Below are 72,089 nucleotides of genomic sequence, written 5' to 3'. Positions count from 1 at the left end.
GTGTCTCAGTCTAACATACAGCAGAGTCCGTATATGCCAGTTTCTGTATGACGCTTTTCCAATTCACTGCGGGCTAAAGTAAAATTAAATTAAATTATGGTTTATTTAACGACACTCGCAACTGCCGAGGTCATAATCAGCGTCGCCAGTGTGACGGAATTTTGTCCCGCAGGAGTTCTTTTACATGACAGTAAATCTACTGACTTAAGCCTGTCGCATTTAAGCACACTTGTTTACGCGTATGACGTGAATATGTTAGAAGAAAATCCACTATTAGGGTAAAACAGGAATTTTACTTACAGCAAGTAATGAGATAGGTTTGGAAGTAAATCCCGAAAAGACAAAGTATATGATTATGTCTCGTGACCAGTATCTAGTACGAAATGGAAATATAAAAATTGGAAATTTATCCTTTGAAGAGGTGAAAAAATTCAAATATCTATGAGCAACAGGTAGGCCTGACAAATATAAATGACATTCGGGAGGAAATTAAACTCAGAATAAATATGGGGAATGCTTGCTATTATTCGGTTGAGAAGCTTTTGTCAGAATTTATAAAACAGTAAAGGTAACAGTTAAGAGGTTTAGGGTGTTGGAGAATAAGGTGCTTAGGAAAATATTTGGGGCTAAGAGGGATGAAGTTACAGGAGAATGGACAAAGTTACACAACGCAGAACTGCACGCATTGTATTCTTCACCTAACATAATTATGAATATTAAATCCAGACGTTTGAGATGGGCAGGGGATGTAGCACGTATGGGTGAATCCAGAAATGCGTATGGAGTGTTAGTCGGGAGGCCTGATGCAAAAATACCTTTGGTAAGGCCGAGACGTAGATAGGAGGATAAAATTAAAATGGATTTGAGGGAGGTCGGATATGATGTTAGGGACTGGATTAATCTTGTTCAGAAAAGGAACCGATGGGGGGCCTATGTGAGGGCGGCAATGAATCTCCGGGTTCTCTAAAATCCATTTGTAAGTAAGTAAAGTGTCGGAAATAGATAGAAATCAGAAGAGGAGAGTAAAATGAGATTCTTCAGATATTCATTTAAATATACTCAGATTTTGTAAATTATATTTGACTTTATTTTCCAGTTGCACAGAAAAGTATAGTTATCGAAAAGTAAAATATTTGAAAATCCTACCAAAAGATGGCATTCTCTTCTAACAAAAGGAACAGCAAAATTATTAGTACATTTCACGATCTATAAGATAGGGTTTTGTGATCACTATTCAATTCATTCGTGTGCAAGAAATGAATAGCGAAAGTAGTTAATTGGCAAGGCAATTCACTATGATAATGACCATCTTTTATGACAGTATTCTTAATGTTATCAACACTACATATTGGTAACATACAGAAATTTGTTGACAGGTTTCTGTTTCAAAATACAATCATTCTGTTTTTCCTTGTTACAGGTTAATATACAAAAGATAGCAACACTTTCGGCAGACAAGATCACAGTTGAGGTTTTTTCTCAAGGTTCTCCCATTTCTCCAAATTAGACATTTACATCATTTCGTCAACATTTCTCCATTTAATCATTATCCCATAGCATTCCCCGAACGCCGTCTAGCGACGCATGGAGCGGGCTGGCCTAGGAACGAGTGGGATTGCCTGCTTGAAACTTGAGTATGCAGCGAACCTTAGTGTAGTCAGCCGGTGTGAGTTTGGAAATACGCCTAGTTTGAAGATTAGCGCAATAGATTATGTAACATCGCAGTGTTGAGTTGTAGTTTCCCTCCAAAAATTCAATTTCAAATGCAAAAGATCAAGGTACCGACGTCTAACAAAATTCCTAGTACATGCAAGAGTGAAATTCACATTTCTATAATAATGCAAGATTGTGTTGTATTCTGATACTGAACAACAACCAGTGCAGTTATTCAAAACAAACCCAAACTCTAGTACCTATAGTAATCTGTGTAGAAATAGTGAAACCTTGTGTGAAACTAAGTCATTTGCCTATTGTTCCTCAGTAACGGAACTAAAAACTGTGACATTTTCTAATGTAGGCCTAACGCATTTCACGTTAACTAAAGAAATCGTTGTAATATAAATTTGTTAACTTTCTTTTTTAAATAGTTGTTTTCTTTGGTTAAAATGTTAGCTTGTCTGACTACAATTGAAGACCTCCCCGGAAAAAGGATGTAACATCAGATTCTTGAAATATGTGAGTTGATGGAAAACGTAATTTTAAATCATTTATTTATAACAAATTATTACATTCAATGGCTGAGTAAACTTGAATCCTTGTTTAATTAAATGGTTATGATAATAAATATAGCCCTAATCAAATATGTCTCTGTTGGTTACATCCTTATTCCGGGGAGGTCTTCAATTGTAACGAACACTAGTACAATTCATGACAGCGAAGAAATAAGAAGTTTAGCCTTCATAAATACGGACTGGTTGAAGTAATATTTGCATTTTCTTCTTAACTTATTTCTTTAACAGATGACCTTGCACCATACTCACTGTAATCACAAATCAGCTTAACTTTAGAACATGACATTTAAGAAATCGTCAATTGCTATATTATAAAAACCCAAACACTTCAGCACATAAAAATTCACCAGTTTTAAAAATGTGTTCAAAATTAAATGAAATGTGTAAAACATGTGATCTATATTTCAGCTTCGGAATATGTATGATAAGAACTTTCTTGTGTTAAATTGTAACGTACCTTGTTAACATGTTTCGACCTATTTTCGGTCACCTTCGGAACTTCTTATCATACATATTCCGAAGTAATACAGTGTTAAAAGTTGTGTAATCAAGATGTATATATCAGCATTTCTTACTTGAAATATAAACATTTTCTTATTAATATACTGAAGGTAGTTGGTTTTAAATAGTATTGCTTTCTATTTGTTATTCTGTAATTTGCCATTTATAGCCAAATTTTACATCGTTTGGTTATGATATCTATATTTATCTACTTTTTTTCATTTTTATTCACTTTTTTCATCTATAAGCCTATCTATATTTGTGTCTTTTATTTACGTAGTATGTATTTGTCTGTTTTTTTTTCATTTGTATTTACACTTTTATCTTGCATTTGTATCTGTTTTTATCTCTTTTTTCAAGTTATCTCCAATTTTATGTTCTAAGCAAATAGTACTGTCTATTGTAAATGGGGTTTTGCTCTGTTATAAACATAAATAAATAAATAAATAAATAAATAAATAAACAAATAAGTAAATGAGTGAATTAATGAATGAATGAATGGCTACGACAAGTTGTAATAGGCCTATCTACTGTTGCTGTTACATTCCCGGGGTGAAAACGGAATGATAGCGAAACACAAAACAGTGCACAATCCTGATCATGATACAAATAAATTAAAAATCAGAAGACAGTTGTCTTTTGTCAATAATTCTACCGATGTGCATAAACTTCAGATTTAATATTCAAAATTAAATAATTAATATGGCCCTAAACAGTCTAATCTTGATCCATCTCTTCCTTGAACTTCATATTCTGTCCACAAATCCTAATTAAACAACCCTCCGAGGCCACAAACTCTAATTCCTTCTCAACATCTGTATCTATCCGGTGATAAAGGTTTTGAACTCAGGACTTACTGCTTAAGGGAGTGCACATTATCATGCTTCCGTTGTTTCAGTGTACACGTGTCCTGACGGAGGATTATTGAGGGGATATCAAACAATTGAAGAGCGATTGTATCAAGTGTTGACAGTTGAAGAGCGCAGAATTAAGCCGCATCACGCACAGAGCCGTCAGGGCCACGGGGAGGGATGGGGTCGATCCGTCGACGACCGCTTGTCTTGCGTCGCGATCGTGATAGACACTGACGTGAGGGAGAAGAGTGCATCTTCAAAGAGTTGAAACATCTGATAGGCCTATGTGGCAAGTTAGACATTCTTCTAAAAAAAATACGATAATGAAGTGAGGAACGGAATAAGCTTCCAAAGTTCTGTGTGTATAACTTAATCAGAGATCGTGGATCCAATTGAAGAGATGAATTTCAAAGTGTCTCAAATCATTTTGTTCAAGGTTTTAATTTATTTTATTCACGTTTTAATTTATCCTTTTCAAGCCCATATATAACTGCGTAAGTTTATTTAACCGATTCTCCTAAGTCTTGGCTTTGATCCGTTTGAAAAAAAAATGCAGGCACTAGGAGCGTCAAATTTGTTTTTATCAATTTTTGTAATTTTTCTCATAATTTGTCATTTTGACTTAGTTCAGTTTGGAATCCACCTCTTCAATTGGAAAGAGTACGTAATAAAGAAGAAAAGAACATTAATAAGTAAAATATTAACTCTTATTCAGAATCATTCAGAAGTCACTTCAAACATTAAAGCGTTATAAATATTATAATATTTGAAGTAAAAAAAAGCAAACAAATGCATTGCTGTGTTTGGTAAACAATTATGTTTGTCTTTTACAAAACATAATGTCAGCCATTCTGATGTTCAAGAATCGCCTTTCTTTCTGCAACACAATGCACAGCATTTTCCAGAGAACGCTTTGAAATATTCCCAATTTCTTTATGTATGGTTGTTATGTGTGCCACACAATCTCGTTCTTTAAGGTAACCTCACAATAAAAATTCAGCCGGATTGAGATATGGAGATCATGGAGGCCGTATTTTTGGAAAGTGCCTACTGATGACTATCGTCAAAGATCCGTGTAATTAATTGTTTTCAGAGGTGTAGAAGTGGGGCGATGCGCCATCTTGCATGAAGATGTTTTCCAGGTCGTGATTCTTCATTCTAGAGATGACGAAGTTCTATAGCATAGTGTAGTAGATTATCGTGACAAATATGGGACACTGATGAATTGTGAAATGAAGTCAGGTCATACAGTGACTTTCAAATCAGAAGACTTTGTTGAATTAAAACCTAAGTGTCATTTTCAGACAAATTCTGCAATTACGTGCGTTAACTCCACCACTAGGCAACTTTGTTCAGCCAATGATTATTAACTTGAATCTCTCCTAGCGTCTAATCCATCATGTCCTGGTCTCGCGTTACGGGTAAGAAATTTTCTCATGAAATTTCGGCCAGTGTATGAGAGCGGTGCCTACCTAGCATCATGATGAATTTGGACAGATATGATATATAGCTAAGTACGGTTTCGGAAACCAGTTATAACGGCTGGGAGGATCATCGTGCTGACCACACGATACCTCCGTTCTGGTTGGATGACTATTCACCTCTGCTGAAACATGTGGACGTGAGGCCAACGGCCTGCTAGTCGGCTGTGGTTGGCCTTGATCCTTCATGGGTTATCGCGTCACATATTATTATTATTATTATTATTATTATTATTATTATTATTATTATTATCATTAACAACTATTACGGTGTTATTAGTAACGTATTATTATTGTTATTATTATTATTATTATTATTATTATTATTATTATTATTATTATTATTATTATTATTACATGTGGTTTATTTAACGACGCTCGCAACTGCCGACGTTATATCAGCGTAGCCGGTGTGCCGGAATTTTGTCCCGCAGGAGTTCTTTTACATGCCAGTAAATCTACTGACATGAGCCTGTCGCATTTAAGCACACTTAAATGCTATCGATCTGGGTCGGGATCCAACCAGCAACCTTGAACACAGAAGGCCAGCGCTATACCAACTACGCTACCCAGGCCGACTATTATTATTATTATTATTATTATTATTATTATTATTATTATTATTATATCCCTGCTGACACAAATACAATAAAGCAATACATTTTCTTCTTGAGTGCGAACATTTGTTTTGGTTTATAAGAGTACAGATTAAGGTCTTAAAATTTTTAAATTGTGCTTTAATGCATTTCAAGATGCTAGGACATTTTACTAACACTCCTAAGCCACAATAATTTTTCTACTTCTTTCCTTACTTGTCTGTAGCACCTCAGCAACAGTCACATCAGTGATTATATTTGGTCTTTCTTATTTCTTATCTGCAACAGAATCGGTTTCCTCAAGTCTCCTGGTTAAATCCTCGTAATTATGAATAGAACATGGTATTTTCTTAAATTGTTAAGTGTTATAATTTTTTTCAGGTTCTGAGAAAGACTATTATTGCTTTCATGATAACATTGGACCATCAGAATCATAAAATGTAACGGTAGAACTATGGCTTGAAATTTCGAAATTCTTGTAACAGTACTAAGAAAATTATTGAAGGTTTCATTAACAAAATGGTACATGGAAATGCAAAAAGTAACAAGTGAAATACCCCATTATTTGTCCAACATAGTAATGATTTTGTTTATTATGTTTCAAAATTATAGTGATTCAAGTCCCGAGCCGTAGCGTCGTGGTCTAAGCCATCATGCCTATGACTCGAGTTACGGAATTCGTTCTGGTTCGTATCCTCATGAGGAAGGAATTTTCTCATTAAATTTCGGCTAGTGTGTGGGACTGTGCCCACCCAGCATCGTGATGAATTTGGGGAGCTACGTTAGATAGCGAAATCCTGTTATGAAAACCAGCTATAATGGCTGGGGTGATCATTGTGCTAACCACACGATACCTCCGTTTTGTTTGAATGATCGTCCATCTTTGCTGAGGCATGTGACAGTTGGCAGTATTTCATTTTATATATGATCTTCTGTTAACAAAATAATAAGTTCTTACAAATTATTACTACCTAAAGATGCACTTACTTTATAAATAACTATAGTTGTTTTGAGGTTGGTCTTCTTTAAGTAAAGTTAAAACAAAATATTATACAATCCATATCTCAAAACACGAGTTTTACTTACGGCTTCTTTTTCCGGAGACCGCTTCAATTGTTAATTTTGTCTTCAATTGATTCAACATTTAATTCTGTACGAATGTATTTATTCCTTTTTAAACCTATGGACAAAGTATAAACTGCTGTTCTTTTGAGAAATTTAATTTCAACGGTTTGCAATCTTCTCTTATGCCTTTTGTAGATTCTAAATTTTGTTTCCATGTAAAAGTGTAGGAAATACTGAAGTGTTATACGAGTATATTTTGATTCGAGAGTATTTCTGTACTAATGTGGTTTCAGATTGTTATTTATTATTCATAAATTTTCTGTGAACGTTGTGATGTTCTTATGCAATCTGCATCTTTTTTTCATTTTCATATGATATGCCTCCAACACATCTGAGGTATTAAAAATTTTATAATTGCTCTAAACTTTTGTTATTAATTATGATTTGGCTTCCTATTAAATTCTGCTCCAAAAATTGTATAGTTTTAGATTTTCTTTAAATATTTCCACCCAGAAATCTTTTAAAGATTATTCTTTATTGGAAATATGCATTTTTTTTTAATTTCTTCATATTAGTCTCTTAAACGTAGTAAAATATAATTTCGCTTTCCTGGTTGCATATAAACATTTTACTGTATGTAACATTCATACTTAATGTCTTGTTTCGACAGGCCCTATTTACAAACGTGTGCAGCATAAACCTGTATTTTAGACCGCTACATTGAAGCAATAAAGATATGAAAACTTTAAAAACATACATCAATCTTACAATACAATTAGTTACTCGTATAATTGAAAAAATTTGTGAATTTCAACTTGTGTCCATTTGGTGATAAATAAGATATTCAGTACCGGTAGTCCAAGTACTAAACTTCTGTCCAGGTCCCCTGTAATACCTCCACAAATCGGATATGACAGTTTAAAGGTGACACAGACTGTCCTTCATTTAGCCCCACCAAAATAAATCCAACGGCGTGATACGAGAAGAACATTAAAGCCAATCATTCGGTCCATTTTGTGGTGTTAGTGATGTGTGTATATGACCATGTAGGCCTATGTTCTTATGTGTGTACGAATGGGGCGGAAGGAAGTCCTTTTGCATGTAGATGATAATTTCCGTTGGACAGCTTTCTAGTCCCGGAGATATCGTATAGACCAGTGGAATGCAATCTTTTTTGTTAGCGTACTCCAAAAATACATTTGTACCCCCAAACTGTATTGCAATTATATACGAATTAACAAAAGACTATGACTGATGTACTAAAAGTAAATTATTATTATTATTATTATTATTATTATTATTATTATTATTATTATTATTATTATTATTATTATTATTATACAGAAGTTATTGATGCACTAATAATAGTAATGAGTTACGTAAAATGCTATTCAAGTAAGGAAAAACAAGAGTTGATATTACAAAAGAAATTGTAATGTAATGAAATAACTATCAACAAGTATAATAAAATAAATATGTCAGCATGTTTACATATGCAATCGGTGGGATGCATACCCCTTGAGACAACCACGCGTATCATAGATTGAATACCATTGGTGTAGTCCCTAACGCTTACCATAGCCGCTCTGTGGCTCAAGTGTTAGCGCTTTGGTCTTCCAGTCTTCCATCTAGGCGACCTGGGTTCGATCCCATGTCGTGTCGTGATGAAATTGTGATGGACAATTCCGAAATTTCAGAGGGTTTTTCTCGGAATACTCCTGTTTCGTTCTACCATTCCCCAATACCCTCCACCTCCCCCACATTTAATCTATCATCTATCATCTGCAATAGTAAAAATAGGCTGGGGTGAAGTTTTGGGGATAGTACGGTTTTCGATGCTGATATAGGAAGGGTTTAGGGCTCCTCAACCCTGGGACTCATCAGTCTACTCATATGTGAATGAGACCTGGCTCTATCAGAGGCTGAAGCATGATAGTTCACAGTCAGCGTCAGCTAACCATGAAGAGCTTGAGGCTCCGGACCCCTGGGGCTTAACAGGATGTTCGTCCGCGAAATAGGACCTAGCTCTATTAGGGACTGAGGCAGGATATCCCACCTGCCATCGTCGGATTCATGAATACCACCCAGTTCCCTTGTCGGACTTGGACAGTTATAGAATATAGCCTATACTGGGCCAAAGAGTGCCTAAGTATATGGACCTTTTCTGAATCCAGCTCTCGTAAATCCAATCAAAGGCACGCCGAACGCCCTATCAGAACACAGCCTATCCCCAAACACCAGCGAGACGCGACGCAAGTGGTCCCGACCTGCATGATAATCCCGCGAGTACTAGCGAGCGATGTCGTAAAGGTAAGGCGTCGCCCGTCCAGCATCTAGGAAACTACCCCAACATGCCAGCGTCCAAGAGTCCCATCCTGCATCGGGGCACAGTGTGAAAGCTCCACAGAGAATCAATGAACTAGCTCAGTGGTCGTCAGCACTCGCTGAAATGTGCAATGGGTACGCGGTGCCGTCTCGTGTGCACTGTCGCGCAACAGGGAGAGATAGAGAGCCTACCCGCTAGCAGCTATGAGAGCACTATAGTGCATTGCGTTTTCCGCGTGCTCTGTGCTGACGACCCCTGAACTAGCTGGTCGTCTTCACTCGGTTTCACTGATGTTCTTACATCTTACCCTGAAGTGGTGTTTTTTATGACATGATATTTTGTAAAATTAAGGGAAGAGTAGGATGAAATGGGGTGTGTTGGTGGAATTAAAATGTTACTGTTGAGGAGATCTCACAACGAAACCCACATCTCGAATTCGCGAAATGATAAACATGTATAGATGGGTCTGTGTCGATGAGACAACCATGATATCGGCATCGAGCAAGAACATCTAGAATGCTATTAACTTTTTAGGAAAATATGATGTGATGTAGGACGTAAATGTATTAATAAAATTTACATTATTTTATTTTTAAACTAAGATAAAAGAAATAATTAAATTAAACATGATTGAGAATGAAAAAGACACCGAATACCTGTAATAATGACAGAGCACAAATCTAAAAGTTACACTAATACTCCTAGGTTAACATACTAGGTTAACATACTAGGATATATACATACATACATACATACATACATACATACATACATACATACATACATACATACATACATACATACATACATACATACATACATACATACATACATACATACATACATACATACATACATACATACATACATACATACTAATTCTCAAATCAAAACATAATGAATCTCCAGAAGCCATGAAAGTTGTGCTGAAACGCAATATCAATCCAACGCAACTGAAAGTTGGCGTTAACGCATTGAAGGCACTGAGAGACGGAAGACTAATTTTAGAATCCCGAAGCAAGGAAGATATCGAAGTGTTAGGTAAAGAAATTGAAGTGAAGTGCAGCCAACAGGTTGAAGTCAACACACCTCAACTACGGAATCCCAATGTGATAATATTTAACGTTCCTGAAGATATTACTGTGGAGAATGCTGCAGGAATTATAACATCACAAAATCCTGAGTTGAACCTAAGCCAAGAATCACTGACACCTAGATTCATCTTCAAAACTAAAAGAAGTATCCGTAACATTGTAATCGAAGTAAAACCTGAATCCTGGAGAATCCTGGGCCACAAGAAAATCAAAATGGGCTGGCAAATATGTAACGTTGACGATTATATAAAAGTAAACAGATGTTATCACTGCAGCAAATATAATCACAGAGCACAAAATTGCAAAGGAAAGCAAACATGTCCACTCTGCACGGGAAGCCACAAATTGAATGAATGCAAGGCAGAGGAAGAGGAATATAAATGCACTAATTGTATGACATTTAACAAATACAATATGGAAAAACTAGATGAAAAACATTCATCTCTTGACAAAAACTGTCCATGCATGCAAGCGATGATCAAGAGGTACAAACAAAATACTGAATATTAAAATGGAGAGCCCAGCAAATCAAAGGGTACTGCTCGCTACAACTACCAGTGGCACGGCGAACTATAATGATCGAGGGTATAGATCGAACAACAGACTCAAGCATCACAACAGTCGCAGAGGGAATACACAACTTATTAAATGTCCACAAATTAATTTAAAACACAAAAGAGTTGCTACTAGCAATCTTATGCACATAATGGAGATAAATAACGTGGACAATGCATTTATCCAGGAACCGTACACACTACAGAACAAAGTGGCAGGAATCACCAGGAAATACAGAATCTTCTCACAAGGAGAAAACAGAATAAGAGCGGCCGTACTTCTTGCAAATGAACGAATAGATGGGGTGCTACTAAATCAGCTATCTGACGAAGATGTGGCAGTTGTAGAAATATTATATAACGATCACAAATTCTACGCAGTTAGCATGTACATGGACATTACAACAGATATCAACAACGACTTCGCAAAATTGGACAAAATATTAGAAGATACGAAAGATGTTGGAATAATATTTTCCATAGACAGTAACTCCATGACAGCGGTATGGCACGACAATAATACTAACATAAGAGGCAGACAAGTTGAAGACTATTTGAGCTCAAAACAATTATATGTAATGAATGAAGTTAGTGAATTCACCACATTTGAGAGCAACACAGGAAAGAGCAATATTGATCTTACAATAACAAATGACAAACTAGTATCCAAAGTGAATGAATGGAAGTGTGGAGAAGAAGAAAGTTGCTCAGACCATCGATTTATTACTTTCAATATAAGCAATCATAAATATTATAATGAGGAAACCTTTCTGGGTACAAAATACATAATAAAAGATGGCCAACTCGAGGATTTCAGTAATAAGATACAAAGAGAATTTTCAAAACGAATACAAAATAAAGCAGATATTAACACAACCGAAGACCTTGACGAGGAACTAAGCAGAATCGCCAACGAAGAAACCAATACAGAAAAACTAGTACGGGAGTATGAAGAAGTCATCACAACAGTATGCAGAATGTGTTTCAGAACATCAAATTCAGTACGAAAATTAACCCATAGGAAAACAATTCCATGGTGGACAGACGATCTAACGATTCTGCGGAAGAAAACAAATGCAACGAGAAGGCGATATCAGAAAACCAAATACAACCAAGAGTTAAGAGAAGAACGAAGGTATCAATATCTGGAAGCCAAAAGGGAGTATGAGAGAACAATGACTAAGGAAAAAATAAACTCCTGGAAACGATATTGTAGTCTAACACCATCAAGCAACCCATGGAACGAGGTTTATCGCATAGCATCCGGGAAAACAAGAAAACCCATACCGTTGACAACTCTGAAAAAACCAGATGGCTCTCTTACATCCAGTCTAAAAGAAACATTACAACACATGATAGACTACTTCGTACCAGAAGATGAAGAAGCAGCTGATAACAACTACCATAAACAAGTAAGAGAGACAAACAGAATACCATTAAAAACACAAGATGATGTCGACTTCTCACAACAAGAAATCAGGCGAATTATTGAAAAAATGGACCCGAATAAATCACCAGGAGATGACGGCATAACTAGCAAGGTTTTACTTCAAGTAGCCAAAATTTTACCGAGATACGTGACAGCCATTTACAATAATTGCCTCAGACAAGCTTACTTTCCTGAACAATGGAAGAAAGCAAGATTACTTCCTATTATAAAGCCAGGTAAAGACGCCAGCATCGAGGTCACAAAATTTAGACCGATAAGCCTATTAAATACAAGTGGGAAAGTGCTCGAAAAACTACTAATAGACAGAATAATGCATCATATCCAAACCAAAAACTTGATGAATGGCAATCAGTTTGGCTTCATCCCACAACGAAGTACTGTGGACGCTGCAATGGCACTAAAAGATTGTGTAGAAGAAAGTCTAAGGCAAAACCAGTACTTGGTGCTTGTTAGTCTTGACATCCAGGGTGCCTTCGATTCAGCTTGGTGGCCGAGTATCATGCAAGCTTTGAGGAAATTCCATTGTCCACGTAACTTGTACAAACTTACAGATAATTATTTCAGCCAAAGAGCAGCAATATTAGCGGCAAACAACATCAAACTCGAGAAGAAAGTAAGTAAAGGCTGCCCTCAAGGATCGTGCTGCGGACCGGGATTCTGGAATATACAGTACGACTCATTACTCAACCTAGAGTACACCGCAAACACAAAGGTTATAGCATTCGCAGATGACCTCATCGTGATAACAAGAGGGAAAACGATTCTGGAAGCTGAAAATTATGCCAATCTTGAAATGAAAAAGATAGCAGCATGGGCTATAAAGAACAAAACCAAATTTAATGAGCAGAAGTCGAAGACGATGCTAATAACACGAAGGAAACGAAGGGAACAAAAAGATATACACATCTTTCTCAACAACAAGGAACTACAACAAACCGACAAGATTAAATATCTTGGAATTATCATTGACAAGAGATTTAGATTCAACGAACATATTAAATATGTAACAGAAAGATGCACAAGCCTGATTAATGCCCTTTCCAAAACCGCCAAAATAAATTGGGGTCTTAAACACAAAGCATTAAGAACCATATATAAAGGTGCAATCCTGCCCTTGTTATCGTATGGGGCTCCTGTTTGGATAGATGCCTTGGAGAGGAACTACAACGTCAAAAAACTGAACCAAGTGCAGAGGCTAATAAACATACGTATTGCAAAGGCATTTCGAACCACCTCATATGAAGCATTATGCGTTGTTACTGGACTCACTCCCATTTTGTTCAAGATAGAGGAAATAGTAAACTTGTATTTTGCAAAAACAAGACATAAGTACGATGGTCTAAATCTTGACTACATAATACAGCACAAGAACTGGACACACCCTGCAGAACTCATCGACATAAAAGAAACAGAACATAATACAGAATATACGTATGAAATATACACGGATGGCAGTAAAAGTGAACGTGGAGTTGGAGCAGGAGTAGCAATATTTCAGAGTAATGAACTAATCCAACAACTAAGATTCAGATTAGACAATAAATGTTCAAATAACCAAGCCGAACAACTTGCTATCATGAAAGCGTTAGACAATATAAAACGACTAAGAACAATAGGTGAAAGACCATTAGACGAAAGACGAATAGCCATCTACACTGATAGTAAAATTACTCTGGACTCTCTAAGGAATGGAAGCAACCACAACAACCTAATTGAAGGCATCCGAACGAATCTATGGCTGGTGGAGAACGACAGATGGCTAGTGGACTTCGGATGGGTCAAGGCTCATGTGGGGAACTACGGTAACGAACTGGCAGATCGTCTAGCGAAGCAGGCAGCGAGTGACGTCGATCTACAGATCTGTTACGACAAGGTCCCGATGAGTGAAGTAAGGAACCAGCTAGCGGTCATATCCAAAGGAAAATGGGAAAGTGAATGGTCAACTACTTCCAAAGGTACTCTAACCAAGGCGTTCTTCCCTAGTGTCCAAGATAGATTGCAATTGAAGATAGAAATAACTCCTAACTTGACGACTCTGTTGACCGGACATGGAAGACTCAACGCTTATTTTCATCGATTTAAAATCAAGAATAGTGCGACATGTGTCTGTGGGGATGGGGATCAGACAGTGGATCATATCATTTATGACTGTACGAAATTAGGAAAGGAAAGAAGAACACTATCCAGTCTATACATAAATGTGGTGGAAAGTGGCCTGTGGACAAGACAAAATTAGTGAAAAGTTATGTAAAATATTTTATAAAGTTTGCAAATAGTATAGACTTTGAACAACTACAGTAGGCTGGCTAGTATATAAGGATAAGTTATTTGGGAAGATAGGTTAAAAGTCAGAATTAAGTGATAAGGGTCAAAAATAGGTTACTTACATTCTGTAAATAAGCTACAATATTAGAGGGTATAATTTATCTGAAAATAGGCTGATCAAGAGATAGTAAATATGTAAATACTGTAAATATTTTAATGCTAGAATATGTAAATAGATGCTTGTACTTCATAGGTTAGTAATAGGAAAATAAGTTAGATTAAGAAGTACCAATATTATCTTGGCAGTTACTCATAGTAGATGAACTACACTAATCCATATTTAATCTAGAATGGCAACATAATAATATATAATGTAAATGATTATGTACTTGAAGGTAAACCTAGGCATGTAGTATTACTTTCCATTTGTAATGGAACATGCTGCTCAAAAAAAGGCATACATACATACATACATACATACATACATACATACATACATACATACATACATACATACATACATACATACATGCCCACACCTGTGGAGTAGCGGTTAGCGCGTCTGGCCACGAAATCAGGTGGCCCGGGTTCGATTCCCGGTTGGGGCAAGTTACCTGGTTGAGGTTTTTTCCGAGGTTTTCTCTCAACCCAATACGACCAAATTACGACCAAATGCTGGATCACTTTCGGTGCTGAACCCCGGACTCATTTCACTGGCATTATCACCTCCATCTAATTCAGACGCTAAATAACCTGAGATGTTGATAAAGCATCGTAAAATAGCCTACTACATACATATAATACATTACATGCATTACTTACATACATGCATACAAGCATACAAATTTTACTGCAGCGTGAATTTGTGTAAGTCCACTTCGGGCAGAACTTGGTTCACACGACTAGGGAAGGATGTTTATTCTGTATCTAATTTATCTCTTGAATATTTCTCTGTTGTAGTTTAGTTATCTATAAATAGACAGAGAAAGTAAAAATGAAAGGATGGAAAGAAAGAGCGAGTAGTACATAAAACATTCGTTCACGTGTAAATCTCAGCTCAACCGAATTGGTGTATGGAGCCCGGATTTTTTTTTTTTTTTTTTTTTTTTTTTTTTTTTTTTTTTTTTTTTTTTTTTTTTTTTTTTTTTTTTTTGTCTAAGATATTACATTTCCCTGGATCGAACATGGGAAGGATTTGTGTTCCTTAGTACGAATAGATAACATAGGCTGAAGGGACGTCAAATTGATATGTATTCAGCTGACTTCCACTCATAACAGATCAGTTTAGTTCGTGATAATGCAGTACAAATTAGAACAGCGAATCTTAATTTATGACATCTATTATTGTACGAAGAAATCGCACAATAAATGTCGTGCTGTATTTTTAGCAGTCGACAGTTCTAGTAGGGGAGACTGTTGTATCTTGAATCGCTTTTCACATTTTATTTTATATATATTTGGGGGGGGGGATAAAATTTGTTTAATGAAAAAATGCTTGAAATAATGATTATTAAAGATTCCTTTACAACTTCCTACGGGTATTTTTCTGTTTTACAGATCTATTAAGGATGAAAAAATTAAATGAAAGGATCTTATGTAAAGTGTTCCACGGTACAACAGGTTCATGTACCTTGGATCATACCCTCTTGTACCTTGGAACATTGGAACACTAGGAATATAGGTAGAAATATAGCTGTAAAAACTCATAATAATTTTAAAAATGTTTTTGTCGTCATTTTCAGGCTTCTCCGATTGATATTTTATTTTCTTTCTTCAAGGTATCCGGATCAATTGGGATCCTCTTAACTCCAGACACGTCGTGACATGATCTTAAAATAAAAGAAAAACAAAAACCGATAGTATCATGTACCTTGAAACATGTTCCTTGGTACAAGATGTTTTGTGTTCCAACGTACAAGAGAGTGCACGTTTAAACAAATATGACTGCCTAAACTAAAGATGAGAATAAATCATGGAAATTAACATAATATGTTTATACTCGCCGGATGATAGGGAACACACCGTACTTGATTGATAGTTACAAATACAATTTGGTTTCGTGTTAGAAAACATATAACAATGAACGAAATATTTACTTTTGGTACCAAAAAAAATTGTTTCGTCCACAGAACTCACACTTTGTACTAAATCAAACCGGAAAATGTATGACCAGAGCTACCTAGCGGCTTTCTCTACTATCTAATTCAGTTTGAGTCGGCTAGGTAACAGCAAAAAAAGATGATTCAAGGTACACTATGCTCAAGGTACAACAGTCTCCTCTACTTATTTATTAAATAACGCCAATACCCGAATAAGGGCGTATAGAGCAAAATGTAGTTCTGATATAAACCAATTTCAGTGTTTGTCAGCTATCAGTTCGCCACAGTTGTGTCGAAAAAGTTTTTCTTTACTGTTAAATTATACTTTTTCGACACAACTATGATCAACCTGACAGCTGACAAACATTGAAATTAGTTTATATCATAACTATATTTTGCCCTATGCGCCCTTATTCGGGTGACGTCCTCTGTAATGTAATATACATCACAAGATTTTATTGCTTAAAGCTGACGTACTGAGTCACCGCTAAGCGGACTATCATTTCCCATATCACTTTACGAACGATGCCGTACTAAGCGAAACCTATTTCCAGGCGTACACCCGATATATACAAATAAGTAATAATTACTGGACAAATTAATTCGCTTTTATTTTTAAAATGTATTTTGTAAATAAATCGTAGGGCATGCAGTAATCTTCACATTTGTAAGTTTGCGGTAAGAAGAAAGATATTAGAAAAAAGGAAATTGGTCTGTTAAAAACTGATATATTTTATGAAACTTTAATGGATCATATGCGGTAAAACGTACACCTGACACAAATCCCTTACATAACGTTTGCATTACCGAAGAACAGCAATGAATGTTGTTTCTTAAATTTTTGCACACATTCCACTCCTCGGTTGTAATGAAAAGCTCGTTTGCTCTGAGCTCTCCCCACAAATGACCTCCAGGACATGCGTATTACTTGTACAAGCCGAGACCTGCACATTGCATATATTATTCAGCAAGGCTCCTCCCCGAACCTTTATTACGCCACATGCAGGCGATACTCACTTATCGCCGGTATCGTGTACTTCTGGGTTGAAATAGCCACATTTTTGGCATCGTTTTCTGAATACCCCGCAATCAAAACTTCATTACCCTCCCTTGCCGACAAACTCGCCCTCTTTGTGGACATAGGGGTGGCAAGGCCAGCTGCACAAATTTAAGGGGGCCGCGGATTATACAGTGTAATGATATACATATTGATAAAGCGAGCGAGTTGTTTGCTCTGTGCAGCCTCTTATTACGGCTTCAGCACGTGTGCTGTGAACAGTGCGACCAACCGCAACAGCCAGTCATCAAGAGAAAACGTTTTAAAGCTCCTTTTTTAGTGACCGATATTTTTAAGTTCTTATGATATTCTGATTTATTTTGTTGCGCGTATTTATTCTTCATACATGGAGACAATCATTAATTAAGATTTACTTCTTGTTACATTACTATTGTAGTATCACTACAGCTACTGCCACTATTAGCATCTTACGGTAACTTATTTACAAATGACTTTTAGAGAACCCGGAGGTTCATTGCTGCCCTCACATAAGCCCGCCATCGGTCCCTATCCTGAGCAAGATTAATCCAGTCCCTAGCATCATATCCCACCTTCCTCAAATCTATTTTAATATTATCCTTCCATCTACGTCTCGACCTTCCCAAAGATCTTTTTTCCCTCCGGCCTCCCAATTAACACTCTATATGCATTTCTGGATTCGCCCAAACGTCTAAATTTAATGTTCCTAATTATGTTAGGTGAAGAATACAATACATGCAGTTTTTCGTTGTGTAACTTCGTCCATTCTCCTGTAACTACATGCCTCTTAGCTCCAAATATTTTCCTAAGCACCTTACTCTCGACGCCTTTAACCTCTGCTCTTCTCTCAAAGTGAGAGTCAAAGTTTCACAACCATACAGAACAACCGATAATATAGCCCCAACTTCTTTATAAATTCTAGCTTTAATTTCTTTTGAGAGCAGACTGGATGACAAAAGCTTCTGAACTGAATACTAACAGGCATTTCTAATAGACCTACTTATTCTGCGTTTAATTTCCTCTCCAGCGTTATTTACATTTGTTACTATTGCTCCAATGTATTTTAATTTTTCCACCGCTTCAAAGGATAAGTTTCCAATTTTTGTATTTCCATTTCGTACTATGTTCTGATCACGAGATATAATCATATAGGCTACTTTGTCTTTTTTTCGATATTTACTTCCAAACCTATCTCTTTACTTGTTTCACAACCATACAGAACAACCGATAATATAGCCCCAACTTCTTTATAAATTCTAGCTTTAATTTCTTTTGAGAGCAGACTGGATGACAAAAGCTTCTGAACTGAATACTAACAGGCATTTCTAATAGACCTACTTATTCTGCGTTTAATTTCCTCTCCAGCGTTATTTACATTTGTTACTATTGCTCCAATGTATTTTAATTTGTCCACCGCTTCAAAGGATAAGTTTCCAATTTTTGTATTTCCATTTCGTACTATGTTCTGATCACGAGATATAATCATATAGGCTACTTTGTCTTTTTTTCGATATTTACTTCCAAACCTATCTCTTTACTTGTTTCAAGTAAAATTCTCGTGTTTTCCCTAATCGTTTGTGAATTTTCTCCTAACATATTCAAGATATCCGCATAAACAAAAGCTCATATAACTCGTTGAATTTCAAACCTTCTCTGTTTTCCTGGACTTTCCTAATAGCATATTCTAGAACAAGGTAAAAAGTGAAGGTGATAGTGCATCTCCTTGCTGTAACTCGTATTGAATTTTAGGCCTTAACACCTCATAAAACACCCAATAAAATAAAGGAAATTAATTAAAATGTTAAGTAAGATGTAAAAAAAAGCCCTAATCTTATGTGAGAAGATATTATGTTATGACTCGTTAACAAATGCAGTCTTATTATTATTATTATTATTATTATTATTATTATTATTATTATTATTATTATTTGCCTTACTGTAGTTCGAACTGGTGTGATGAAGGTTTTTTTAAATAACTTACTCTTGTTTTCTTTAAAACAATACCGAGCCACTGTGCATTTCGAACTGGCGGCTCAAGGTCACTTACAAACGTACAAAAGTACAAACCACGCATGAGTCACTGAACTGAAAACAGTGAACTGAAGCACTGGTAATTTCGGCTGTTCCAGCTGACTTTAGTTGAGGAGAATGGTCCAGGATTGGGATAAGCACAGGTGGCAAATGCAGTCCATTGCTTGACCTTGAATCGCCTGTTCGAAATGCACAGATTATAGTTTTAAAAAATGCATGCTTACGTGACTCTTACGCAGTTTCTCTGCGCTGCGCTGTGAGTTTCAACTTACGGAAATTTACATGACAAAACCAAACTTAACCTCCGCGCAGCGATAAAAAAAAAACAGGCCACTGAGAAAGCCAACGACAGATGTTACTACCATAAATAACCTTTTGAGTATTTCACAGTGTACTGGAATTGCATACAGGTTGCATAGGCCCAATTTTTTTTGTAATATCTAGGCATAAAGAGCCTAACAGAGTAGATGCTCTGATGATGGAACTTGTTGTGTATTATTAAAGAATTAGTTCCGAAACATTGTTAAGTTCCAGCACACTGTGGAATACTCACAAGTCTATTTCTAAACCCAATCGCCGAGAAAGTCTGAAAATTCATAGATTTTACTTTATTATGTAATAGTACGCATCTGCTCATTACTACTGAAGTCAAGGATACCCGCAACGAAAGGACTGGAAAATTTTACAATATCCATCGTGCAACCTGTCGCCCTCCAGTGGTCTAGGGGTAAAGCGTTTTCCACTAGACCAGCCCTGGGCACAACGGGGAAGTGGAATGGAACTCTGAAACCCCAATTCCATGTCATTTCCGCTTCACTGCCTTATAAACAAACACACAGTGAGTACTGTGCATCAGTGTTGGATTTCAGGTAACCGCGAGGGCGAAAGCTCGTAAAAGCTATGATGCAATCCGTCACTGAGCAGTGCTGAAATGCCGGTCTAGTCGTCTCAGCCGGGGAAGGTGGAGTGAGGAGATAAGGGGAAATCTATATGACTCAATTGAGTTAATAGAGCCCAGGCCTGCTCTAAACCCAAGGGTTACGTGTTCAAACCCGGCTGGAATCAATGGATTTTTCAGGACGCAAACATCCGGAGTGCAAATCCTCCGGGAGGATCTTTAAGGGGACGCTATGGTGAAATAATGCTGAAAAATTAAGAAAATCCACTTTCTGTTTGTTTTTATGGTCTTAATTTTATTTGAGACTGTTTTAAATGGTCTAACCATATAATCAAATGTGCGTGAGTGAGTTGAATTGTTTTAATGCTATTTTCTCCGCTTTAAAACTTTAAGCAGTTTATTGAATAAAAAAAAGCTTCTTGCACAACAGTTATTGTCAGATTGGTCTGAAACTTCTCACACAGGTCAATTAAATGTTGCTAAATAAAATTTAGTTAGCATTTATATGAAATATTAATATTAAGTTCCTTCGGGGAATATTCGTATTGCACTTAGATTAAATATAGCCTACTGTAATGGTTATTTTATGAAATTAAGAACATTATTGTTTTATTGTGACTCTCTATTTACACTGAACTCAAAAAGATAATTAATGTATATTCCCATGACTATTTTCAAGCTTTTGAGCCAATATGAGCCAGAAATTTTGAAAGCTTTGAAGCAAGGAACCTTTCTAGTAACGTCAATATAAAATATATTCAAAAAATATAATTTCAAAACTATTAACCCTAATGGCACCAAATTTTGTACAGATAATAGTATTGTAGGCATGTTTGTGTAGTTTAAATTTCACAAATTTTGGAGGAAATTTGTAGAAGTTTCAAAAATTATACACGCTTAGGCTACGTCCCCTGAAGCCGTGTGTCCTGTATCGGAGTTTTCCGGCACGTTAAAGACTTCTAAGCCTAAATTAGAGCTCTGGGCTAAATTACTAAATCATTTCTATCGATTGAGTGGTTTCGTACGCTTAGTGGGTTTTACCCTAAGCCCAAACTCGAACCTGGTATTTAGCGACTGTCAAGCAACGTTAAAATTGTGCTCTGTAACGCAGCTTATATCGTGACGACAAATATCAAATACCTAGTATTTGAAGAAAGTAAAAGTAATGAAAATTACACACACTTTGCCATTAGGCCTATGTTTTATGCATTTCGTAACATCTCTCACTTTGCTAACTATAATCCTGTATGAAGTTTATTTCCTTGAACAGTGTATCAAAAGATTAACGCAAAAGTTTTATTCCTCTATGATAATTCTATACGATAAAATGATAACAATTTGATTTTTACCCTTGGAAATTATAACTCTATATTGCATCGTCGTCATAGCACACCGAAATCCATCCTAATTGAGTACAGTAGCCTTGATAACTTAACTGTGAATTACCGCAACTTGGTTACAATAAGTACAAAGAAAGTATAGGAAGGAATTTGTCATGGCTGAACACAAACCGAAACAACAGTGTCATTTTCATGATAGAGAGCGTCTCTCATTTTTGTATCTCAAAATCTGAGTGTGATCTGTGCTCAAAATAGACTTCCGATATTTAGGATCTGAAAATTAGATTTCAGGCGCCTAATTAGGTTCAATAAAACAATGAAATCGTTTCTAAAAATCAAAAATAGACTCTAAAAACATAGACTTATCTAATTTTACCTTTCATTATATCTTATTAAAAACTAGCCGTACCCGTGCGCTCCGCTGCACCCGTTAGAAATAAATATATATAGTAATTACATAATTAAAAAAAAGACATTTGATCCAGGGAACATTCCTGTTTGATAGAAGGATAAATCGTTTATTATGTTACTTAAATTGTATTAAAAAATTAAAATGCGATCATTTTGATCCAGAGACCACTCATTTGGTCATAAAAATTATTTTAGGAAATACAGGAAATGAATTACTATCAAGTTTTCTGTGCATAAGAAACTATTTTAATCTTACCTGTCCTCTAATGTATTATGAGAATATCGAACTTTTTACATGTGACGTCTGTATTCCACCTCCAATAACAGAAAAAAAAATGAAAAGATTTTGTAGAATGGAAATTCTACTTCGGTTGCCATAGAAATACTTACATCATATCCGATAAACTGAGCAATGTGAACGAATCTATTCCTATATACAAGGAGAGTCCGCATATTTGTAAGAGTTTATTATATTATAATTCATGGGGGGGGGTGGATTTACAATATAAAAAAGTAATGTTATTCAGTTGTGCTTTGACATGTACGCGAAACATGCATGCACAATACAAGTGTAGCCTAACTATACAGAGTTAATACCAACTTGGCAATACTCATATACAGATGTATGAATAACAATAACAATATTATTATTATTATTATTATTATTATTATTATTATTATTATTATTATTATTATTAACAACTAATTATTAATAGCTTCTTTTATTCCATTCATTAGAGATTAGACATATTTAAATCTTACAGCAAGTTGTATTTATTTATCCTAATTCCATTATCCTATCACGCATTCATAGGAATTTCCTCAAATTCCCTGTCACTTTTTAACTAATTCTATTTCTCCCGTATTTTACCTATTTCGATGCTCCTCTGAAGTATTCTCAATTTGGACTTGTCGAAATCAAAAATTAAACCTCGATAACTGAGTCTATTTCTGGATTTCTTGATTGAAATTCGCAGGTAAAGCAAGGAACAGGAACTGAGGGAGACTGTGGGTGTGACGTAGACAAATGAGTTGCAGCTGCATGCATTGTTGTTTTGCGTTTACAAATTCTCCATTATCCCCTCCCTTATTGCACATTTCCTGCCCTTTCACCGCATGATCGTTGCCACTTGTCTCATACATCACGCCCTCACGTACCACACAAGGGCTACTCTACCCTTAAGGTTTCCCTTATTGTGAAACTCATTATTGTTACATGACATTATAGGCCTGAATTATCCACATCTTGCAAATCTGTACAATCAAATGTTACATGCTGACTAGTGAATAATAATAATAATAATAATAATAATAATAATAATAATAATAATAATAATAATATACGTAGTGTTCTGCAGGTCTTTCACTGCAAGCCCAACATTCTCCAATCTTTCCTATTTTCTACCTTCCTCTTAGTCTCCGCATATGATACATATACAATGTCGCCTATCATCTGATATCTTCTTCTGTCCCGAACTCTTTTTTTCGTTCACCATCCCTTCCAATGCTCTCTTCAGTAGGCAGTTTCTTCTCAGCCAGTGACCCAACCAATTCCTCTTTCTCTTCCTCATCAGTTTCAGCAGATGATGAAAATAACATCGAAACTAGTCAATCAGGTACAATAACACGATTATTTAAAATGTTAACCCAGTGAAGTCGTTATTTATTAATTTAAATAACTTAAAAGTTAATCAGTGATTATATAAGTATTAAAAGAGTGTATACAAGAAAGAAGAGCGGATTTTAAGTATAAACCTATTTTTTTCTGAAGAGATGGACTTATATTAAGTTATATTAACACGTTTCATTAATTCTTTTAAGTAATAGGCCTAAAGTTAATTTTATAATAGAGCCAGAAGTGCCTAATTTGACGTTTGAACCTAATTTAGCTTATTTGACTTTAAAATAGTAGTAGCTAATACAGTTTTTCTATTTGCTCTATGTGCAACGATGAAAATCAACTTGCTTGATCTCTATGAAGCGTCTTCCTCATTGGAAGATGAGGGAACTTCCGCCTCCTGTGCTAAGGATCTTCTTAAGGATGACTCCATTCACATCGACGTGACTTTAATCAGGCCACATTAATTACTGTAAATACATCTTTGGAAACTGCAGGGAAACCAATTTATGAGCAACGTCACCTTCCAGCTTAGCCCAGCACCCGAACCAATTGGAGAAAAGTATGGGGAAACTAGAAAATATGTTATCGAGAAGAATCCTCAAAATTGAAGTATGCTCCCGTGACATCAACAGACGTTAAGCGTTCGTTTTCTGCCAACAAGCTTACGCTAACAGTCAAAAAGTTTAAATTATCTCTAGAAAATTTGGAAAAGTTACTGGTTGTATGTTGCAAGTGCAATTATGAGAAGTACACGTGATTATGAAACTTAATGTAGATTTAGGAAATAAAATAGTGCTTCAGTTTTCCATCATCATTGCGTAGTTTCATTTCATTTTAGTGTACACCTATGGCACATACTCTATTGTTTAAGGGATTTCTAAAGAACAAGATTTTTATCCATGACCATAACGAAAAACATGCCTTTACTAAATACTTTTGCGTTTGTAAAGTAGGCTTTTATTCAACACTACTTTATCTCACGAGTGAGATAAAGACTTTACCTCACAGTTTGAACTTTATCTCACAGTTCATTAGTATTTTCCTAGTACCCGGGTACACACGTATACTTTTCCATTCAACTATTACTCAAGAAGTTAATATATTAGTTACTAGATGTCACTACCTCTACTTATTACCATTTCTTAAATATACATACACTCAATCTCCTTCTCTTTTCTCTATTTGCTACGTCGTAATTTGTACATTACATCCATATCTAATATGCATCTTTTTAAAATTTTGTAATAATTTACCTTTTTGGATGCGAGGAGACTTGAACCTAAGAAGTTGGGTTTATAGGATTTTAAAAAGAACACGCGTTAGCCAACTGAGCTAAACAGACACGATGATTAATTAAGTTTTAATATTCCTCTTAAGTTTACAAAAGTAAAATGTGAAATTATTTTAATCACATTAGTTCCGTGAACACTTCTAAATAATCCCTGAAACTTCAAAAAGACGAAAATACACATTTAAAGTGAAAAAGATATATTAAAATTATATAATTAATTATAATTTGTTATTTATCCAACGCCTTAGATACCATTCTTTACTAATCATGGCCTCCTACATCATGACCTACCTAGTAACGTATTGATTCTAAAATCCATGCCATGGTATGTGATTACATGAGGACTTATTTTCAACATATTTTCTTTTATAAAACATAATTTTTCGTTATGGTCATGAATAAAATTACGTATGGTACTTGTGAGCGTGATCTTTATTGCACTCGTGTAATTTAAGCACTCGGCTGACGCCTCGTGCTTAAATCTTTCCACTCGTGCAATAAAGATGCACTTACCTCACAAGTACCATAAATAACTATTATAAGATTCTTAATAATCAACTAAGAGATATGGTATTAGTAGATATGAGATATTTATTTATCTATACTAATAATAAATCTGTAGCCGAAATTTTTCTGGTAATTTTCGATTTTCCAAAAATAATTGGTCTTAATATATATAATTAACCGCCCTGAAACCGAAAATCGCTTTTTTGAATTTTTTTTTTCTATGTATGTCTGGATGTTTGTTACCTTTTCACGCGATAATGGCTGAACCGATTTATATGAAAATTGGATTATAAATTAAGTTCGTTGTAACTTATAATTTAGGCTATATGGCATTCAAAATATTTTATTTAAAAGGGGGGTTATAAGGAGGCTTGAATTAAATAAATCGAAATATCTCTCTTATTATTAATTTTCATGAAAAATATTACATGACAAAGTTTCTTTAAACATAATTTCCGATAAGTTTTATTCCATGCAAAATTTTGATAGGATTGATATTTAATGAGGTAAATGAGTTTCAAAATTACAATAATAATGCCATCTAAGGTGGTGTAATGAAATAAAAAACAAATGATTTCGTCTATAAGCGGCCTTGAACAACAACAATCGAAAGCTATGAAACATAGCCTACAGAGAATGTTTCTGTGTTTGTATGAAGTAATATCGGAAGCTAAATTAACCGATTTGTATAATTAATTAATAGGCTAATTCACCATTGGAAAGTGTAGTTTCTCTAGATGGACATAATGCTATAATGTTATTACAGTAACTTCTGAGAGAATCGAGGACAGGTAAGATTAAAACAGCTTCTTATGCACAGAAAACTTGACAGTAATTCATTTCCTGTATTTCCTAAAATAATTTTTATGACCAAATGAGTGGTCTCTGGATCAAAATGATCGCATTTTAATTTTTTAATACAATTTAAATAACATAATAAACGATTTATCCTTCTATCAAACACGAATGTTCCCTGGATCAAATGTTCTTTTTTTAATTATGTAATTACTATATATATTTATTTCTAACGGGTGCAGCGGAGCGCACGGGTACGGCTAGTTTTTAATAAGATATAATGAAAGGTAAAATTAGATAAGTCTATGTTTTTAGAGTCTATTTTTGATTTTTAGAAACGATTTCATTGTTTTATTGAACCTAATTAGGCGCCTGAAATCTAATTTTCAGATCCTAAATATCGGAAATCTATTTTGAGCACAGATCACACTCAGATTTTGAGATACAAAATGAGAGACGCTCTCTGTCATGAAAATGACACTGTTGTTCCGGTTTGTGTTCAGCCATGACAAATTCCTTCCTATACTTTCTTTGTACTTATTGTAACCAAGTTGCGGTAATTCACAGTTAAATTATCAAGGCTACTGTACTCAATTAGGATGGATTTCGGTGTGCTATGACGACGATGCAATATAGAGTTATAATTTCCAAGGGTAAAAATCAAATTGTTATCATTTTATCGTATAGAATTATCATAGAGGAATAAAACTTTTGCGTTAATCTTTTGATACACTGTGGTGTAGTTGGTATCAGAGGTGTATTCCTGACGGTCCCTGGCGATGCCAAGGTACTATTTTTCAAGGTAGGGCGGCGTCGGGACACTTTTCTGATTTTCGTATTTTTGTCAAATTTTGCATTTGCATAAAGTCATATTTAATTCGTATTTAAACAATTTGATAATGAGATCTACTCCACAGACTCAGCAACCTCTTTATCTAGATTCGAACCCATATATTTTCCCCTGACATTCCATAAGTATTCTTGAGGAAATTATGGTGATAATGACGATGGCAACGACGAAGACAACTACTGACGATATTACCGAAATCCCAGAGCCAGAGGCCAGAGTACTATTCTTTTTAGAAATACCCCACTGGTTGGTATCTCATGATCGTCGTGCATTTGAATTTGTGTAATGTAATAGCAATATCCCATGAACCTCAGCGCCTTATTTTGAACCATTTGAAGATGGTGAAGTGAGATAGAAGATACAAATGCCCAAGCTGGAGCTCTATAAGTCATTTGTGTAAGGATGTAATTTAAGCTTTGAACAAAGTTAGGTTGCAGCGCAAATATAGTACTATACTCAATAACAGATGCGTGAATTTATATAGGCGATGAAGAGTAGTATATTTATTTTTGAGAATATGCTCTTGCCAATTTTATCGGCAGTTGAGTATTAGGCCCAATTACTTCGTATTAACAGCATAATGTATAGATTTATTATGGAGCAGCAAAAGTGGTAAAGGTTGGAGTATGCATTTTGTGAAAATAAGAGCTGTTGTTTTGGAATTATTTATCTTAATCCTCCATGTCTTGGCCCATTCATCAATCAGAGAGAGAGAGATGTTGCATAGTCCTATAAGCTGCGAACACGTTAATTTTACGGCTGTAGTCACTATAGAATGTAGATAAATATGTCGTCAGCGTATACTGCTAAATTCGTAGAATGATGGTGAAGAATATCTGCCGTATGCCAGTATACAGGGTGGATGGTAACCTCTACACCAAAATTTAAGAGGTGATTCTACATGTTAAATATAACAAAACTTTTATTGCACTCTTCCTTCGATGAAGCACCGTTAAGCAGGAAAATAAATAGTACCGGTATTTGTCTAATGTTTGCAGCGCTCTATTGCGGTAATGGCTCGTGAGAAATGGCTGATCGCTATACAAACAGATTGATAAAATATCTACGTAAAGACAGTTTTTTTTACAGAACAATCTGTTATAGTTAGGGGAGAGTTGGGTAGTATCGGACAGTACGTTTCTTGGGTAGTATCGGACAGTGCGTTTCTTTCATCTACCACCAGATGATAGTACCTGAATAACATGGTTACGTTTCTGTATGCGACATCACAAAAACGTAACCATATCATTCAGGTAGTATTATCGGGTAGTAGATGAAAGAAACTCACTGTCCGATATTACCCGATGTCCGATACTACCCAACTCTTCCCTACCATTAATAACAAATAGTAACCATAATAGGTAGAAATAATCTAAACAGTTACCGGTAATGACTTGAATGTTTTTTTTTTTTTTTTTTTTTTTTTTACAAATTAAACCGTTTAGCTATGAATTTAAACTGAATAATAACGAAAATCGTTGAAATAAATCTTGCAACGCAGCGTACAGCTCATGCATTTTGTCAAGACTCTCCCCCACTCTTCCTACAAGCTGCGCACGAGGTCGGATGAATCTACTTACGAATGATACTTGCAAGGTTTCGTAACAAGGTGTTTTTTACGGTGATGGGTTGTTAGCCCTTCGCCCAACCCCCAAGCTGGAGGACCACCCCTTATCGGCTGTCCATGACTGCTTATTTAATGTATTCGCAGCTACCCTCCATATCTGGAGGCCGTCTCCTCTAACCGCACCCTCTGCCAATAAAAATAAATCAATTAAATAAATGAACAAATAATTTAGGCTTAAATTGTAGGAAAGCTCATCGTAGTATTAGTCTCTATGATTAGAATGCATTGCAAACAGCCTATGAGGTCTATAAACGTCAACTGCAGCACAAACAAGACGCAAGTGTTCCCTGATAGTACCTATGACAAGCGCCAAACATGACGTCACGTCATTAGAGTCTATGAGTAACTAGTCTTATCTCCATACGCCTTGGGTCAGAATAAGGTCCCTACTGATCACAGAGTGATATAAGGCGTTTGGTGAATATACAGTATATGCAACGAGTCAATAACCACAATATACGTACAGTATGGGTATATACGTCTTTCGAACACTTTTCCCATTTTGTCTAGTCAACTGTCCGAAGACTTTTCCCATAGAGTGTAATAAAGTGATTGGTCTCTAAGTTATATTGTGTGATCTGTGGTGAAAAAACACAAGAAGAATAATTCAGGAACATTTTTTCAAAACTTGATAGAGATCAAAAACATAATTTTACAGGAATTGCGGTTTTAATTCTGATACACAACGATTTATTACAGACACTGTATTTTTGGCAATATAAATCTTTACCCGGGGCAATTGCAGGCAACATTGAATTATCCGTAAAGAAACTTTTTTTTTTCATAATACTGCTTAGTTAAAAATTGCAAGCTTTTCCAAAAGTCGATAGAGAACTTGAACTACAAGATGAACTTTATTGAATGAATGTTAATTTGCTAATTAATTAGTTTCACTGATTTTAATTATTATTTTAAGTAGCCTATCATTTTTTTGACTTTGTTATTTTTTTTATTTTAGATCCATGATGTAACAATTTATTATGACTTAATTTTACTCGTCCATTATTACATTAATGGAATAAGAATACAAACTAATTTAAGTAAAACCAGATTTAAACACTTATTTTGACATCTTAAGCCTTGGTTTCACTGAACCGACGCATGCGACGTACGAGATGCGAGGCCGCCGCTGCGAACCATCTTCGCAATGACGCTGCGAGGCTTGTGGTTTCTCAGGCTGCGAGATCGCGTGGATCAGTCGCTGAGCGCATGGTGGATCTCGTCACCTGTTTGCTAATGCTGGAAGAGGAAGATAATGATGAAGATAAAATGATCCTGATCCTGCATTCTTTTTGGTGAACACAGTGATATCTTCAAGAATAGGAAAAGCGAGGGTGCTTACAATATTCTTGTAAACCGCCATCTGATTGATAGTGAAACAAAATTCAAAAGTTATTTTGGAATCTCAAGGGACCTCTTCTATAGAATTTAGTATTTATTTAACCCATTAAAGCCCAAATTATTTGTATTAAAAAAACTAAAAGAATGTATCTATTTCATAAATTTAATCCGTAAGATGTCAAGAATATTATATTTTGTTTCTTCTGCCGTGCGCCAAGTAGTTCAACATCACCCTGTCTATAAATAGACTGCTGGGTACTTATGATATCTGCGTATTCATTTGCTATAAAGTAAATGTATTTTTTTTATATTTAATGTTTTATAATCAGAAACATTTACACCAATATAAATACATTTATAACGGTATTAGTATTTAATGCAACAATACAATGCTGCAGCAATAATGAAACACACTTATTTTAGTAATATCTGTCTTTACCGAGTGTGGTAAGGGTCAAAGCATCTTTGACAGAGAGTTTCATCACACTTCTTGCGGAATGTTACTGGTCTGCAGTTACATCATTCCAACCGGTAGTGTTTCTGAGCGGGTCGATTTGCCATGAAATTACCTCTATTATCAAACCTCATATCAAATTTCACTCCTCGAGGTGATGAAATAGGGCGCCACATTCTCTTGCAGTTCGAAAACATCTTGAGATATTGAACAGCCAAGTATCATCGGAATTCAAGTAGGTCCAGGGAGTCTCGTCCATGTATTTCTCTGTACATAATCCAACCATTTACTATATCCATATCCAATTTTCTGACCATTCTTTTCCATGGATTGAAGTCGCATATTTGCCTGCTAACCAGTTATCATGCTCCAATCAACCCATGTACTTACTGTAGTTCTCTATGATCTGTGGTCCACACCGTGCATTAACGGTTAGCGCGTCTGGCCACGAAACCAGGTGGCCCAGATTCGACTCCCGGTCGGGGAAAATTACCTGGTTAAGGTTTTTCGGGGTTTTCCCCTCAACCAAATATGAGCAAATGCTGGGTAAATTTCGGTGCTGGACCCCGGACTCATTTCACCGGCATTATCACCTTCATCTCATTCAGACGCTAAATAACCTAAGATATTGATAAAGTGTCGTAAAATAAACTAACATACATCTTCTGGCTGCGAAACGAATCACGTGGGAGAGCGTTGTAATATTTTCTATTTAGCTTTAATATTGCTGTATGACAGCTCAGTACACGTCAGGGAGGTTTAAACTCGGTAGCTTGATGGGGACATCTGAAAACTTCGACCGAGTTTAAACCTTCCTGAGATATGATTGCCGGTTTTTTTACACATTTTCTACAGATTTACGCTTCCCTATGCTATTCTACTACTAGATTCACGGTTATTTGCATCCAGTAGACACTATTTCCCTACTCCTCCATCATCATCGTCATCATGATCACTACCCTCATCTTGGATTAGGCCTTCTCGTCTGTTCCGCTTCAGACTGAACGCTGGTTAAAAGCTGGTCTCTCCACCGCTTCCGACTTTTCGCCTGAAAATTTCGAGTATTTGAAAATATCCTCAGAATAGGGCATTAGTCCCTCAATGAGTGAGTTTCGTGGTGGTACTGTTACCTTAAGGCCTCTAAACCTGTCTGCTTTTCTAGGTATGACCTCATAGTCAGAGGATTCCAGTTTGTGAGGGACGGACCTACGCTCTCATTCTCTCCCGTTTGCTATAACATTGAACAACAAGAATTTTGCTCCGACTTGATACAATTTGTTCCTTATGGTTTTGTGTGCACTGAATCTGAAAATGTATCTCTTTTCTTCGTATCACATAAGGGTTTTAAGAGATACTATGATTTCACTTTTCGATCAGCGTTGTCCTAGGAAACATCTGGCGCGGGTAGGAGATTGTAAACCAAATCTAAAGCTAATGCGTTTTATGAGATTATAACTTATTTCCGGTTTCTTATGGTTGTTGGCATTTTATTTTGTACTCCTAATAAATAAACAGATATTGCTCCCTTCTATTCAATAAATTTCAGGACAGTTCAACGTGAGGTATACGCAATGAATAAACAAGGGTGTGGTTTTCAGTATTTAAAAAAAAAAAAGTTTACCAGTTTCAGTGAAGGCAAATTAAAAGAGGGCATTTTGATCGGTCCACAAATTCACAAAGTTATGGCTGACTCTTTGTTTGAGGAAAAACTTTCCATTATAGAAAAATGGCATGACGCGCTTTCAAAGATTTATGCTGAAATTTCCTTGGAAAGGCTATGGCAGATAACTACATAGAACTTGTTGTGGAAGCCATGTCACGTGCATATGAGAAAATGGGGTGTAATATGTCTCTCAACATATCCTTTTTACATTCTCATTTGGATTTCTTTTCTCCCAACCTTGGAGCGGCAAGCGACGAGCATGGAAAAAGAGTTCATCTAGAAATATCTGAAATGGAAAGACGATATAAAGGAAGATCATCCAGGATGCTTGAAAACTATTGTTAGTTCGTTGTAAAAGACAGTATCGGGTCTAATTATAAACAGAAGTGATCCAGAAAATTCGTTTAATGTAAGTTCAAATTCCGAAATTGTTCTCATTATGTGCATGAAATATTTTTATTGTTATTCTGTTTTAAACTATATAACATCATGTTTGTATCCAGTAAACATTTTTCAAATATTATGAGGCGTTTTGAATACCAAGTGTGTTGTCATTTTACCAGAAGCAGTGAAAAATTAAAAATAAGAAGTTTTTCATAAAAAAAATCAATTCATTTTCCGCGGAAAATGGTTCGTGATGGGGCAATTTGGATTTTAAATTCATATTTAGGATACACATATTAGTAATATTCACCTATTTTTGTTTCGGGGCAAGAGAAAAAGTAAAAATTTGTTGTTAAGTGTAACCACAGATTACACTGCCCCGGGGACCACGACGTGGACGTGAATGGAAGTTTTCCCTACTCAACATATCTAAATTATAATAATATTATTTTCCCATATACTTCATCATTTTCTTCATTTATCTGTTTATGTGAACTCTCATATTGATCTTCAACTTCTCACTCTCCTTTTTTTCACCTATGACGAAGATAAAACCATTCTACGAAACGTTGTGAATTCATTTACAATTAAGCAATGTAAAAATAATCCAATCTACATCTCTCCTATACAACCCACCATTGTTTCTTCCCTCTAGATGCAAAGCTATTTCCTGAAGCCTCGCAGTGTGCGTCTCGCACAAATTCGGCCGGACGAATCTGTCCGAAGCGACGCACCTCGCATGCATTGGTTCAGAAAAACCAACCCCGACCCTGCGTACCATTTTCGCAATGACGCTGAAAAGCTTGTGGTTTCTCATCCTGCGAGTTCGCGTGAATCAGTTGGTGAGCGCTTGTTATGTCCAATGTATTTCACCGTCTTGCTACTTTTGAAAGAATAAGCTAACATTATCCTGCATTTTTAGTGGAGAAGACAGTGATATCTTCATTAGACTATTTGTCAACGCTATATGTATCTAATTCTAATATTTTTCTTGTGACGAGATTGGATATATATATATAAACTGAAGAACGAAGAGAAAGAAGAAAATTTGAAGCAAGTTTTCAAGAGAAAGCCACTAAATTAGAATCCACACCTGAAAATAATAATGAGTACTGGATTCATTTTAAAAAGCTGTAAATCAGGGATGTCAAAGCGCCTGCACTGCGCGCTCTCAAGAACCTGCAAAACATTTCCTTAAGAGCGATGATTGCACTTTATCTTGCTGAAAAGTGAACCTTATTGGTTTTGTAATTCTTGTAGTATGAGCACGTAATACAGGCGATTTAACATCCCTGCTGTAAACAGATAACAGATTGGTTGGGTCACTGGCTGAGAAGAAGCTACCTACTGAAAGATGCACTGGGAGGAATTGTGAACGGGAAAAGAAGTTCGGAGCAGAAATAATTATCAGATGTTACACAATATAAGATATTTGAAACGTATGTGGAGACTAAGAAGAAGGCATAAAATATGGAAGATTGAATAATGCTAGATTTGCAGTGAAGGATCTGCCGTTGGAACGAACACTGTCAGTGAATTAATACGGTTTTACTGCTACATGCACAGTATTTGCGATCAGTAGACTGTCTTTTTCTACTCTATCTAGGCTATCTAATTTCAATTTTTTTCTAGATACGTCAGTATTTTCTTCATATATCCGTTCTTGTGAACCCTCATGTTCGTTTTTCATCTCTTACGTATTTTATATTCCGCTATTTGCAATCTATCGTTGGTTAGTCAAGTAGAACAGGTGTTTGTAACGACTCCGACGAGTAGGCTACCCTTCTTACCTCTTATTTTCTCACCTGAATAGGGAGATAGAACCAATCATCGAAAAGTTGTGAATTCCTTTAAATTTAAGGAGTGAAAAAATGTGAATTTACAAATTTTCTTTACCACCCACCATTGTTTCTTCCCTCTAGAACCAAAGCTATTTGCTGAGGTCTCGCAGTGCGCGCTTCGCACAAATCCGGCCGCGCGATTCGGTCCGAGACGACGCTGCGAGGCCTTTCTGCGAACCTCCGCAGATCGCGCACCTCGCAGCCATAGAAACCGCTCACTATCTCTCATGTAGTCCAGATTTGTGTGAGGCGGGCCTCGCACCTCGCACGTCGCATGCGTCGGTTCAGAAAAACCAAGGCTTTAGCCGCCTCTGAGAACGTCTCCATAAAATACTGTAATTGTGTTTTTGCTATGATTTAACTTTGTACAGAGTGTTTCTACCTATGTTATTACTTATTACTTCATTAATGTAACAACACAGTATGTCCACAGAAGCCATACGTAATTATAAACTGGTATTATTTCGTAACGTTTCTTAAGTCTAAGCAAATGTAAGCAAATGTATTTAATTAGAATTAGAGTCTGGCTGGGCGGAAGAGAAGGCATACTGGCCTTAGCTCTGCCAGATTAAATAAATAAATAAATAAATAAATAAATAAATAAATAATAAGTCTACAGACACGCCAAATATGGTGATATAGCCTATGCGAAATCTGACTTCACAGCCGGATCAATGGCATAAGAAACATACTGATCCTATATATCAGGCATCGCAAAATTGTGTTTCATGAAACAGCACCTGAAGTCTGACGTAAGTTCCACATAACAACACCCCTCTCCGCGCTGAAACTCTTCAGCCTTGGTTTCTCTGAACCGACGCATGCGACGTGCGAGATGCGAGGCCGCCGCTGCGAACCATCTTCGCAATGACGCTGCGAGGCTTGTGGTTTCTCAAGATGCGAGATCGCGTGGATCAGTCGCTGAGCGCATGGTGGATCTCGTCACCTGTTTGCTAATGATGAAAGAGGAAGATAATGATGAAGAGGAAATGATCCTGTATTCTTTTTGGTGAAGGCAGTGATATTTTCAAGAATAGGAAAAGCGAGGGTGCTTACAATATTCTTGTAAACCGCCATCTGATTGATAGTGAAACAAAAATTTAAAAGTTATTTTGGAGTCACAATGGATCTCTTCTATAGAATTTAGTATTTAATTAACCCATTAAAGCCCAAATTGTTTTTATTTAAAAAACTAGAACAATGTATATATTTAAAAAATTTAATCCATAAGATGTCAAGAATATATTTTGTTTCTTCTGCCGTGCACCAAGTAGTTGAATATCACCCTGTCTATAAATATACCTCTGGGCACTTATGATATCTGCGTATTCATTTGCAATAAAGTAAATATATTTTTTGTATATTTAATGTATTATAACCAGAAATATTTACACCAATATAAATAAATTTATTTATGACGGTTTTAGTAATTAATGCAACAATACAATGCTGTAGCAATAATGAAACACACTTATTTTAGTAATATATGTCTTTACCAAGTGTGGTAAGGCTCAAAGCATCTTTGACAGAGTGTTACATCACACTTCTTGCGAAATATTACTGGTCTCCATTTACACCATTCCATCCGGCAGTGTTTCTGGGAGGGTCGATTTGCCATGAAATGACCTCTGTTATCAAACCTCATATCAAATTTCGCTCCTCGAGGTGATGAAATTAGGCGCCCCATTCTCTTGCAATTCGAAAACATCTTGAGATATTGAACAGCCAAGTATCATCGGATTCTAAGTAGGTCCAGGGAGTCTCGTCCATGTATTTCTCTGTACATAATCCAACCATTTACTATATCCATAACTAATTTTCTGACCACTCTTTCCCACGGATTGAAGTGGCATATTTGCCTGCTAACCAGTTATCATGCTCCAATCAACCCATGTACTTACTAGAGTTCTCTATGATCTGTGGTCCACACCTGTGGAGTAAAGGTTAGCGCGTCTGGCAGCGAAACCAGGTGGCCCAGATTCTATTCCCGGTCGGGGCAAGTTACCTGGTTAAGGTTTTTCCGGGGTTTTCCCTCAACCAAATATGAGCAAATAGTGGGTAACTGTCGGTGCTGCACCCCGGACTCATTTCACCGGCATTATCACCTTCATTCAGACGCTAAATAACCATAATATATTGATAAAGAGCCGTAAAATTAACTAACCTACATCTTCCGGCTGCGAAACGAATCACGTGAAAGGGCGATGTAATGTTTTCTATTTAGCTTTAATATTGTTGTATGATAGCTCAGCACACGCCAGGGAGGTTTAAACTCGGTAGCTTGATGGGGACATCTGAAAACTTCGACCTAGTTTAAACCTTCCTGAGGTATGATTGCTGTTTTTTTTTTACACATTTTCTACAGATTTACGCTTCCCTATGCTATTCTACTACTAGATTCACGGTTATTTGCATCCAGTAGACACTATCTCCCTACTCCATCATCATCGTCATTATCATCGCTATCCTCATCATTAATTATCTTGGATTATGCCTTCTCGTCTGTTCCGCTTCAGACTGAACGCTGATTAAAAGCTGGTCTCTCCACCGCTTCCGACATTTTTCCTGAAAATTTCGAGTATTTGAAAATATCCTCAGACTAGGGCATTAGTCCCTCAATAAGTGAGTTTCGTGGTGGGACTGTTACCTTAAAATCTCTAAACCTCTCTGCTTTTCTATCTAGTTATGACCCCATAGCCAGAGGATTCCGGTTTGTAAGGAACGGACCCACGCTCTCATTCTCTCCCGTTTTCTATAACATTGAACAATAAGAATTTTGCTCCGACTTAAAACAATGTGTTCCTTATGGTTTTGTGTGCGCTGAATCTGAAAATGCACCTAAAGCTAATGCATTTTATGAGTTTATAACTTATTTCCGGTTTCTTATGGTTGTTGGCATTTTATTTTGTACTCGTAATAAATTAACAGATATTGTTCCCTTCTATTCAGTAAATTTCAGAACAGTTCAACGTGAAGTATACGCAATGAATAAATAAGGGTGTGGTTTTCAGTATTTAAAAGAAAAGTTTACCAGTTTGAGTGAAGGTAAATTAAAAGAAGGCATTTTCATCGTTTCACAAATTCACAAAGTTATGGCTGACTCTTTGTTTGAGGAAAAACTTTCCATTATAGAAAAATGGCATGACGTGCTTTCAAAAATGTATGCTGAAATTTCCTTGGAAATTCTATGGCAGACAACTACATTGAACTTCTTGTGGAAGCCATGTCACGTGCATATGAGAAAATGGGGTGTAATATGTCTCTCAAAATACCCTTATTACATTCTCACCTGAATTTCTTTTCTCCCAACCTTGGAGCGGTAAGCGAGGAGCATGGGAAAAGAGTTCATCAAGAAATATCTGAAATGGAAAGACGATATAAAGGAAGATCATCATCCAGGATGCTTGGAAACTATTGTTCGTTCGTTGTAAAAGAAAGTATCGGGTCTAGTTATAAACAGAAGTGATCCAGAAAATTCGTTTAATGTAATTTCAAATTTCAAAAATTTTCTCATTATATGCATGAAATATTTTTATTGTTATTCTGTTTTAAACTATATAACATCATGTTTGTATCCAGTAAACATTTTTCAAATATTATGAGGCGTTTTGAATCCCAAGTGTGTTGTCATTTTACCAGAAGCAGTGAAAAATTAAAAACAAGTTTTTCATTAAAAATTAAATTCATTTTCCGTGAAAAATGGTACGTAATGGGGCAATTTGGATTTTAAATTCAGATTTAGGGTACACATAATTATTAGTAATATTCACCTATTTTTGTTTCGGAGCAAGATAAAATATAAAAGTTTGTTCAGTGTAACCACAGATTACACTGCCCCGGGGACCACGACGTGGACGTGAATGGAGGTTTTCCCTACTCAGTATATCTAAATTATAATAATTTTATTTTCCCACATACTTCATCATTTTCTTTATTTATCTGTTTATGTGAACTCTCATATTGATCTTCAACTTCTCACTTCCCTTTTTTCGCCTATGACGAAGATAAAACCATTCTACGAAACGTTGTGTATTCATTTACAATTAAGCAATGTAAAAATAATCCAATCTACATCTCTCCTATACAACCCACCATTGTTTCTTCCCTCTAGATGCAAAGCTATTTTCTGAAGCCTCGCAGTGCGCGTCTCGCACAAATTCGGCCGGACGAATCTGTCCGAGACGACGCAGCGAGACCTCTCTGCGACGCTGCGCAGACCGCGCATCTCGCAGCTGTAGAAACCACTCACTATCTCTAGTGTAGTCCAGATTTGTGCGATGCGGGCCTTGCACCTCGCACCTCGCATGCGTCGGTTCAGAAAAACCAACCCCGACCCTGCGTACCATTTTCGCAATGACGCTGAAAAGCTTGTGGTTTCTCATCCTGCGAGTTCGCGTGAATCAGTTGGTGAGCGCTTGTTATGTCCAATGTATTTCACCGTCTTGCTACTTTTGAAAGAATAAGCTAACATTATCCTGCATTTTTAGTGGAGAAGACAGTGATATCTTCATTAGACTATTTGTCAACGCTATATGTATCTAATTCTAATATTTTTCTTGTGACGAGATTGGATATATATATATAAACTGAAGAACGAAGAGAAAGAAGAAAATTTGAAGCAAGTTTTCAAGAGAAAGCCACTAAATTAGAATCCACACCTGAAAATAATAATGAGTACTGGATTCATTTTAAAAAGCTGTAAATCAGGGATGTCAAAGCGCCTGCACTGCGCGCTCTCAAGAACCTGCAAAACATTTCCTTAAGAGCGATGATTGCACTTTATCTTGCTGAAAAGTGAACCTTATTGGTTTTGTAATTCTTGTAGTATGAGCACGTAATACAGGCGATTTAACATCCCTGCTGTAAACAGATAACAGATTGGTTGGGTCACTGGCTGAGAAGAAGCTACCTACTGAAAGATGCACTGGGAGGAATTGTGAACGGGAAAAGAAGTTCGGAGCAGAAATAATTATCAGATGTTACACAATATAAGATATTTGAAACGTATGTGGAGACTAAGAAGAAGGCATAAAATATGGAAGATTGAATAATGCTAGATTTGCAGTGAAGGATCTGCCGTTGGAACGAACACTGTCAGTGAATTAATACGGTTTTACTGCTACATGCACAGTATTTGCGATCAGTAGACTGTCTTTTTCTACTCTATCTAGGCTATCTAATTTCAATTTTTTTCTAGATACGTCAGTATTTTCTTCATATATCCGTTCTTGTGAACCCTCATGTTTTTTTTTTTCATCTCTTACTTATTTTATATTCCCCTCTTTGCAATCTATTGTTGGTTAGTCAAGTAGAACAGGTGTTTGTAACGACTCCGACGAGTAGGCTACCCTTCTTGCCTCTTATTTTCTCACCGAAAAGATGTGAATTCCATTAAATTTAAGGAGTGAAAAAATGTGAATTTACAAATTTTCTTTACCCCCCACCATTGTTTCTTCCCTCTAGAACCAAAGCTATTTGCTGGGGCCTCGCAGTGCGCGCTTCGCACAAATCCGGCCGCGCGATTCGGTCCGAGACGACGCTGCGAGGCCTCTCTGCGGACCTCCGCAGATTGCGCACTTCGCAGCCATAGAAACCACTCACTATCTCTCATGTAGTCCAGATTTGTGCGAGGCGGGCCTCGCACCTCGCACGTCGCATGCGTCGGTTCAGAAAAACCAAGCCTTTCCTCTAGCTCTAGCGTTGACTGTATCACAGATCACACGCCTGTACTGTCAACAGTGGCTCATTCTGTTATCCAGTACTATCTGAATAATAATTTGGCGTTCATAACAGACATTTCTGAATAGCTGAACAAATTAAACTGCCGACTTCAACAATCGCAGTTATATTCGGTTCTACGTTTATTTGTTAACATTTTTTTTTTTTTCAAAAATAAAGATATTAAAATCAAAAAGGACACGCCTTCGTTCAGAAATGGCAGTTGCTACAGAGGCAACCCCTAATTTTGAGACATTGCCAAATTAAAATATTGTAATCAAAAAATAAAAGAATGCAGATAAAAATAATATAATCCTAAAAGATATTCATTTCTTCTTTCTCTTATTTATTTGTTATGTTACGAGGTAGTGAGATCACAAACTACCTCTGCTGTCTAGCTTGCTACGACCGATGCTCCTCACCCCCAGGCTTCACTTTGTATGTAGTGACTGTAGTGGGTAGTATTTATGTATTACGATATGAATTTGTGACGTTTTACATTTTCGCAAAGTCGTCTGTCTTAGGTCGAGTTTTGAAAAAACGCTCCTCAATTAGTTCATAAGCTTGGCGAAAGAGAGCAGAACCAACCAACATCTTGTTGCACTGAAAGTTTATATGACCGGAGATCAAGCTGACTTGCTTTTGACTCCTCCTTTAATTTATAACACTTTGAAATTGTTCAGTCTAGTTCTTCAGTCCTTGATGTTAAACCATGATAAGAGCAGAACATGATGCATTCGCCTGCACTGCTATCTCTCTCAGAATTCTTGAACTACGTATGCAGATTATAGTTTTTCTATATCTCTCAAGATAGAGCCACTGGTTATGGCAATAAATAAATATGGCGCGGTGATTCTGCTGTTTTCAGCGGACAAGAATTTATGGTTTCTATATATATAATCGCGTTTCATTTTTAAATAATAAGTGTTTTGGTAATATTTTACTATTTTACGAGTGTGAGATATTAAATTGTAAATTTACAAGATGAAAATCACGGTTACCACTTTATCCGATGATATATTTATATTGGATGTTAGTGAAGATTTGGAATTGGAAAATTTCAAAGCATTTTGTGAAGTGGAATCAGGGTATCCAGCTCCAGAGATTGTCATTGCACATAATGGTATGCCGTTGTTAGACGATAAGAAGTCACTGAAGGATCTTGGCATTCGGGACGGTGATGTAGTTATTTTACAGCATATGCTGAGTTCAGGATCTAACATCAGTTTTGCAGCCGCTAATCAAGGTAAGTGGTGTAATTACGTGAAATATGAGTTAAGTAAACGGTGTATTAGTTATTCAATATATGTCAGTATTCGTTATGTCGTTTTAGGTCTTCCATTTCTTGACTTCAGTGGCATTCAAGTTCCTGGTTCCTCAGGACAAGGGCAAGGACAGGGACAAGGACAAGGACCAAGCCATGCAGTACCAGGTGTAGGTGCAGGTGCACAGGAGGAGGACCCCAAATTAATTAGAGATATGTTCTTGGCAAATCCAGATCAGCTTGCCCTCTTGAAACAGAATAATCCTCGTTTGGCGGACGCTTTGCTCTCTGGCAATCTTGGTAAATATTGTTGCAGATAAGCCTATAACCACCAGGGTTGGACAGATTAACCAACAATTTAGGAGTCAGGCACAAAATAATTGTAAAGTTCACTTGTATGGATTAGACTAGATAGGGCAGATTAGGTTACGGTAGATCACATCTCACTCCATTTGGATATTTCTTGATATCTGGTTGCCTCCATAACATAACTTGCACAAGCCCTACTAGAACTGATTTTCAAAATATGTGGAAAATTATTAATTTTCTTGATGGCTAGGAAGGTGTTCATTTTATCTAAAGTCTATTCAAAGCAGAGCCTAATGGAATATTAAATAAATAAAGCTTTCGTTGTCCACACTTGTCTAAAAATTTAATTGCATATTAACTGTAATGTAAAAATAATTATTAAAGTTTTAAAATATATATGCAATGTGACTTGTATGAGTTTTGTACTGAGTAATCCAGCTTGTAAGAGTGTTTGACTGTGAGATTGTAATGTGTATCGTCTCTTGCAGAAGAGTTTGGAACAGTGCTGAAGGAGCAGATGGAATCCCGAGCTGAGAGACAGAGACAGAGGATCAGGATGATGAATGCCCATCCCTTTGACACAGAAGCACAGAGGCTGATTGCAGAAGAAATTCGACAGAAAAACATTGAAGCAAATATGGAAGCTGCTATGGAATATAACCCAGAGACATTTGGAACAGTTGTTATGTTGTATATTAACTGCCGTGTGAATGGCCATCCTGTTAAAGCATTCATAGACTCAGGTATTGTTTTCTGTAACTGCAGAAGCAGAACATTTAACTCTTTAGAATTTCATTGATAATGAAAGTTGGATAGTAATACTCTAGATCAGTAATTCCCAACCTTTTTTGACTGACGACACACTTTACTGAACGCCCACGATATCGCGACACACTTATTTGTTTTTATTAATAATAATATAGTAATAACAACCAGTGCTTTTCTTCTGGAGAAAAATATGATGGAATTCTTTGTAGAATATTTGATAGCGGACGGGGAGATGATTACTCTTCACTGCACGGAAATTTTGTCATTTTTATCCTAGTTTTCGTCCAACTAAGACTTTCAAGGTCTAAGCGGAATTCAAAGAAAAATTATATTAAAATCGTATATATTCACACATATTTCGGTTCCATGATGAATGCAACAAAAAGTGCCGGAACGCCGTTCCAGTGTGTTCCGCGAGAAAAAAAATCTCTGATAACTTCTATGTAGTGTCGGACATCCAGTGTTGTAGATAGGTCGACGTTAACACGCAATCGAAAAAAAAAACGCACAAACTTGATTGGCATTAGAATAAAACAAAGGTATGTGTCAAAAATCCCAATCAATCTATGCTGGATGTCGGATAAAAGATTTTTATTATTGTTTTCGAAAACTCACCTATTTGAATTAATGAGAAGTCTGTGCTTTGTAGATTGCACAGAATTTTTTCTATATGTGGCCTTATGGTTGACAGGCCAACACGTGAATCATCTTCAAGATGCAGCAGTCTGTTCCTTTGTTTAGATTTCACAATTTTTATGGTAGAAAATGCTGAGTCACATAAGTATAACATTGAAAACGGCAGTTATAAATGTATTTTTAGTTTATTCGGCAACATCGACTGATTTGATAAAACATTTCTGTATACAATACACTTGGGATTTTGTTTATATTTATCTCCACGCCATGTAAAACCATATTGCAAGTATTCATCACTATATTAACGAAACGCAGGGAATTTTCGATCACATTATTTGAATTAGACTGCTGTCATCTGACCCAAAACTTGATTCAGATTGTCTTTTTCGAATTAAAAATTTGTCCATGATAAAATCTAAATAAAGCACTTTTGATAAAATAGTCGCACTATCACTGACCAATATGTTAGGACGATTCTTAACCCTGTTTATTACTAAGTGGGAAGAATAAACTAATTACTAAACATTGTTGCAGGTGTTCACTTTCATTCCAAATATCACAGGCAGAAAAATTAAATTGAGCATTGTTATAGGTGTTCACGTTTCATTGGTAAAGTCTGTCCAAAATAAAATTTACCATATCAAAGACTTCGTTGTAAATAAAAAAAATGCCTTATAAAGAGACTTTCTGGATAGCATAAAATTTATTTTGCAATTCCAAAATTTAGCGACACACTCCATGGGGCTGCGTGACACTGCTCTAGACGACTCGATATCACTGTACTTAACAGGATAAAGCATTGTTGATAATAGCAGAAATACAACCAATTCTTGTTTGTTAAAAAGTCCAATAAAGCTGTCAGCATTACAGGCCATGAAGGCCTAAAGAGTATTGGAAGTTAAGGCTCTTTTGGAAATTGCTGGCATTATTAGTAGTTGGAATGTCAAGTCTACAAGCATATAAATGTTCCCCCACATTTAACTCGAAGGAATGCTCATTTATGTCAGAGGTTGAGTGAACACCAGTCACATAGTGCAGCCAGAAGGTTTACATCAATTTGAAAAACCTATGAACTGAACCCATCAGGAATGAAATCCGCAACCTTTGGCTTTGTAGCTTAACCACAACACTACCACATGCTCCCATTTTCCTTTGTTACTTTTTTCGAATTTTTGTCTACACACATTAATAAAAAAAACTGAAAGAATTTATAAAAACAGTTATATTATCGGTTGTTCTGTATGGTTGTGAAACTTGGATTGGAGAGAGGTACAAAGGTTAAAGGCATTCGAGAATAAGATCCTTTGGAAAATATTTGGAGCTAAGAGGGATGAAGTTACAGGAGAATGGGCAAAGTTACAGAACGCAGAACTGCACGCATTGTATTCTTCACATAACATAATTAGGAACATCAAATTCAGACGTTTGAGATGGGCAGGGCATGTAGCACGTATGGACGAATCCAGAAATGTACATAGAGCGTTAGATGGGCCGGAGATTAAAAGACCTTTGGGAAGATAATATTAAAATGGATTTGAGGGAAGTGGGGTATGATGGTAGGAACTGGATTAATCTTGCTCAGAATAGGGACCGATGGTGGGCTTATGTGAAGGTGGCATAAATCTCCAGGTTCTCTAAAAGCCATAAGTAAGTAAGTAATACATTAAAGTTAAAAATCACTTTAAAATAATGAATATGAAGACACCTGAACGTATCTTTCAGTACGTACTTTCATATACTTAATAGATATAGTTATATAATATCTTACAATTTCGTTTTGGGAATCCTGTTTAATACTACAAAATGTCAGTTGCATCGTAGTGAAACAAAACTTGGCTATATATTGGCAGAATTAGAATGTTGATGATTTTAACATTTCTGATGTCTAAGAACATAGAAACTCAATGTTTTCTTTTAACTTTTGATGCTGGACCCCAGGCTCATTTAACTGTCATTACTTTCAGCTTCACCTTCATCATACCTATCTCAATACTCACGTCATCCTACCTTATCTACGGGATGAACAGAATCTGACCTCATGTGTGTCCTAATCTCAGAACAGAATTCTTCATCATAATTACTGCCCCCCCCCCAAAAAAAAGGTAGAGGATCAAATGGTTACACGCCAATATGTGCTGTGTTAAGATTATTTTTCCAGTATTCTGTAACAAATGAAGGAATTTCTTTACAATTGCGTTACCACGTTCAGGTACAAATCTACTTATGTAATGGGCTTCTAGTCCAAATATATGTACCATAAAAAAAAAAAAGATTGCCAACACCAAATTTACACCGAAATAAAGGCACTGAAAGTAGCTATGAAAGTGAGGATCGATGGAGAAGCGTGGGCAGACAAGATCGCTCCATCAAGGTGGCATGGAGGCACAGCACATAAATCTCATTTCCTTACTGATCATAGAGAAAAGTCGAATTTTTCATAAGATCGAATCAGTGACACGTTAGGTTAGTTTAGACTTTTGGTATGCCTTGCATATAATCACATTGTCTAAGAATGTCACTACCCCACCCCTACCCCTCTCTCCCATGCTATTCTGTATTGTCTTTGGTGGGAGATCCTTGCTATTCGTCTTCCTTTGGTAACGCTATTGTAAAGATTTACCCAAATGAGAAAAAAAAGTATAATACTAGTAGTACGAGCTGGTTACATTCCCTGAACATTATTATTTATTTATTTTTTTTTTTTGTGACTAAGATCGAGCAATGAAATTATTTACCAACATTTCTCGCATGTAGCCATAAATGCAAAATAAGGGGAACGCGATTTTATTCAAATGAATTTACAATCAAGACTTCTTTTGCGAATATATATGTAAAAAAATTAGTCACTGAAGTGATTAAGTACCTATAGATCATTTCATTTTTTCGTGGAGTGTAGTTTTGGTATTTATATATCAGAAACAGATTTTCATACTATAAACAGAATAATCACAAAATAGCAATATGTAAAACACTGCACATCTACACCACCACATAGGAAATTTGTTATGTTTTGAGCGTCTCACTCACGGATATAGAATATATTTTTGGGATCACTTCCTGGGATGTAATGACTTTGCAGAAGTTTGCAGCATATGTTTCAGATGTTTGGCCATGCATTACCCACCAGTGTAGTCTAGGGATACATCGTACATCGAGAATACACTGAGACATAGGTTCGAATCCTGTTTATTTGGTTGCTTATTTTCGGAGATATTCCCAACTATAAGGCAAATGGCAGGTAATTCATTGGTCAGTACCCAGTTTCATCTCACTGTCACCAGTTTTACTGATGCTGTATAACCTTGCAATTATGCAGCGTCATTAAATCTATTGAGGAAAATTATGTAAAATGATATCTTGTAGGATTATGTTAAAGATTGGAGAGGTTTCTTCTTCTTTGTTACTTTTATCATTATAGTCCTACAATAAGTAATGTGGACAGTTGCTAAAAAACATAATTAATTGTTTTCTAGAGAGTATGACTTACGTAATATAGTGAATAGCAATTGGTGATTCAGTCAGAAATGAATTCTATGCCTCAGTTTTTAGAATAAGGTTGCTTTTTGATCATGAACTTCTTTTTCATCAAGTCTGAATGGTTGATTGTTGGTGCAGGTGCGCAGACAACAATAATGTCTGCAGCCTGTGCCGAGCGCTGTCACATCATGCGCCTTGTGGACACACGCTGGGCTGGAATTGCAAAGGGTGTTGGTGTGCAGAAAATCATCGGACGCATCCATATGGTTCAGATTCAGATTGAATCAGATTACCTAACAACGTCATTTTCGGTACTGGAGGAGCAGCCAATGGACATGCTTCTTGGCCTCGACATGCTCAAAAGGCATCAGGTACTGGGTTAATATCGTTAACATTATTAGCATATAAAAATTACAGCGCATGCATTATGTCCAGACACTCCCCCACTCTTCCTACAGAGCTGCGCACGACATCAGATGAGTCTACATACAAATTATAGGGGAATGAGTTAGCCTTTGCCTTGAACTCGGTAGACACATGCCCGACCTTCCCTTCTATTCCCACCCCCTCCACAGAAACGTTGTTCCCATATTCACATTGCGAATGTCCTGACAAAATGCATGAGCTGTATTTATCCAGATGTAACAACTTGATGTACATGATATTCATTTGAGAATGTGCATGTGTGAAGGTTTATTTTCTTTACTGAAGTGCTTTCCTTTTCTATTATTATTATTATTATTATTATTATTATTATTATTATTATTATTTCTTTTTCCTCTCCTCCACCCCCACTTTTTAAGATAATCTGGTGAGTAATAGACTTTGAAGTCAGTTTCTTTTAACTTTTTTGTTAAATAACATATGTGTGTATTAATTTTGTTTGTTAATACGAAATAACGTTTAAATTATTTAATTGACCTTTATAAGTAACACTAAATATTAAAACTTTAGGAAAAATTGTTACATTAATGCAGCCAAATATACGTTCTCCTATTCTGAAATGTTTTTGTGATTGTTGTAATACTAACTTGTCTTGCCATTATTCACTGTAGCTCAACAAGCGTGATTCATGTATGCGTGTAGTGTCAAGAAGCATAGATCACTTAGTTTGTCAGAGACTATCTAGAGAACACCACAGGCAGTAAGTCTACGTTACGCTTGTAATGTATGGATGACGATGCTGATGGAGAATTTTTTTTAATGTCACAGGGAAACCAGAGTATTGGTGTGCTGTGATAGAGTTTTGGTGTCATAGCCCTAGAAAAATCGCTGTGACATACGAGGCCTGTCTAAAAAGTATCCGACCTTTAGCCAGAAAAAATATTTCAAATACCTGACGGAGTTGGGACCCTAATCCCCTTCAAAGTAGACCCCTTGTGCTTGCACACACTTAGCCCACCGATCCTTCCACTGCCAGAAACACCTCTGGAAGTCTTCTTTTGGAATGGTGTTCAGCTCCGTTGTCACATTCCGCATTATCTCTTCTCTACTCTCAAAACGGGATCCTTTCAGTGGTGTCTTCAATTTTGGAAACAACCAGAAGTCGCAAGGAGCCAAGTCGCAAGGAGCCAGGTCTGGAGAGTAGGGAGGTTGGCGAACAGTTGTAATTCCATGTTTGGCCAAGAAAGTGTGGATCAATTGGGATGAATGTGCGGGGGCGTTGTCGTGATGCAAGTGCCAGTTGTTCACCGTCCACATGTCTGGTCTTTCGCGCCGAACTGCATCACGGAGTCGCCGGAGAACATCGTGATAGTACTCCTTTGTCACCGTTTGTCCTTCCTGTGCGTATTCGTGATGCACAATTCCACAGACATCAAAGAAAACAGTCAGCATCACCTTGATTTTGCTTCGCACCTGCCGCGCTTTCTTCGGCCTTGGAGACTCGGGATGCTTCCATTGCGACGACTGTCTTTTTGTTTCTGGGTTGTACCCGTACACCCATGACTCATCTCCAGTTATCACGGTGTTCAGAAACCCAGGATCAGTGTTGGCGGTGTCCAGAAGGTCCTGTGCAACGTCACGACGGAGGTCTTTTTGTTCCAGGGACAACAACTTGGGCACGAATTTCGCAGCCACTCGGTTCATGTTCAAATCATCACGCAAAATTGCATGTGCAGAATCTTTACTCACTCCAACCTCTTTGGCAATCTCCCACATGGTCAAACGACGATCTGCCATCACCAAATTTCGCACCCTCTCAACAACAGCTGCACTCTGAGCAGTTTGGGGCCTGCCACAACACTGCTCACTCTCCGCTGATGTGCGGCCATCTTTGAATCGGTTGAACCACTCCTTAATTTGTGTTACACCCATCGCATCTTCCCCAAACACCTGCTGAATCTTACGAATTGTTTGACTTTGAGAATCACCAAGCTTTTGACAAAATTTGATGCAGTATCTTTGCTCAATTCGTTCAGTCATCTTGCGAGAAAACTAAATCCGACAAACACTTAGAACAGCACCTTACTTGGCGACCACCAGCCAGTGACTGGCACAAGCGAATGCGGTGAAAAAATTCAAGCACAGTGGCGCCACCTTAGAATCACTACTTTGCTCGGGAAAATTTAAGTTCGGATACATTTTAGACAGGCCTCGTATAATGTTGATTTTGTCCAGTGTGAGTTTTGTGTTTGCTGATTCTTGGCAATTATGAATGTTGCTGAGTTCTGAATATAATCGAATGATGACACATTGTTTGTCACTATGAGATGACAGATGTTTATGTTTATTGCTCTTCTGTGAATTTGTATACTGGGCCATAAGTATTACATCAGCAATAGAAACAAAAATATACCGGTAATAACATATTTTAACATTTAATATTAACGTGTTTGTAACATGTTTAGTTAAGTTTCACGAAAATGTTTATTTGCAGTTGCTATTAATACTTCAGCATTGTTATGGAAAACTTATACTCTTATATTTCTCCAACTTGAAGGACAATTAAGAGAAAGAAGAGATTAGATAAACATACACACAAGCTTATCCTATGCTTTGATTACTACCCCCTTTGTAATGCTTCTGTACTATGATAAACTCGCCAGATCCTGAATCAAGTTGTCTGGAGCTGTCACATATAGTTATATAATCACAGTCATCATCATTGCTGTGAGTTACATATAGGGCAGAAATGGTGATTTCTCTCGCTGTGTCTGATATTGTCACAGTCTAATTTTTGTGTTCAGCTGATTCATGGAATTTAGAATGTTGCCATGTTATCCCAAATGTAACCAAACTATAGGTTTGTTCCAGCAAGCAATTCAGAATGTAATTTCACGTTGTATGATTTATCCGATAAGCAAGTTGTAATACAATGTTAAATTTGAAATATACCGTCTATACTTATCTAGTATTATATGATTGATTATAACATAAACGTTTTCGGCACTAATGTGCCATTTTCAAATGTATGAGAATTTGCCTAATTACATGTTCAAATAGGTGCACATGAATTGTGTGAATGAAACATATAATATGTACCCTGGTGATCTCATGTCACATATAAAACAATCTGTTTGTAGATAATTAATGCTTAAAATTAAAAATTAAAAACACACACTTATTACTAACATTTAAAATTTGTTTTTCTGCTGCAATTATCCATCAATATGTGGAACACGGGGTTATCTTGACGTATTGTGTGGTCAAATGCAGTTATTCATTTACTTGAAATGTTGTAAAATTTACACTGAGATATTAACTATTAAAATGTTAAAATCCTTTATGTTGATACTTTGTTATTGCACCAAGGTTCCTTGTTTTTTGTTCACTTTCACATATTGGAGCACTTTACCATGATCGAATGTGGTGCGTAATATAAGTTACATTGATACCTGGTTATTGTTTTGCTGTGGTTTGGATTATTACATGTTCATGGTTGTCACCGTCCGATTATCAGTCAAGCCTTTACACTGCGAACATAAAATTTGTTGTTACATATATGAATATGCTGATGGTTAAATGCATTGAATTAAACTAGTGACTTACGTACAATGGCTGGACATGTTGCGTGCTCGACGTTGGCCAGGCTATGAATGAGAATCGTTCGATGCTCACAGTGGTTCTTATCTTAATGAACATCTGGCGGAACCGGAAGTAATGTGGGGATGGGGGGATGTGATGTCATAAGCTGAGATGATGTAGTCTGATTTTTTGAAACTAATTTAAATAAATTGAATAATGGGTTCTTAGGATTAACTATTTGCTCGTTTAAAAGTTGGTTTCCTTTATTAAAACTCTTAGCGATGTAATATTGCTCTGCCGTGTCTATTATGGGGCTGTTAGTGACTTTAATAATTTTTAGTGCATCTTTTACATTACATAATTCATGGCCTTCTTCAATAAGGTGATGAGCATATTTCGACTTCTTTCTGTTATATTTAAAATCTGTAGCATGTTCTTTGTATCTTATTTTGAAATTACGGCGGGTTTGACCGATATACTGTTTGGTGCAGTTCTTGCATTGCAATTGGTAGGTATATACCACTATTTAGGAGAGGTTCATTGGTGTTGGTTTTATTGGGGATTATGTTATGAAGCTTGTTATTGGTTTTGAAGGCTATGTTAATGTTTTGTTTTTTGAAGAAATTATTAATTTGATTTGAAATTTTTCCGAAATAAGTCATGGTTTGCCATTTTTTATTGGATTTTGTGTTTTCTGGTTCCAATGTGGTGTATTTTTTCTTAAATAATTTGGCTTTTCTATTTTTCAGTAATTTATGGTTTAAATGTTTTTCATAGCCGTTTTCTGTTGCAAGGTTTTGAATGTAATTGAATTATTTTTTGTAATTATTCCTATTCATTGGAATCGTGAGTAACCGATCAATTAGGTACCTAAATTTGCTGACTTTATGTGTTGTGGGATGGGTGGAATTATTATTGATAGAGTGTGTGGTAGCTGTTTGTTTTCTATGTATATTGAAGTCTATTTTAGGGGGTCTTACGGTAATATTTAGGTCTAGGAAATATATACTGTTGTTAACACTTGTTTCCAATGTGCATATACCGTATTGGTCCGAATATAAGCCGCACTTTTTATTCAAATTTCAAACTCGAAAAGTTGGGGTGCAGCTTATTTGCGTGGCCGATAAATTTAAACTTGAAATGTGGCGCATGTTGCTACCAGTAATTTTATCATTTTGAAATGGAGCAACAATGCCACGCGCTCGTGTTTGAAATTGTCAGCAGTCGTATGGATATGACGCAACAATGTACCAGTCTTCATATTACAGTGATCGTACTCTTTTGTATGATAGGTCAGATTAAAACAGTTTGTAATAGCTACGGGTTCAGCCATGAGCGGAAACGTAGAAAGAAAAGCTTCAACAAGCTTGGGAATTCGGCGCAGTTATGACGCTAGTTTCAAACTTGCGGTTATTCATCATGCTAGGAGTACGTCTAATAGAGAAGCCGGTAAAAAGTTTAGTGTGGATGAGTCTAATGTGCGGCGCTGGATCGCCTTGGAGGATAAACTGAAAAATGCCAATACAACCAGAAAATCTTTCAGAGGACCCAAGGCTGGGAAATACCCTGAACTAGAACGTAGGGTCCTTTCCTTTGTACAAGACAAAAGGAAAGAAGGGATGCCTATCTCTCGACAAGTAATCCAGGTAAAATCGTTGGAAATAGCGAAGACCCTAAACATTCCACAGACAGAATTCCATGGGAGTATAGGTTGGTGCCGCAGGTTTATGCATTGAAGTGGCCTTGTTCTCCGACGAAGCACTTCATTAGCACAGAGACTGCCAGAGGATTTTACTGAGAAACTCATCAACTTCCAGAGGCACGTCATTGAATTGCGTCAGTGCCACTCTTACCCATTACACCAGATCGGCAATGCCGACGAGACGACCGTATTTTGGGACATGCCGAGCAATATGACAGTTGACAATAAAGGGGCGAAAAGCATATCATTGAGAACAACTGGAAATGAAAAACAAAGAATCACTGTGATGCTGGCGGTTATGGCAGATGGAGGAAAACTGCCTCCGTACGTTATTCTGAAGCGTAAAACTATGCCCAAGGAGAATTTACCTAAGGGATTAGTGATTCGTTGCCAAGAGAAAGGATGGATGACAACCGAACTAATGGTGGACTGGCTAGCTACGGTTTGGAATCGCAGACCAGGTGCGCTGCTCTGTAAGAGGGCTATGTTAGTATTGGATGCCTTTAAAGATCACCTCACACCCGAAGTAAAGAAGAAAATTACTGCATTGAAGACAGACCTAGTCGTCATACCTGGAGGTATGACATCAAAATTGCAGGTGCTTGATGTCGTCGTGAACAAGCCTTTTAAAGACCATCTCCGAAAACAGTATTCGGATTGGCTTCTAGAAGGGGGTCATGCATTCACTCCATCTGGGAAGATCAAGAAGCCATCTGTCAGCCTTATGTGTGAGTGGATTCTCTCTTCATGGCACATGATATCACCAGATTCAATCATCAAAGGCTTCAATAAATGCTGCGTGTCTAATGCTCTGGATGGCAGTGAGGACGACGTACTTTGGGCAGAGAGTGATGAACAAAGTGACAGTGATGAAACAAATACCGGTACCGGTAGTAGTGAAGTCAGCAGTGACATTGGAGAAGACGGTGATTAGTTGTACCGGTATTTTTTGTGATTTACCCACGTAACACCGTAATTGAAGAAAAAGTGTTTAAATAGTGTAAACAGTTTTGTAACTGGATAATGTGACAGGTAAATTTCACTGCACTCAATTTTCCTTTTTTTCTCATTCTGCACTCAATTTTTCTTTTTTTTTTTTTTTTTTTTTTTTTCTCCTTTCCCCCTAAAAATAAGGGTGCGGCTTATACTCAGATGCGGCTTACACTCGGGCCAATACGGTACATATTATATGTTTCATTCACACAGTTCATGTGCACCTATTTGAACATGTAATTAGGCAAATTCTCATACATTTGAAAATGGCACATTAGTGCCGAAAACGTTTATGTTATAATCAATCATATAATACTAGATAAGTATAGACGGTATATTTCAAATTTAACATTGTATTGTAATTCAGAATGTGTTCCGAACTAATACCGAATTTCTTTCGACGCATGTGCCATTTGTGTACAGTGTCAGAACTAATTTGGGAGTTTATGTTGTTGGAATGTTTCTTGAACTCTTCTTTCACAGCCTTCAGAGTTTCTTCTCATATTAAAATTATATTCATCTTCCGAACTTAATCCTTTGTAAAATATATTGCTATAACCTGCCAAATCACTCATGATGGACTATTTTTTTTTTATTTTAACATGCCTAGTCTCGAGGTATTTTAACCATAACTTCAGATTAAACCATCTGTGCAGTTCATAATTCCCAGTTCCTGCTCTTAATCAAGAATCAATTTCACTTGTTCTGAACGAGTTTGAAATTCTGGTTGAGGATTTTTCCAAGGTTTTTCCCTGAACACATTAAGAGCAAATGCTGGGTGACTTTCGGTGCTGGACCCTGGATCATTTTTCTGGTATTATCACCTTTATTTCACTCTCACCAGATAATCATTGCAGTTGATAAAGCGTCATAAAATAAATTAATACACATTTCGTGTACTTATTTCAAGGAAGTGTTTCATTAAAAAAAAGAACAGCTTTTGGATGAGCCTGGCATCAGTTTGAGCAGTAAAAATGGAATGGATTACCAATATATCATGACTCATGGCACAGGTTACATAGAAGTATGAAAATAAGCAAAAAATTAAGTGATTAAATTTGTTTCAAGTTCGTATTAACCAAATAAAAATCCATTAAAATCACTGAATTTAAGCTGGGACCGGGAGAATTGTTCATATTAAGGAGGTGTTCGTATTAACGAGAGTTTACTGTAGGGTAAAGGTTGGTAGTACTGTGATACGAGTAGTATTGTGATAGTTCATTTTGAGAATTTATTACAATTTTACTGAGCGAGAGGAAGATCGGTTTTTTGCATCAGTGTATTAAAGGAATGTTCATGAACAAGTTGCTGCACAAAACCGGTCCTTCACTTGCTCAGTAAAATTGTAATAAATTCTCAAAAAGAACTATCACAATATTACTCATATCACAGTTTACCAACCTTTACTCTATATATTTTTTTATCATGTGCATATGTGCTTGTGCATGCATAAATATGCTGTTGACCTTATTTCCTTTTGGAAATAGACGAAAAAAATGCGAAAGTTACTTGAAAAGTTTGAATGTTGTGTCTCCACTTTATATTCTGCAGTGCTCAATAGACTTGAAAAAGAATGTCCTTCGCATTGGGACAACAGGCACAGAAACTTCATTTCTATCAGAAAGGGAGCTTCCTGATTGTGCAAGGTTGTCAAGTCAGAGTGAGGATGACGTCATTGGACAGTCTGTTAGAGAAGCAGAAGAAAGAGACCTGGCTCGAGCTCTACAGAACAGTCGGGAGTCAGGTTAGTATCAATCTCTCATTTACAAACATACTGAAAATCATTATCACTTTTTTTATTTTTTATTGCAGAGACCCAAGTTCATATAAAAGGAAAGTGTATACATCAAATTACTTTTCAAAGATTCATTATTTTTCTACATATATAGTCTCCAGCTCGATCAACACATTTTTGCCAGCCCTCTGTCATTTTTAATATGCCTGTGTAGTAGAAGTCTATTTCAGCAGTGCACAGCCCATGATGTGTGGTTTCCTGCATTTTTTTATCTACCTATCTTGAAATCTTGCTCTCTCAGGCCTTCTTCGACAAAACCAAAGAGATAGAAGTGTGATGGTGATAAATCCGGACTTTTTATCAACCATGTGTCCTGTATGTCCACAAAGAGCGTAGACTCTAATGAAATAATGTTACACACAGCTAAACAATGCAAGTAACACTTGTTTTTATTTTCATCAACATAATTTGCAAGACACTAAATTTAAATAGCTTTGGAATGAGTACATACACTGTTGTATATGGAATAGACTTCAGAGAAATTGATTTTGTTTCAATATGTTGGTGGAGAATTTTGAAAACTTATAAAAAACTTGTAAAAATGGAAGCATCCAATAGATGCTCGAGTTAGATGAGCACTGTTACTAGATGACAAATTATCTTTCCTGCTGCAAATAAAACTTAGTTCCCATATTCATGTATTATTCTTTTTTTCAAATCGTCATTTTACTATAATTCCTTATTTTCATATGTTTTCACATTTAAAAAGAAATTTTCACAACCAGTTATAGAAAACGCCATTTCATGGAAATACTTTTACACTGTAGATTTATGTTGATAAAGATACTACATGTAATCATAATTCCTACAATCATAATTTTCGAAACAAATTATAATTTTATTTCAGGAATGTATCCTTGTTGTTTTTCATTGATTGGGTCTAAATTGGATATCCTATGGACATCATTGAAGATCCTGAAGCATGGAGCTCTAACTTTCTATGTTCTGTGTAACTTTAGACGTAACTTTATGCCTGGCTATATTAATTTATTTATAGAATTTTTATCTCCTTTTCATTGGCTTACAGACTTCACCATGTTCATGTTTCATTTCTGAATTTTCAGAGTTTGAAAGAGTGCCCTGTCGAAGTTTCCTTCCCTTTGTTAAAAATGAACCAAGTAGACACTACAGAGTTTGAATATGATCTCTGCCCTCACAGCAGGTGCTGTTGCAAGTGGAAGCAGTAGTAACCGGGGCTCAATACCTCGTGACCCATCCATTCTCATCCTGCCAACAGACAATTTTGGGGAAAATGAGGTGCGAGAATTGGTCAGTCTGGGTTTTACACGAGAACAGGTAAGATGTTTCTTGTATACTGTAACTAAGGTAAGAGTATTTGTTTAATATATTTTATGTCATAACATATGAATTGGATATAGTGACTGAAAAATTGAAGGTAATACAGTAGAAGATATTGTAGGATATGTTTTCATTCGAAGAATTTTATTCCATCTTAAAATCGTAAACTATCATAATTATCTTTCAAGGCCTGTTACAATCTTACATAAAAATTTTCACGCCAACATTTTGCAGGTCTTTCTCCTCTTGGTGTATTTGTATAAACAGCTTTGAGGATTCTATGTAAACTCATTCTTTGAAAACGTGATTTCCAATTTTGTTTGTACTGGTGGATGTATTCTAGAACTGACTCAGTTTTGAGTTCATTTAAAATATCTATATTCCTTTTCAGATCTCATTTTGTGTATCTTGCTGTTCAGTGCTCGACTCGCATTTCAGAGGCTGTTATTATGCTTTCATCACATTTTCTTTAATGTCCATGCTTCGCTGGCATAACTTAATACAGGCTGTGCTAAGGTGTTGTGCAGATGTTTTCTAGTGTGCTTTTGAGCAAGGGATAATCTCATTGTTGTTCTGTTGTATCTAGTCATTTTCTCTACTATGTCCTTTTCTTGCAGAATAGAGAGATTATATCCAATATAGGAAATATTATTTATTCTCTCATATATCTTGTTATGAACACAAATTTTACTTTGTATTGGTTCTTCTCTACAAAATGCCATGAGTTCTGTTTTGTCTATTGCTACAGTATTTCCATATTAAATTTCTTGCTTATTTGTTGTAAATTATAAATGGATCTGGCGAAATCGTCTCCAAAGAGTATTGAATCCAGTTTCAGGGTTCTTTTAATTGGTATTTATATCTGTGCTGTGTTTGCCTCCATTTTTACTATCCTATTGATATAAATGATAAAAAGGACTGGTGATAATCCACACCCTTGTAGATTTTACTTTAAATTGAGCTCATCAACTTTAATTTACAATTCATGTTTGGTTTTTCCGATATTGTTTACAGTACTCGTCAATTGTAGTTTACTAAGTTTTCTATCCGATTGGTTTCTTTTGTTAATCAGTAACAGTTATTAGACTGGTATACATTTTAGAACATTTACTGCTCAACAGAAAAAGAATAACTGCTTCTAGTCAATTGAAGTGTCCTGAGATTTTTCCTCAATCTTTTTTAGTAATTTAGATAGACAATAAAAACACCGCAAATGTGTGTATTATGATGTACGATATTTAAATACCTTATGTTAACTTGTTTTAAAAAAAGTATATCTGCAGTGCAACAGCCCATTAAGAACCAGGACTGACCAGTCGACTGCTGGCCTCACGTCCACATGCCTCTCAGGAGGTGAACGATCATCCTCCAGAATGGAGGTATCGTATAGTTAGCACAATGATCTCCCCAGCCATTGTAGCCGATTGATTTTGCTATCTATCATAGCTCTCCAAATACATCACAATGCTGGGTGGACACCAGTTCCATACACTGGCCGAAATTTCATGAGAAAATTTCTTACCCATGAGGACTTGAGCCTTGGGTGCATTCCATAACACTAGTCTAGATATGATGCCTTAGACCAGTGGTCATCACCACTCGCTGAAATGGATAGAGTGCATGGAGGGTAAGGAAATACGCTTCATCGTGCACAAGGAATAGAGAGATAGCCTCATGCCAACAGCCACGAATGCACGCTAGAGCAGCGTCTTGTCCGCGAGTAACAGACGCTAGTTTGAGAGTGCAATGTTCTGATGACTGCTGCCTTAGATCATGACACGATATGTGAGACAACTTGTCTTATGAACTATAAAAACTAATTGAATCCATTTTGAATCTTACGTACACTACTTTTAACACTTGAATATAAGTAATTGATTAACTAGTGGACTCAGTAGGCTCTGAAGATGGTGTGATGATGCACTGAAACAGCTGTAAGCCGCACAGACTTGCATAATTAACACGAGTAAGTCCACTAGTTAATCAATTACTTAATTGAATCCTTTTAATTAAATATAAGAGTGTAATAACTTACCTGGTTTCATAGGTATCATATGAAGGAAGGACAGTATTGCAAATTAGACTGCATCGGAAATCTAGCACCATTTTGAAGTTCTGCAGTGGCTGCTATGACGAGAATCTCTCTTTAAATACCGACGTTAATCTGCCATCATTGTCTTATTTCATCTATTCTGTTACCTTGATCCCATGGTTTGAATATCCTGGTGGAATCTTTTGTTCAGTTTTTCACTCATTGTCCCAAGATCCTCGAGAATACAGTCATTATGGTTCTGTAGAAAATGCACTTAACTGCTCATTTACATCCCCAGATTTTGACATTTTTCGACATATTCTCGATAAGTTTCATGTAATTTTGAGATTTTTTTGTTTCTAGACGAAGTTTTGAGTTATGATCTTAAATGTTAGCCATGCGAATTTTCTTTTTCAAGTTTATAAATGAAGAGAAAGCTGTATGTCACATAAGATAGCAGAACTTTGGCCCTACCAGCCTTTTATCTTGCTTCACTTTTATTTGTGAATTTATATTGTAGACATTGAGGTATGTTGCATTCATGACTTTAGTTTGTTATGAATTGCTTCGAAAGTCCAAGTTTAATTGTGAAGGAGTAACAACTTTTTCTATTGGAGTCCAGGTTCAAACAAAATTTTTTTCTTGTTCTTCATGTGAGATTGTTTGTTAGTCAGATTTTCGTTTCCCAATGCACATATCGCTCTATGTCAACACAAATAGTCCAGGTATGCTCGTGATATTTGTTTTTTTCTAGCAACAATATTGTTACAATTTTTTTTTTAATGGACAGCATAATATGTGAGAGGTACTGGTAGTGAGGGAATTGAATTACCTTTGTGAGGCTGGACTGCCTTGAGACTTTTTAAAGAGCTACCTATAAAGAACCCCCAATATTGAACACCATGTGCGTTTTAATCAAACCTTCAACATTTTTACAATACTCAAGTTCAGTTTTTACAGGAAAGGTAGATACAATTCCCCTTCTATCTACCTGTACCACCAAAACGAAATAAATAGATTTTTAATCATTCTCTTAGAAGTTCTGCCTCACTTTTAGAGGTATGCAAGTTTTTGACTAAATCGTTGAGTTTACATTGTAGGAACAGTTGTCCCACATATTTTAAAAAATTGATCAGATTCTATTCCTGAAAGATGTTGTGATGTAGAGAGTCTGTGTTAGACAGGCTTCAGGGGTAGGATGTAATTGACACTTCATCACTGTGCAGAACAGGTTGGATGGTAGATTTTAAGTCGAGATATATTGTTGATCTCTTATTTTTCCTTTCTATGTCTTGAAGCAGAAGTAACAGTAATTTATGATCCTGAGATTCATGCCATACCATGGAACACCGAACAGTAATGGTTTCCATTTACCTGATTAATATTTATTTTAAAAGTACTATTGGTATTTGGTCACCGAGTTGAACACCAACATAAGCTAGATAAGCTTTCTTATAATGTTTAATAAATTTATTTTTGGTTATAACAAAATATAATTTGCTAGAAATGTAGAAAAATGAATCTAGTGTGTTAATACTTCCACAATGTGATGTTATTGAAAACACTTTTGATCTATCAAACTGCAATATGTATCAGTATGAATATTAACATACCATAATAATGTAACTGATTACCTGAAAATGAAATTAAATTTTTTAAACTGGACTTCATTACAAAAAATTAAATATCATTTCTGTGGTCACTTGACAGTAAGGATTCATAAAATGTAAATACTTTATCTGAAGTGAAATGATCGCATCTCATTGTGTTTTTACTTATGAATTCACCCTTTTAAGAAAGATTACTGACTTTTTTTTTTTTTTTTTTCAGAACAAAAACAGGATTATTCACGAAGTTATACTGGCTTATTTCTAAAGTACTTTTGAATCAGTGATTAATGTGAATATGGGTCCAATTCCTAGTATTTTGATAAGTTCATTTATTCGATCAGAATCCTGCAGGTTACCCTCAAATCTTGATTTTCAATGAAATAAATTGGAGTCTGTCATCATTTTATTCTGATATAGTAAACACTACTAGAACTGAATTTCCTTTTATTGCACAATTCTTGTTCTTTAACATAGAAGAATGAACAGAATTTTATGGTATATAAATATAATGTATTCATAAAACATGTTGCTCATTTAAGGTTATAATGACTATTACTTTACAAGTTTATGAACATTGTAATCAAAAAGAATTATTGGTAACATAACATTCACAACGAATTAAAATTAGCAATATAGAGGTCTGTGCCCTTGTACTTTGGTGCAATAGAACCCACTTTTATATCCCCACGATTTGCATTTTTTCGCCATTTACATACTTAGTTTTTTCAATTTTCGAATGTTCCTGATATTATGAGTAATACACACTGCATTTACATCAGTGGAATTTCAAATTTTCTTCTATTTATGATGGTATACGTCGACATAAAAATGTAGTTTGGGAAAAAATTTAATCAGATGCATCATTTTCAGGATTGTATCTATAGATAGCGACATTCTGACTGCAGAAGAGCAGTTGTTACAAGAAATAATTGAAGTTCATATTCAGGATCACAGAGCCAAACTGCCAAAGGAATTGTGATGATAGTGATAATTGTGATGATTATTGTGATGCTGTTCTCATAAGTGCAGAGGCAGTTGCAACAGTGGGAACATTGTGAAAGTATGTTTCTGCTGCAGATGGTGTGGTGACACTATGTTACAGAAACTCTGTGAACTAGAAAAGTTTGTTTCTGAGTCTGTAAAATTAAACCACTTTTGCCTTAGTCCCTTAAGAAATGTAAAAGAGAGATTTTATTGTATATCCATTCTTACCGAACTTGGCCAAATCAGACACAGGTGTCTTCTACAATCTACTGAATAGTTCGTGCAGTTCATACATGTAGGCAAATGCATTGAAATGATAAATTAAGTTCATGAAGATCCATTATACGAAGCACGTCCATAAAGTAACTTTCCCACTCGTCCTACAGCTAGCAAACCATATGTTGTGCGAAGCAACTACTTGTACGTGATAGAATAATGTCCTAGCATGGTGCATGTGCTAGTGGGACTTCCCGAGTGCTCTAGTAGCTTCATTGCATTGGTTGAAGATGGACGTTCCTATTCCAGCTCCTGCCGCGTGTGAAGTGCGGTCAGTGATAAAGTTTTTGAATGCACAGGGCATAGCACCAATTGAAATTGTTCGTCAGCTGTGCCAGGTCTATGGGCCTAACGTCATGAGCAAGCAGATGGTGCATTGCTCCACTAGGTCGTCTGTGATGATGGTTGGCCTGCCACTGTGCTCCTCCTCTTGCACATTTTGGCATCCTGCTGAAAATTGTCTACAGCAGCAACGCACCATCTGCTTGCCCATAGACCTGGCACAGCTGACGATCAATTTCAATCGGCACTATGCCCTGTGCATTCAAAAACTTTATCACTGACCGCACTTCATGCGGCATCTTAAACCAATGCAACAAAGCTACTGAGAGCACTTGGGAAGTTCTGCTAGCGCATGCGTCATGCCAAGACATTACTCTATCACATACATGCAGTCGCTTCGCGCAACATATGGTTTGCTAGCTGTGAGACGAGTGGGAAAATTACTTTATGGACGCGCCTCGTAAACGTCATTCTACATAAAAAGATTTATAGAGTACTGAATACTCTTTCACTTTCTGCAATGAAATGTATTATAAGCACCTACTGTATTTGCCTTTTAACTAAATTGTAGTACAAACTTTTTTTTTTTTTGGACGGAGGAGGGGCTTGAAGGCTGCACTGTAGCCTACAGTTCCGTGAATGATTTTGGCGCCAAATGGCTGCACTCTTGTATTATGTATATAGCAAACTGCACTTGAACTTAACCTGGTCTGTGGTTATGATGAGAGTGACATTTGAATTAATGATGGTGAAATGAGGCCCACTAGCGCATCTGGCCGCGAAACCAGGTGGCCTGGGTTCGATTCCCGGTCAGGGCAAGTTACCTGGTTGAGGTTTTTTCTGGATTTTCCCTCAACCCATTATGAACAAATGCTGCGTAACTTTCAGTGTTGGACCCGGACTCATTTCACCGGCATTGTCACCTTCATCTCATTCAGACGCTAAATAACCTAAAATGTTGATAAAGCATCGTAAAATAACCTATTAAAAAAATGAGGCCCAATGCCGGAAGTTATCCAGGAATTTTGCTTCAGTTAATTGAGAGAAAAACCTTGAAAAAACCTCCAACCAGGATTTGAGCCTGGGTCTGCTCGTTTCATAGTCAGACATGCTAACCGTTACTCCACAGTGGTGGACTACATTTCATAGTTAATTCATTTACTGTTTTTATGATTCAAATTGTTACAGCGCCATACTTTTTGAGCATTGTACCCATGTTCTTATGAATTTTTCTATTCACTGTGACCTCAGGAATAAGCTGTCTAGGAGTTAAGTAGCTTAATGAATCATCCTAAGTAGAGATAATTAAAATTATGACAGCTCACTAATATTGCACAATTGACAGGTGATTGCAGAACTTCGACGATTCCGCGGTGACAAGACGCAAGCCACAGCAGCGCTGTTTGCAAAGGCTCTCAAGTTCTGATTTCCTGCCATATCGAGGAGTGCAAGAGTGACTGAATGCTGATGTGTGAGGACATGCCCTGAGTGCGCATCACTGGGGAATGACGATGCCGAACCAAAGGGTTAAAAAACACTATGAACAAAGGGGAGGAGCTGTAGGGTGCATGCCATCAAGAATTTGCACTATATGGACAGCTGAAAAAACTGTCAAAACTGTTATTTTATTGATGGTATTATTTTTTTATGTAACCTAAACTGTTTCACTGATTTGTCTTCCACACAGTCGCTAGTCAATGTGCATAGAGCAGTGCAGCTATGTGGCGGTTTGTTAACTTTGTTATGGTGTAAGGCCTCACTCTCACTTGTTTTGTTTATGGCAATAAAGAACATATCTTGCTCAGAGGACACATACACATAAACACACACGAGGGTGCTTGATCTTTACTCAGGTGTTTGTCTTGGTGTTTGTTTCCTGTGATTTCACCACTTCCTCTTGTCTTCATGTACAAATCAACCATTGATGTTTGTATCTTCAGGTGAAGTTGTTTGTAAGAATGACATGTAACATACCACCAATTTTCACGAATTTCTCTTAATTAAGTCAGAAGGTTGAAATTTTTATAGGTTTGAACAGGACTCTTTCTGTAGACAAGTTTTACGAAAGCAAATTTTGCTTGTTTATTGCAACTTTGGAAATTTTTTCTGTTAATCACGATATTTCTATGAATATTGCTGAATCATATAGTCATTGGTCATGGAATCCATTATTTCATTTTCGACAATGAAACATTAAAAATAAGTACGAAATTAATTAATTTGTCTTTCATGTTTTGCATGACTGCTCAGCTGTGAAAAATGAAAATTCGTTTGGCGTGCATGCAAATGCTTAGATTCTTACACACTTACACAATAAGAAGAAATGTTGGAAGATATTTACCACATTTTCGGCAAGAATACGCAGTGAAGGCTAAGGAATAATTCTTTTTTTTGGCAACCAAATAATCTGTCATAGTGCGCAAATGAACATAGCTCTATTGTTTTTGATATTCACTTCCCGACTTTTTCTTCATCTAGAGTATAACCGGTTTGCTTGTCAAGGTTGGTATTTTCCTTCCAACGGAAATTCTCTCTGCGTTAAATTTGAATGGAGTCATGCCTTGCTAATGACAAAACCAAATTATTGAATGTCATGATTGATAAAGTGATTTCCATGTTTAAATTCAAACTTTTTCTTGAAGATTTACATTATCGACTTTTATCACAATTTACACACTTCAATGACGACTTTTTTCACGAATTGCTGTAGTTTTCTTTGCTATCTTGCCTATAATATTTCCATTGGTGAATTCCACTTTGAATACACAAAAGCAGATATTTTGAAAGCTAAAATAAAAACTATATATGTTATGATGGTGTTGTGTCACATTGTCCAATTCACTTCCTTAAAAATGATTCATTTAGATTAAATGTGTTCATTCGAATTCTTGTACTTCTAAGATTGTGAGGATTGTGACGAGACAAATACAGTTAGTGAAGTGTACAGGGTTGGAAACTGGAATGAAAAGAACTCTTTTGTGTAAAGTAAGAAAGCAATTCATAATTCTTAAATTTAAGTAACAAGCAAGGACTTGAAAAGTAAAACTAACATAAAATATTTGATTCCATCAGTATCAACGCCTTTTTTAATCTACGGCTTATAGACAGATTCAAACTTTATGATGTTTTTTTTTTACGTTTTTATAGCACTGTCATAGAAATAAAAGGACAGCACTAAACAGGTATATTTGAACAAAGAGCTATATGTGAGCACATCTTCGTTTGTGCCTTCATAGGATAAACACAATTTAATCCTTCTGTAATATGTTATGATCCAGTGATGGTTTGTGGTATAATGTATAGATGTTACAGTTAACTTATACCTATAAATTTTACATTCTGAAAACAGCCTTCAAATCGTGCAACATGGATTTAGCATATGAAATATGAGGAAAGGGTTTCTATTTGTAATTCAGTTACAAATGAAACACAACTATTATCATTATCAAAATCATGTATTAAAGTGTCAAATAATACTGTGCATATATTAAACATCTTATTTGCTATTAGCGAACTTATCAATAACTTTCTGATTGAAATTGGAAATGTTCATGATAAAGTTTCCCTCCACTGAAAGCATTGCTAATACCAAAATCCTCTCTTGTCCCATGGTATTTTTATACTCTGCTCTATGTTTAGAGCTGGAATATACAATCATAAACTCTTAATTTCATATTTTTCTTCTGCCGAATGAAAATTGAAGGTTTTTGACAGCAAACTGACATTGAATTCATTTTGAAAAAACATTAGTTGAGTCACTATTGAGTTTAAATACACAACACTAACAGCTATGACAGTATTCACATGGTACTGTCTCAGAGATTGCAAGCCGGTTGCAACCAGCATTCACAGTACACAGCTTAACTCCTCTGTTTGTGGAATATTTATGCTAGATGTGTACGCACTAGAAAAAAGAGAATTTCGATTGTCTGTTGGGTTGCTGAGAAAATTGCCACATCTTGCTGGGTTCAATGAAAAAGAGTTGTGTTGTGTTGTGTTTGCATGTTGTGCAATTTAGTGCCGTAGTTGCTTTCATCATGTAGTGTGCATTTGATGAATCTCTTAAAGATCAAGCCGTGTCATGCAGTGTGATGAGTCTCTTAAATATCAAGACGTGTTGTTAGCTTCCATTTTTTTTAAATGTAATTTTACTGTTTGTGTAATAAATTAGATTGCTAGGCCATTAAAATGCCAGCCAAATAATTTACACTGAAACAAAGAATTTTTGTGTATGAGACATAAGTGGAAACCAAATCATATCGAGACATATGAGGCAGTTCAGAGAGAGATTCCCTGGCACTACATTTCCAATTAGAGAAACAGACAACTTGTTCTTAGACTACGGGAAACAGGTCTGCTAAATCCTATAATTCTGAAAATCAAGTGATGGTAACAGTGGAACGAAAACTAATGAAATTTATGCATCATTGAAATGTCCTCCAAAGAAATCTCTATGTTGTGTTTCAGAATAAGTACGCATTTCACAAGCCTCAGCCCATACATCAACTAAACTTTTAAGACTGAACTTACAGAGTGGCTATAGCCCAAAAATACATATTAGTACTTATTATGAAATAAAAATATAATTGTATGCAAGCTATTATTAATTAAAGTTACATGTGTTGAAATACGTGGAAGTTACAGATCAAAATTGCTACTACATACACTGTGTGCTGTGGGAGGTACAGATCAAACTTGTTGGTATTTATGCTGCACATTGCTTGCCATGCTTGCATGCATGGACTTCATTGTTCCAGACCCCAGTCAAACATTTTGTACATGTCATCAATTTCAGTAAAATATGCTGGCTGTCAAGTCCGAGCACTTTGTGATTATTTTATAAGTTAATTTGATATGATTTAGTGACTGCATTGGTTGCTATCTCATAGCAGTTCTTTCTTAGCAGGACCCAACTTGAAAAGTATAGAAGAATAAATTAAGAAAACAGAATTGGCAAAACAAAGAAAATAAATTAATATAATCGTTTCATATTTCAAAGCATATCATGGAATTGTTGTTTTGAAAGCTTTCTGATAGTAAATAAGCTGTAAGTACGTACTAGAATCAGTACAATCACGTACTGAAAGTATTTCAGAAACATCATTCTTTCATTTACTTGGCAATAGAATACCAACATTGCTGGTTGATTTGTGAAGTTTTCTCATGTAGTAAAGTTGCTAGGAATTTTATATCACTGTTAGATCTTTCTGTTTACACTATGTTGTAACTGTCAATATTAAAAATACATTGTGGGACTCATGCTGTGCAGAATGACTGCTGAGATTTTTTGGTGCTTATTTTAATGTCTGTTTGTTGCTGCTTAATTGGTTGGTGATTTTTACTTTATGCATTATATTCATATTTGAGATTAATATGATTCTGAGGCATAAAGTTTTATTCTATGTCGAGAATAAAGTTTTTGAATACAGTTAGCCCTTGCACTTCTTAACATTTTTCTTTTCTTTCAGATTGCATTGCTTCCCAAGTGAACTTGGTATTTTTATACTCCTCATGGGATTAATCAAAGATATTTGAACTTTGTGGACTTGCAGTCACAGAATTCCTAAAATAGAAAACACACATAATCATGTAACATGATTGTACACTACATGTAATATATAATTTCCAAAATAATCCAGCAGTCTTTCTTTTTATTACATAGATCCAAAATATCAAAGCTCTTCAACAACTTCATTGTTTGCCTAAGTAAACTGTTTATGCACTGGAAAATGCAGGATTATATAAGATTTTCATTCTGTTAATGGAATATAAAAGCCAATTGTATTATAGGGACAGAGTTTGTGTATTTTATATGATGGATAAATTGGTATTGTTTAAACAATTATTTGGCTTTTAATACATGACCCTACATCTCTTCACCTTTGTTTTTTGTGGTTCCTATCTTGGACAATAATGACACCAATGACATTGATGCAACAAAGACTGCAGTATTGAATATTTCTACAAATTGTATTGGATGTTGTTAACATTTATACTGGAGATTGTGTTGAAAAGAATTTTCTAAACACTTTGAGTGTCATCATGAGAGGAAGTCTGATTTTCAGAGTTGAAGTGTTCGGATGTGATTAATTACACGGCCGTTCATTCTCACAGTTCTGCAATTCGTGGTTTTAGAAATGGATTTTAAAACATTTGATTCTCCATTGACATTGAAACGTGTTCTTCAAGAAAAGACACTAGTGTGGGTGGATATTTAAACTAGACTAATATGGAAAAATGGCTTTGGAAAGAAAAAATAACTATTCTTTATTTGATATCAGATTACATGAAAGAATAAATGTCAGCAAAATCTGTCTGTAAAATCAACTGATGTGCCAGATTACTTACTCGTACATGAAAGAATAAAAGAATGTTCTAGATGTTTATCTAATAACATCTGCTGTTAAAAAATTTAAAACTTTCTTTCAACACAATATAGAAAAATGTTTTGTCGGCCATTCTCCATTTCTCATTGTGTAATGAATAATCAGACTGCTGTATGAAGTTTAAAGGTTCTGTCGTAGCAGCATAAGTTCAATCAGTATAACTGAAAAAGAACATTAATATTAACACTGATCAAGTGTAAGGGAGGAAGAAGAAGTAAATATATGTAGTTTCCACAGATGTTCAAACTCAGATATGTAAGTATCCCTTATAGAATGTTGAGATTGACAAAAATTGTATTATAAAGAGTTCATCATCACGAACTTTGAAATAAAATGTGTTTATATGAAGTTTAAATATGTTTCAGAATGTGCTTACCTACAGTTACTCTGAATTAATGCAAATCCACACTTTCGTCACGCATTTTCCATCATGTATTGTGTGCGGACTTGTGTTTAAAGTGAGAATTTGTATAGAAATTTTGTACAGATTCTTCTTAGAATATTGTTTCTCTTAATTTTTAAACCAATATACAATCTCTTAGTCTTTAAACCAATATAAAAACACAAGTTATCTTTTTGATACTAACTGAATGACTAGAGAAATATTCAGCAAACTGAAACTTCACAATGATTAATGAGTAAAATAGGAATTTCAAATTGCAGGTCAAGTTTGCGTTTGCTAGTTTATTCATGATGTATAAACTTTTGTTGAGAAGTGATGGTGCATTAAGTGTCGTTTGATAGTTTGGACTAATGATTTTAACATTAGCTTGACAGGTATAAAAGAGAGATCATATTAATCAGATTTTGAATTATTACTACATAGTCTAAATACTAACCACTTTTCTGTTTTGTGGGTTTATATAATTAGTAGGAAAGATTGGAGAATGCTGGTTTGCAGTGAAAGGCCTGTCCTCAGGCAGAACACTATGAATGAATGAATGAATAACTTATTTCTATAGAAAGAATATAAGTATAGAAATGTGCTTAAACAGTGAACATACTGGCCATGTGAGGAAAATTTTAAATTTAAAATAGAACGAAATCCTCTCACATATATACTAAGGAAATGCTAATTCAGAATAATTTATTTCTGCATCAGTATAAGTAATTTTATTTGTATTCCTATTCACTGATACCGCCCAGAAACTCTTCTGAACTCTGCATGAATTTACAGTTAAATTGCTGTCTTCGAATTGTTGTAACCAAGTACAAGATAGTGACAACTTTTTGTATTATTGTGGAGCATTTAAATTATTTATGTTTGCCTTGCTGGGAACTGAGAACAACGTAGGCTTTATTTGGTTATAAAATAAATTAACGGAAGGGAGATTCGTTGACTGAAATTTACTCCTGTTGTATAAGCTAGCATGTACCTTCATTTTAATTCAGTATCTACAGTGCTTTCTTTTCTGGCGAAATGCGTTGGAATGCTGTTCCGACACCTTTCTGTTATATTTTTCATCATGGAACCGAAATATGTTCGAATTTCGCGCCTCCAATATGTTGTGAGTCTTCTCCCAGTTCAACTTGTCTTTTCACTGAGATCATCCCTACTACTCAACACCATGAGGAACCTGCTTCTTATTAGAATTGATGGTCCTCCTTTGATCAACTTCAACCTTGACAGTTATGTTAAATGTTGGTTGTTGAAAAGCCTTGATGCTGCAACATACATCATCACAAGAAAAGAACATAACGGGAAAGGAAAAATACTGAAAAAATGGCTATGCTATGGAGAATCTTCGAATACTTTGGGTACCAGTATGTAGTATAGTAAAGGTCTTGGTTGCAAACTAGTTTATCATTTTGTTAAATCTGATTGAGTCAGTTTATATTAACATGGACTTAATTTGTATTTATTCTGAAAGTTGCATTGTGATGTGAAAATAAGGTTTAATTATATTTAAAGATAAAACACACATGTTTGGTCAATTATACAGTGTTCATAGATTTGATAAGATACATTAAAGATTATATATTACAATTATATGAACACTAATAAATACAATAAAATTATTAAAGAAATTAGTAGTAGTCAGACATGTTTCGGAGATGCTTTTCCATCTTCAGTGACTATTTACCACAACGGATGGTTCAGGTGATCGAACTGCGTTATTGCTTGGCTTAAAGCATCTCCAAAACATGTCTGACTATTACTAATTTCTTTAATAATTTTATTGTATTTATTAGTGTTCATATAACTGTAATGTATAATCTTTAATGTATCTTAAGGTTTAATTATGTTTTTAACATAATAATGTATAATTCCCAGTGCATTCCCCATCCACTTCAACAAATTTTACACAAAGTTCTACCACCTTTTTCTCTAGAAAAAAAAAAGTACTGAGTATAAAAGACTCGTAATATTCAAGATTTTGTTTCTCACATTCCTATTATATAAAGGTTTAATGAAAATTACTTAAATGTTTATTGCCCCTGAAGCTCTGGTAAGGAATTCATTTCAGTGTTATGTTTTCAATATGGGAAATGCCTGTTATTATTCGGTTGAGAAGCTTTATCATCCAGTCTGCTCTCAAAAAAAGCTGGTTAGAATTTATAAAACAGTTATATTACCACTTGTTCTGTAAGGTTGTGGAACTTGGACTCTTACTTTGAGAGAGGAACAGAAGTTAAGATGCTTAGAAAAATATTTGGGTTTCATTGACATAATGGTCTGATAAGCAGGTACAATAAAACAAAATAATATTTGTATATGGTTCTGTCTAGTTACTTATCTTTTAATATAGAAATAAGTCAACACATCATGACCTAATTACACAAACTCATAATAGAGCCCCGGTGGGGAGGAAGGACGAACGTTTTCGCCGTAAATGGCATCATCAGGTCCCCTGTTAGGTGGTAAATGCTAAGTGAACATCTTAGTATATTTGGTTTTCGTGGAAATTCTGACATATACACATGCAGGTATTACACACTGAAACACTTAAAAATATTTACAAACTACTAAGAAGGCTAAGAAGACTACTGAGAATGCCTACTGGCCTTAGCTCTGCCAGATTAAATAAATAAATTATTATTATTGTTATTATTATTATTATTATTATTATTATTATTATTATATAACTATAAATCGAAAAAAATATATATATTCGGGCAGCCAGGTAGCTCAGTTGGTAGAGCAGCTGGCTACGAACTGGAAGGTTCGGGGTTCGATCCCAGGTGGTGACAGGATTTTTTTCTTGTTGCCAAACTTTCAGAATGGCCCCAAGGTTCACTCAGCCTCCTATAAAATTGAGTACTGGGTCTTTCCCGGGGGTAAAAGGCGGTCACCTCATTCTAGTGCCGAGGTCATGGAAAGCATGAGGCTCTACCTCCATGCCCCCCAAGTGCCTTCATGGCATGTTACGGGGATACCTTTACCTTTACTAAAATATTCACACTACAAATAACATGTATTGTACAATTGACCTCTTAAAATTATAACTGATCTATGTTGTGAAATATGACATCATTGGAATTTAACGCGAGGTTGGTGACTGGTCATGCCTGGTTGTGGTTTCAGGATTTTTCCTCCACATAACGAGTCAACACGCAATTACGTGAATGGGTTTGGTTAGCGCAGCTTGTACTACTCAAAGCGATCACATATGCATGCATGGCAATGAAGACTTTCTGCACATACATTATAACAACTTGTGTTTTCCCTACTATGCAAGGCAATTTTTTGAGACAGTGCAAGGACTGCTTAACACATTAACAAGGCACACAGTCCGCTAGTCATGACCAGTCACCAACCTCGTGTTAAATTCCAACAACGTTACGCCTCACAACATAGATTACTTATCATTTTAAGAGGTCAATTGTACAATACATGTTATTCGTAGTGTGAATATTTTAGTAGTTTGTAAATATTATTTTAGTGTTTCAGTGTGCAATACTTGCATGTGTATGTGTGAGAATTTCCATGAAAACCAGATATACTAAGATGTTCACTTAGCGTTTACCACCTAACTGGGGACCTG

At 35.9% G+C, this 72,089-nt stretch overlaps 1 protein-coding gene across 4 annotated transcripts; it reads left to right on the top strand.

The window, feature by feature from the left end:
* Positions 1–41,148: 41,148 nt before the first annotated feature.
* On the top strand, positions 41,149–67,560 carry rngo (DNA damage inducible 1 homolog rngo). 4 transcript variants are annotated; one of them, XR_011335538.1, is made up of 8 exons: positions 41,150–41,570; positions 41,658–41,888; positions 42,386–42,640; positions 46,917–47,149; positions 54,991–55,183; positions 56,394–56,530; positions 63,063–63,351; positions 67,186–67,560. XR_011335538.1 is itself a non-coding variant. In XM_069843238.1 (7 exons), the coding sequence occupies exons 1-7, from the start codon at positions 41,309–41,311 to the stop codon at positions 63,141–63,143; spliced, it is 1,389 nt and encodes a 462-aa protein (XP_069699339.1). In that variant the 5' UTR covers positions 41,149–41,308; the 3' UTR covers positions 63,144–67,560. The 4 variants fall into 4 exon arrangements, 3 of the variants coding, with proteins under 3 accessions (XP_069699339.1, XP_069699340.1, XP_069699338.1); XM_069843238.1 differs by having other exon boundaries at positions 41,149–41,570; positions 56,397–56,530; positions 63,063–67,560; XM_069843239.1 differs by lacking the exon at positions 63,063–63,351 and having other exon boundaries at positions 41,149–41,570.
* Positions 67,561–72,089: the final 4,529 nt, after the last annotated feature.

This window comes from Periplaneta americana, chromosome 13 (genome assembly GCF_040183065.1).
Source record: "Periplaneta americana isolate PAMFEO1 chromosome 13, P.americana_PAMFEO1_priV1, whole genome shotgun sequence".
Lineage (NCBI taxonomy): Eukaryota > Metazoa > Arthropoda > Insecta > Blattodea > Blattidae > Periplaneta > Periplaneta americana.
Note: the sequence above shows the minus strand (reverse complement) of the source record. Positions and strands in the feature narration are given on the sequence as shown.

Coding starts and splice junctions, on each gene's coding strand:
- rngo (XM_069843237.1), top strand. CDS start 41,309: ATGAAAATCACGGTTACCACTTTATCCGATGATATATTTATATTGGAT. Junction 41,571..41,657: donor TTTTGCAGCCGCTAATCAAG/GTAAGTGGTGTA, acceptor ATGTCGTTTTAG/GTCTTCCATTTCTTGACTTC. Junction 41,889..42,385: donor TTTGCTCTCTGGCAATCTTG/GTAAATATTGTT, acceptor CGTCTCTTGCAG/AAGAGTTTGGAACAGTGCTG.